The 72,089-nt window shown below is 42.8% G+C and overlaps 2 protein-coding genes across 7 annotated transcripts in view; one reads left to right on the forward strand and one right to left on the reverse strand.

The window, feature by feature from the left end:
• Nucleotides 1–2,542, forward strand: part of LOC120059711 (dentin sialophosphoprotein-like) — a gene marked incomplete at its 5' end in the record, with an annotated part of 3,213 nt that extends 671 nt beyond the window's left edge. The window contains 3 exons of the mRNA XM_039008765.1: nt 1–1,353; nt 1,663–2,102; nt 2,337–2,542. The exon at nt 1–1,353 is cut by the window's left edge and continues 671 nt beyond it. Coding sequence (XP_038864693.1) covers nt 1–1,353; nt 1,663–2,102; nt 2,337–2,542 — 1,999 coding nt within the window. The remainder of the gene's footprint in view (nt 1,354–1,662; nt 2,103–2,336) is intronic.
• Nucleotides 2,543–15,282: 12,740 nt separating this feature from the next.
• esr2b (estrogen receptor 2b) lies at nt 15,283–44,425 on the reverse strand. Of its 6 annotated transcripts, XM_039009580.1 has the most exons (11): nt 30,838–30,916; nt 30,148–30,279; nt 26,610–27,127; nt 26,220–26,416; nt 22,711–22,827; nt 22,236–22,559; nt 21,202–21,340; nt 18,122–18,255; nt 16,943–17,126; nt 16,521–16,756; nt 15,283–16,432 (listed from the first exon to the last, which is right to left on the reverse strand). In XM_039009580.1, exons 3-11 carry the CDS (start codon nt 27,041–27,043, stop codon nt 16,377–16,379), a joined length of 1,821 nt encoding a protein of 606 aa, XP_038865508.1. In that variant the 5' UTR covers nt 27,044–27,127; nt 30,148–30,279; nt 30,838–30,916; the 3' UTR covers nt 15,283–16,376. The 6 variants fall into 6 exon arrangements, with proteins under 6 accessions (XP_038865508.1, XP_038865504.1, XP_038865507.1 ...); XM_039009576.1 differs by lacking the exons at nt 30,148–30,279; nt 30,838–30,916 and adding an exon at nt 44,165–44,423 and having other exon boundaries at nt 26,610–27,124; XM_039009579.1 differs by lacking the exons at nt 30,148–30,279; nt 30,838–30,916 and adding an exon at nt 44,165–44,421.
• Nucleotides 44,426–72,089: the final 27,664 nt, after the last annotated feature.

Genomic DNA, 72,089 nt, shown 5'->3' on the forward strand with positions numbered 1-72,089 from the left:
CAGTAACAGTAGTAACAGTAGTAGTAACAGTAACAGTAGTAGTAACAGTAACAGTAGTAGTAGTAGTAACAGTAACAGTAGTAGTAGCAACAGTGGTAGTAGTAGTAACAGTAGTAGTAACAGTAACAGTAGTAGTAGTAACAGTAACAGTAGTAGTAGTAACAGTAACAGTAACAGTAGTAGTAGTAACAGTAACAGTAGTAGTAACAGTAACAGTAGTAGTAACAGTAACAGTAGTAGTAACAGTAACAGTAGTAGTAACAGTAACAGTAGTAGTAGTAGTAACAGTAACAGTAGTAGTAGTAGTAGTAGTAACAGTAACAGTAGTAACAGTAGTAGTAGTAACAGTAACAGTAGTAACAGTAGTAGTAGTAACAGTGACAGTAGTAACAGTAGTAGTAGTAACAGTGACAGTAACAGTAGTAGTAGTAACAGTAACAGTAGTAGTAACAGTAACAGTAGTAGTCACAGTAACAGTAGTAGTAGTAGTAGTAGTAACAGTAACAGTAGTAGTAACAGTAACAGTAGTAGTAGTAGTAGTAGTAACAGTAACAGTAGTAGTAACAGTAACAGTAGTAGTAACAGTAACAGTAGTAGTAGTAGTAGTAGTAACAGTAACAGTAGTAGTAGTAGTAGTAGTAACAGTAACAGTAGTAACAGTAGTAGTAGTAACAGTAACAGTAGTAACAGTAGTAGTAACAGTAACAGTAACAATAGTAGTAGTAACAGTAACAGTAGTAACAGTAGTAGTAGTAACAGTGACAGTAACAGTAGTAGTAGTAACAGTAACAGTAGTAGTAACAGTAACAGTAGTAGTCACAGTAACAGTAGTAGTAGTAGTAGTAGTAACAGTAACAGTAGTAACAGTAGTAGTAGTAACAGTAACAGTAGTAACAGTAGTAGTAGTAACAGTAGTAGTAACAGTAGTAACAGTCGCAGTAGTAGTAACATTAACAGTCGTAGTAACAGTAACAGTAGTAGTAGTAGTAACAGTAGTAGTAGCAACAGTGGTCGTCGTAGTAGTAACAGTAACAGTGGTAACAGTAGTAGTAGTAGTAACAGTAACAGTAGTAGTAACAGTAACAGTAACAGTAGTAACAGTAACAGTAGTAGTAGTAACAGTAACAGTAGTAGTAGTAACAGTAGTAGTAACAGTAACAGTAGTAGTAGTAGCAGTAGTAACAGTAGTAGTCACAGTAACAGTAGTAACAGTAACAGTAGTAGTAGTGGTAACAGTAACAGTAACAGTAGTAGTAGTAGTAGTAACAGTAGTAGTCACAGTAACAGTAGTAACAGTAACAGTAGTAGTAGTAACAGTAACAGTAGTAGTAACAGTAAAGGTAGTAGTAGTAAGTGACAATAACAGTAGTGGTAGTAACAGTAGCAGTAGTAGTAGTAACAGTAACAGTAGTAGTAGTACCAGTAGTAGTTGTAACAGTAGTAACAGTAACAGTAGTAGTAGTAGTAAAAGTGACAGTAACAGCAGTAGTAGTAACAGTAACAGTAGTAACAGTAACAGTAGTAACAGTAACAGTAGTAACAGTAACAGCAGTAGTAGTAACAGTAACAGTAGTAGTAACAGTAACAGTAGTAGTAGTAACATGAACAGTAGTAGTAGTAACAGTCACAGTAGTAGTAAAAGTAAAGTAGTAACATTAACAGTAACAGTAGTAACAGTAGTAACAGTAGCAGTAGTAGTAGTGACAGTAACCGTAGTAACAGTAGTAGTAGTAACAGTAACAACAGTAGCAGTAGTAACAGTAACAGTAGTGGTAGTAACAGTAGTAACAGTAACAGTAGTAGTAACAGTAACAGTAACAGTAGTAACAGTAGTAACAGTAATAGTAGTAACATTGGTAGTAGTAATAGTAACAGTAGTAGTAGTAGTGGTGGTGACAGTAACAGTAGTAGTAGTAGTAGTAACAGTAACAGTAGAAGTAGTAACAGTGGTGGTAGTAGTAGTGGTAACAGTAGTACCAGTAACAGTAGTGGTAGTAACAGTAACAGTAGTACCAGTAACAGTAGTGGTAGTAACAGTAACAGTAGTAACAGTAGTAGTAGTAACAGTAACAGTAATAGTAGCAACAGTAACAGTAGTAGTAGTAACAGTAACAGTAATAGTAGCAACACTAACATTAGTAGTAGTGACAGTAACAGTAATAGTCGTAACAGTAACAGTGGTAGTAGTTACAGTGGTAGTAGTAACAGTAACAGTAGTAGTAATAGTACCAGTAACAGTAGTAACAGTAGTAGTAGTAGTAGTAGTAGTAGTAACAGTGGTAGTAGTACTAGTAGTAGTAACAGTAACAGTAGTAGTAGCAACAGTAACAGTAAAGGTAGTAGTAGTAACAGTAACAGTAAAAGTAGTAACAGTAACAGTAAAGGTAGTAGTAGTAACAGTGACAGTAGTAGTAGTAACAGTAACAGTAAAAGTAGTAACAGTAACAGTGGTAGTAGCAGGCCTCGGCCCTGTAATCCCCTCAGTGCTGGACTAATCTCCAGGCAGGTACCAGGACTCAGGGCTGTCCCTCAGGTACACTGACCTCCCACCAGCCCCCCCCCCCCCCCCCCCCCCCCCCCCCATCAGCCCACCCCCACAGTCCACTGACACCTTGAACAATGGCTGCTGCCCTGCCAGCTGGAGGCCTAGCTCATAACTTACTGGATGTAGGTGTATAATGAGTTGTTTTGGCAGATGCTCCCATCTACAGCCAATTACAGAGCCAGTACGGTGGTATCATGTCTGTGCAACAAAAACAGATACTTTTTATTTTATAAAGGAATAAATTACTTACCACTGTGTGCGTGTGTGTGTGTGTGTGTGCGTGTGTGTGTGTGTGTGTGTGTGTGTGTGTGTGTGTGTGTGTGTGTGTGTGATATGTAAGTACATTTCCCTGTGCCCGTGCATATTGCTGAGGAGAGGCGCTGGTCTAGTCTGGTCCAGCGTGGCTGAGGCTGAGGGAGGGGGGAGGGGACAGGCTGACTGCGGAGAGTATGAGGCAGGCAGAGCGGGGGGGAAGCGCTTGCTAACGGGTGAACCGCCGTGGAGTAGCCTCCTCACTAGCCCAGCCGTAAGTACCTTTCTCTCCCTAATCTCCCAGCCCTCACGCCTCTACACACAGCAAGCATGGGACTCAATAGGTGGCTGGGTTAAAGAGGAGTGGAAAAGGGTGTTGTGTCTGTGTGAGAGTGAGAGAGAGAGGGAGGGAGAGATGGAGAGCAAGAATGAGGGGGGATGGGCTGTGCTTTGTCAGTGCATGCAAGTAGCAGCCACAGCCGCAGCTTTTGCCATTCAGACTCAGCGTGATGGCTAACACAAGCTTGGCTCATTGTGTATTTTTGCATGGTGTCAGTGTATGTTTATTTGCCATTCATGTTCAGACAGAGTTGTCCGTAGCTCCAGTCTGTCTCAGTATGGTGCATGTTATTCATTCAGTCTCTCCTCCACTACCAGGCATCATCCTCAGGTACACAGAACCTTAATCCACCCCAGCCTGCAGCAGTATTTTCTGGATGCCTCAGTGATGAACACAATTACTCAGCCAAAAATAGACACACAACAACACTGTAGAATTGGAGTCTGTACCTTGTCTATGCGGGTGGAATGACAACAGTTATGAGCAAGCCTGATAGCAGCATGTTTCTGGTTTTTCTCTTGTGTTGCATCAGATCTCTGGTTTGCTAGTCAGGTTACAAGCACCGGTCGGGCACCTTGCATTACATTGGTGGTGTCTCATAGCTGAGGGAGTAAGTGGATATCTCTCTGGACCGTATAATGAAGAGTCCAGCCAGTGGTCAAGCTGTGTAGTCGACATGTCACATGACAGTGGAATGCTCTTCATGCATTGTGTCACCTCCTGCAGAGGAATGCACTGATTTAGGTCATTGACCAGTGAGTGTAAATGGAATCGCAGTGTAGTGCTCTACATTTTTGGCAGACGTCATTCAGAGGACCGTGCTGATATAGGTCATGCTCTAATGTAGGGATGGGCAACTGGCGGCCCCCCTTTTGTAAGCCAAGATTATACAAGTGTCAAAACTCTATTGGAGGGATGTGACATCATTCTTCCATGAGAAATCCGTCATTTGGTGTTTTGTTGATGGTGGTAGAAAATGCTGTCTCAGGCACCGCAACAGAATCTCCCATAAGCGGTCGATTGGGTTGAGATCTGGTGGCCTGCCCAGTATTTTTATACATGACTAAAGATTGATGGGATGTTAATTGCTTAATTAACTCAGGAACCACACCTGTGTGGAAGCACCTGCTTTTAATATACTTTGTATCCCTTGTTTACTCAAGTGTTTCCATTATTTAGGCGGTTACAGTGTATCTGGTTTCAATGTCATTGCTTGGGAGGGATTGTAAATAGGTGAAGAATTGTGCCATTGATGACTAACAGGATGAAGAAACTTCCTGATTTCACTGATTTGATTGGTCGATTTATTTATTTATTGATTCATTGATTGACTGACTAACTGATTAGATTGACTCCCCAGGGTGAGGAAGCTAAAGGAGACGCTGGTGACAGTGCAGCAGCTGGATAAGAACATGAGCAACCTGCGTACGTGGCTGTCACGGATCGAGGCCGAGCTGGCCAAGCCCGTGGTCTACAGCGTCTGCCACAGTGATGAGATCCAGAGGAAGCTGGCTGAGCAGCAGGTGGGTACCAGGGGCCAGGTGTCAGACACTCCATACACTAACCACAAACCACCATTCAGGACAGGCTGTTTAACATTAACTGCATATGTTTAATTTATATATTCTCTGTGGGTCAGAAAGCTGAGGGGAGGAATGTAGAGTGAAATATATTTTTTTACACTTTTGAATGTGGTATGCTGTATTGGAGTCCCAGCGGGTTACAGAGAGCAGGAACTGTTAGGAGACATGCTATCACACCAGTGGGGGGAGATGTGCTGTAATGAAGCTACTGTAGGTTTCCGAGAGCTAAGAATGCAGGTGGAAATGGACTTTAGCCTTAATAGTCCTACTTCCCGCTTCCTACGCATGTTCTTTGGGAACAGTGTAATGGAGCCGTGCTTCATAGAGAAGGAAAAACAGTCTCCTGCTGCTCCTGAGAAAGGGCTATTCTGGTCATTACAGAGAGTGAGGGAACACTCAGATGCATTTGGAAATGACACTTACATTGCCGTGCTCTCCAGGCCTCCAGGTTTGGCCAGGGCAACGCCAGATTCCAGAGAACAAACCGCAGCTTCTGAAAGATTCTATTGTTCTGACAGGAGATGTGTTGTGGAGGTTGAGGACTTACTTCAAAAGCAATGGGTGTTACTCAGGTGTATCTAAACAGTTAACTATATCTTCCTGTGTCTGTATGCAGGATTTGCAGCGGGACATTGAGCAGCACACGGAGGGCGTAGCGTCAGTTCTGACTCTCTGTGATGTTCTTCTCCACGATGCTGACGCCTGTGGGAGCGACACAGAGAACGACTCCATCCAACAGACCACCCGCAGCTTGGACCGCCGCTGGAGGAACATCTGTGCCATGTCCATGGAGAGGAGGATGAGGTGAGGCATGAACTCACACACACACACACACACACACACACACACACACACACACACACACACACACACACACACACACACACACACACACACACACACACACACACACACACACACACACACACAAACACAGACACAAATGAACGACTGTCAAAAAGGTAGCCCCTTATATATAGCTTATAAATTCTTTCTACAACCTCTTCCTTTTAGGATTGAGGAAACATGGCGACTGTGGTGTAAGTTCCTAGATGACTACTCCCGCTTTGAGGACTGGCTGAGGACAGCTGAGCGCACTGCGGCCAACCCTGTCTCGGCGGATGTCCTCTATACCAGCGCCAAGGAGGAACTCAAGAAGTTTGAGGTCAGCAAAAACATCCATTGATGACCTATGAGCCCTCACACCAAAACATTCTCGACACATCTGCCACTGAACTTTTGAGAAAGTTTTTGGTCAGAGTATTCATTCTGTTTACGAGTAGTCAGGTTCTCATGTGGTGACTAGAGACAATTACCCTTCGGCCTTCCGTGTTTGTATGGATTACTAACAGAGATTAGGCTGGTTAATCTGGGCTCTGCTGAAGCCCTCTCTTTTTCTTGAGAGCAACCAGAATAGCTGTATGACACTATTATTTACCAAATATGATTGTCTTGCTCTTACAGTATGTTTCCATGGCTGAAATTACGTTATAACCTGATGAAGACAGCTTGGCTGTCGAAACGTTGGTTATTAAATTATTCCGTCTGAGCTACTAGAGTGTGCGGCTCTCTTTCATTTTCAAGTGTTCTACTCCGCTAGCCAGCACCTCGCCTAAACAGGTGTGTGTTTCTTTTGCCTCCAGATTGACCATGGTTGATATTGAACATTTAATTGACATAATCGTGCATGTAATTGTTGAACTATATCGAATAGAGGAATCAATATTTGCGTTGATTACATGTATTCACCGGGAAGCGTTGCCATGTTTTTAATCTATTCTTAGACTCTAGAGTGCAGAACACAACATGTTTCTCCATTCAACATCAATCCATTGTCACTCTTAAAATATATTTGATGTCAGTCTTAACCCAGACCTATTTTCCTGCCCCCCTACCCCCTGATTCCACCCCCAGGCTTTCCAGAGGCAGGTCCATGAGAGGCTGACCCAGCTAGAGCTGGTCAACAAGCAGTATCGCCGTCTGGCCAGAGAGAACCGCACCGACGCCTCCAGCAAACTCAAGGTCATGGTTCACGAGGGCAACCAGCGCTGGGACAGCCTGCAGAAGAGGGTGGCCGCCGTTCTCCGTAGACTCAAGGTGAGAGGGTCAGATGTCAGGGTATAGGGGTTAAGGGTGAGAGGAGTTATCAATATTTCCTCACTGAATCAGTTACCCTAAGGTCAACATCTGAAATTCTGGTGGGTAAGGTCAAGTCAGAATGGGAATGTGAACAGATTGGGGTTATTCAAGAGTCACGTAAAAACACGCTCTATCTTATAGTGCTGATGTGTAAGGTCACCAGTGTGCTATTTTAGGTTCTGAGTGTAGATGTGAGTAGTGATCTGAGTGATGCGTTAGCTCAGCATCAGCTCTAAGCGTGCTGTATTTAGGTCACCTCTGATGGTGAAAAAGCAAGGACAGTCACGTTGCCAAGCAGCTGTTTCCATTGTGGCATGTGGCTGGAGCCAGATGGAGAATCTTTTTTTAAAGAAGCATCTGATTAGGGACCTTCACTTCTGTCGCCCTCTGCCCCTTCCCCACATTGCCTGGACAGAGCAGCTAAATTCTCTCTCTATAGGATATTTCCATATATGCTATGAATATACTTTCTCCTTTGCCAAGAATAAATCCGTTATTCCACATTAGATTGAATGAACTTGCTTTCAATCTAGTTCAATATCAATGCTGATGAATTCTGATTTTGAAATAACAATGCACTGTTATTTCCTATGCTGATTAGTGCTGGTTTTACAAATCACTCAATTTGAGTGATATACCATATCTCTACTAAATGATCTGAATGTTAATCTTCTATTCGGTTGTCTCCTGCAGCACTTTACCTCTCAGAGGGAAGACTTTGAGGGCACACGGGAGGGTATCCTGGTCTGGCTCACTGAGATGGACCTGCAGCTAACCAACGTCGAGCACTTCTCAGAGAGCGACATCGAGGACAAGATGAGGCAGCTCAATGTACGTTGACTCCCACTGGCCACTATAGTCTATCCATCTTCCTTTCCTTTTCCTCTATTCAACTATTGATACGATGTGTTTCTGCTTAATGTTTGGCTGGCGGGTTGAGAGCTGATCTCTCTCTCTCTCTGGTCTCCCCTCCCTCAGGGCTTCCAGCAGGAGATCACTCTGAACACCAATAAGATCGATGCTCTGATCGTGTTTGGGGAGAACCTGATCCAGAAGAGTGCTCCTCTGGACGCCGTGCTGATAGAGGATGAGCTGGAGGAGCTGCACTCCTACTGCCAGGAGGTGTTTGGCAGGGTGGCCCGCTTCCACCACCGCCTCATCAACAGACGCCCGGTCAGTGGGCTGCATCTCCTTTCACCGCAACACTATGACACACTCTAGCTCACCTCATTTAACAGTCAAATAGTCATATAACTCCAGTCTGTGAAACTGTGGATATGAATCCATTTCATTCCTGGACAATTACACTTACAAACAAGATGCTTTTTAGGAAAGTATAATTGGAAATGCTATGCATCTACACAGTATGACTGAAGGTTGGTATCCCTACCTCTTTCTCCCTCAGGTTCTGGAGGAGGAGCGGGACCTGTCTGACCACGACACAGATCTGGAGGACTCAGCGGAGCTGGCTGGAAGTTCCTGGGGGGAGGAAGACGAAGAGGAAAAGGAGGAGGATGAGTCCCGAGTGACGGGCGAGTCATTGGGACGGCAGGCCGTGTGCCGTCTCTTGGCCCCCCCTCTGGAGTGTTCGGGGCGAGAGACCCCAGTCAGCGTGGACTCTATCCCCCTGGAGTGGGACCACACTGTGGACGTGGGGGGATCTTCATCCCATGAGGATGAGGAGGATGCTACCTACTATAGCGCCATGTCAGGTAATGACCACTGATAGACTTCTCTAGTCTCCTGTACCTGGCTTTGTCTCAGTCTTTGTTACCCGGTGAATGAACATGAATGAAGAAGAGTGTGCGGAAGAGAGCCATTCTATCCATAGTGGTCTAAGAGAAGAGTACCTATTGACACCCTTCTTTTTTTGCAGATGTAGAAATCACTGAGAGCTCAGAGTCCTTTGTTAAGGCAACTGCCAAAGCATTGAGAGCAGTCTCGGGTAGGCACTCTGCCTCCTGTCCTGCATGTGTCTGAACTGCTGTGTGGTTATGATGGCCGGGCATGACCCTCCCCATCCCAATATCTCAGCTCTGATATCCCCCTTCCCCTGGACATACAGGCCTACAGATTGGTTTTGTACATTATTGGATGTTAATAACACTGTCCCACCACAGGCCTTGACCATGACTTGACCACAACCACCTGCATCTGTATATCTTCATACACACCACTGCATGATTATACATCACTGGATTTTATTGATGGTATTTGTAGATTCACTATTTGATTACTGAGTGTTCTGCTGCATGTAGTCAGTTGTCATGGCATTCTCATGGCATCTCCTTTGGTCGAGTGTGCATGTACATTTGGTTAAAAAAAAAATCTGTGTTTTCAGCATAAGTGAATCTCAAAGTGGCCATAGGGGAGCCCAACTGCCCATAACCACTCAGTGAACCTAGAACCATCTTGCCCTAGTCTGACTTGCTTCCTCCTCTTGTTCCCCATCCCAGTGAAGTCGGTGACAGACCCCCCCAGCTGGCACTCCCCTGAGCCACAGGAGAGGAAACATGTTCCCAGGGACATCATCCTGGGCTCCTCTCCCACCCACATCACCAGCACCCCCTTTCACCAGCAGGGCTATGTAAGTCACCATACAGTCTGCCTGTTATTTCTCAAAACACAAATTAAACTGTATATACAGTAACATCATTGGATAAAGACATAACTGTTAGTTGATGATAGTGATGATAGGTAGTGACATTGGCATGTCTGTGTCCGTGGGCCAGGTCAAGCTGATGTCAGAGTGCAGTGGCAGTATCGACAGTGTGAAGAGGGTCAAACTGATCTTAAATGACGAGGAGCTGGAGGACCAAGGCCTCACCACGTTAACCACCGCAGACAAACAGACTGGTAGGTGTCATTGATAACACACACTGATCTACAGCCATTTATATTCTGTCTGCTATATTTATATCTGCTAGCCTGGTCCCAGATCTGTTTGTTTTGTGTTGCAAAGTTTGGAAAGACAGCACAAACAGAGCTGGGACTAGGCCTTACATCTGCCACAATGGCCTTTATAACCATTGTGACCTGTTGTTGTGCAGGTGTGATCGAGCGCTGGGAGCTGCTGCAGGCCCAGGCCCTCAGTGACGAGCTGTGCATCAAACAGGACCTGCAGCAGTGGCAGAAGCTGAACGCTGACCTCAATGAGATCACTTCCTGGCTGGGCCATGTGCTGCCAGAGCTAGAGAGGCTGCAGAGGCTGGCCCCGGCTACCAGCATCCGAGACATGGAGGGCAACATCAGGAGACTCAAGGTGAGGGCCCAAGTATGATACAGCTGCTGTGACGCCAGTGGAGGAACAATAGACAAAAAGTAGGGATTTTATTTCATTAGTAAAAGAGATGAATGTGAAACATTCTTTCATTTATGGACAAACAAGAAACACTATTTTCCTCTTCTCTGTCCAGGAGATGCAGAAGACGTTCAACAGCTACAAGTCTCTGATGATCTCCATCAACCTGAGTGGGCAGGACTTCCAGTGTGGGGACAGTGCTGAGCTGCAGGAGCTGCAGGAGGGCCTGAGGACAGCCAATCACAGCTGGACACAAGCCTGCGTCGGCCTGGAGAGCTGGGAAGAACGACTGCAGAGCGCACTCATGCAGTGCCAGGTGAGGGAAACAACGCGATACGATACACTCTGAGGTCAAATCTCAAATGATACCGTATTCCCCATCGTACACTACACATATAGAAATGAAAATCAGTAGATAGTACTGACGTCATCCACATATTCCTATGGAATACTCCTAATGGAGCATGAAGTATTGGAAGCACGCCATATTGCTGAATGGGGCTGAATCAAATATATTTATAACTAACCTGTCGTTTACACTGCTAGCAAATGAAGCATAGTGGGCATAACAAGCAAGGAGGTGGGCAAAGCCAAGCACGAGCTAGCAGGATCCCAACTACCTCATCCCCATATTGTTATTTATTTATTTCTTGCTCCTTTGCATCCCAGTACCTCTACTTGCACATTCATCTTCTGCACATCTATCACTCCAGTGTTTAATTGCTTAATTACTTCGCCACTATGGCCTATTCTATTGCCTTACCTCCCTAATCTTACCTCATTTGCACACACTGTATATATATATTTTTTCCTATTGTGTTATTGACTGTAAGTTTGTTTATTCCATGTGTAACTCTGTGTTGTTGTTTGTGTCGCACTGCCTTGCTTTATCTTGGCCAGGTCGCAGTTGTAAATGAGAACTTGTTCTCAACTGGCCTAACTGGTTAATTAAAGGTGAAATAAATAAATAAATAAAAATATTGGCGCATTTTAGCATGTTTTAGCATGCAATTCGACCCTGCACTCCTTTTAAACAATGCTTTTTTTTTTTACTTTGGCAAAGCTTCAAGTCTATAAAACTTTGTTTATAAAATATTCTAGTTTTGGGAACAGAAAAACATATTGAGATCAGATGTTTCATCGATGAGAGAATTGGCAGAATGTTGGCCCAGTTCTATCCTCTCCCACTACCCGCAGCTGGACTTCCTCTCACTACCATATTTGGTGGTGAGAAAATGTTCTAAACGAATGCTTCAGCTTTATAGCCCCTGTGACGAGTCTGGGTTACTCTTTCTGTCTGTGGCTGAATAGCACCAAAAAAATCGCTAACGATTGTGGTGAAAGTGGTCGTAACTAGCAAAGGATCATGGTCGATGTAGTTGTTTTCATCTTGCCTGAGAATTTCAACCGGGAGCCTCCTCGTTGCCTGTGATTGATCTCTGTCAGAACGACAAATGATACATAGGTATTTCTATTGTCCAGATGGGTTAAGGCAGTGTGCAGTGTGGTTGCGATTGCATCGTCTGTGGACCTATTGGGGCGGTAAGCAAATTGGAGTGGGTCTAGGGTGTCAGGTAGGGTGGAGGTGATATGGTCCTTGACAAGTCTCTCAAAGCAAAGTGTTTAGAAACATTCTATTGTTATGTACAATAAAAGTGACTCCAAAATGACACAATACATTATTACCAGTAATTTAATCTGAAACACAATCAAAGCAAACAGCAAATGCATCCAACAAGTTTGTAGAGTCACAAGCTTGATGTAATCATTGCGTGCTAGGAATATGGGACCAAATACTACACTTTTGACTACTTTAATACACCAATAAGTGAATTTGTCCCAATACTTTTTGTCCCCTTAAATGGGATGACTATGTACAAAAAAAGAGATGTAATTTCTAGACGGTTTACCCGATATAGATGAAAATACCCTCAAATTAAAGCTGACAGTCTGCGCTTTAACCTCATAGTTGTTGTTACATTTCTAATCCAAAGTGCTGGAGTACAGCGAGCCAAAACAACAGAACATTTGTCACTATCCCAATACTTTTGGAGCTCAACGGGTGTCTAAAACATTTTATTTGGCCGTTCTGGCAATCGTAATTTACATAGGCTTTCTAGGACACACCAGGGCTTTTGGCACCGCTAGTCAGACCTCGTGACTTCACATTCCAGACCAAACACTGAGGGCATGGCACTACGTCCTATGGCTCGGGTCAAACGGAGCACACTATGTAGGGAATTGGATGTAATTTAAGACACTCCTAAAAAAATTAAAAATGGATAAGACTAACCTTGTCCTATTGACCTCTGAACTATCTGTTTAGGAGTTCCATGAGACGCTGCACTCCATGTTGCTGTGGCTGGCCAGGGCTGAGAGCACACACTACGCCGTCAACATCCATGACCGGTTTGCACAGCACTCTGTCCTGCTGGAGCACAGAGACACACTCATGGTGAGGAAGGGAGAACAAGCTTCCATAGAAACGTTTAGCATCAAATAACAGAGCATAGTGGACAATATATCATAATATATAGTATAGCTGCTAGCATGGCATAGAAAGGTTCACAAGCTGGCCTACTTTTATGTGCACAGAGCAATTTGAAATAGAATAAGCTTGATTATAAGATAGAGCTGACCTATAAGTTGTAATAGTTACTGTAATTGTCCTACTGTACGAGCGTGCTGACTGAGGCCTGGTCTCTCTTGCGCCCCCTGCTATGTTGCAGGCCCTGGAAGAAGAGTTGCGTGGGCGCCAGCGGCAGGTCTCCTCCCTTCAGGAGATCTCTTCCCAGCTCCTCCTGGAGGCCACGGCCGACGACAGCGTCGAGGCAAAGGAGAAGGTCCACGTTATCGGCAACAAGCTCCGACTCCTACTGCGCCAGGTGGCCAATGACCTGCACATCCTGCAAGGCAGGCTGGTACGTCAACATTGGGTTATTTACCTATGCAATACCAGGACCCCATCATTCATTTTTTTTGAGAATAGGGTTTATGTGCTGTGGTACAGTCATTGACAGTATTATTATTATTATTGTTGGTAGTGTCAACAGGTTTGGTGTGTCTGTCTCTCTGACTGATGATGTGACTGTTTGTGTACCGTCTGTGTCTGTCACAGGAATCGTGTCCAACCAGCTCTGAGATGGATAGTGTTGCTCCGGGATCGCTCAGCTCTCAACTCCAGCTGCAGAAGGTACACCTTCATTCACACATGTAGACTGGTGCTCTAATGCAGAGTATATGCAAATAGTGGCTGACTGCTAGGGTTGTTCACTGTTGGGTTCAATCAAGCCTCCAACGCTATTTACAGTGAACATTCTGTAATAACCATAGATTAAAATACATTTAGCATGTTTTGGCATGTTTACTATGAATCTATTTGAAATGCTATGCTGCATTGACTGGAATGTGATCGAATGGCATGGTATGATGTGTATGTGTATAGGAGCAAGCTGGAATGAGAGCTGCAGGAGTCCAAGACGCAGGCTGCAGAAAGTACGTGCTAATCTAAACGCCTGATCTCTCACACCTTTTACACCCTTTTCATTTAACATGTAGGAACAAAATACCTGAGTGATAAGAACAGGGCTTGGGCTTGAATACTGATGTAAATATGTTACCGAGAAAGATTATGCCAGTGTCCGTTACTGTCCTCAGACAACTTTTCTTATCCGTTTGACTCTAATGTCCATAGCCGTACTAATGCCTTTCTCTCCATCTCTCTCTCCATCGCCAGGGAGGAGAAGGGAGACTCTTCCTCAGCTCGGCCATTCTTCTACAGGGTACTGCGTGCAGCCTTCCCCCTCCACCTGCTCTTCCTGCTGCTGCTGGTGCTGGCTTGCCTGGTGCCTCTGTCTGAAGAGGACTACAGCTGTGCCCTGTCCAACAACTTTGCCCGCTCCTTCTACCCCATGCTGCGCTACACCAACGGCCCCCCGCCCACATGAGACAGCAACAACACCCTGCCCCCGCCTTTTAAAGTCCCCATCCACCACTGTCGGAAACGGACCTGAAAAACACAGAGACTGGAGCCAAGCGTTCTGTTTCTCCACTCCAAATGTTGTTGTTTTTTAAATTGTCTAAAGTAAAATTGAATTAGGTATTTATATTTATATTTAATATATGTTGAGCGCTCATGAAGTTATGCGGCTCTGAAAATAAGAAAATAAGCCATATCATTGGTTTGAAGTAAACATTTTTATATGTAGTGAAGATGATTATTATCCCCATCGAGTTGTTTTCCACATACAAAATAATATTTCAAAGTTATTTTAATAGCTTTGTTTTATCATTGCAGATACTGTATACTCATAATAATGGCAAACTGCAGTTGCTACCAAAGGATCAGAGTACTGAGGATATTGATCATTACTGTTTCTACCATTTTACTTAGGACAACCAATTGTGGATAGCACATTTTTGTACATATCGACTGAAAACGATTTTGTTTTTGTCTGTTTGATTTAGAATCATGTACACTGTGATATGTAATTTTCAATGAATTATGGTAGCGAATCAACTGCAAACATGCCTTGCTGTAGTCAATCTGTTTTTGTTTAAAAATATTTTATTTACACTAGTGTACCTATGATTTTGTGTGTATGAGTGCATACAATGTGTGTGTGCAACCCTATCTCCCACAGAGGCCTTGTGTGATTGTGGGCCACCCTGGGCTGATGGGGGACATATTGAGTGCGGCTTACAAATCGTTTTAGCACCGGAGAACTAAATCAACAACGTTTGGATGTACCCATCTGGAAGCTGCTCTATTACACTTTTCTTTCCTGCGAATATTGTGAGTAAAATCTGATGCTGTCATACCTGTAAAATACCCTAAATACACTACAGTATATGAATATATATGTGACATGAACCTGGGCCAGTCAGTGAGCGATTAATGTTGCGGTGTACATGCAGAATCAAAGAGTACGTATAGACTAGAAGGTTTCCTGTCCATATGCTTTGGCTTTCTTCACAAAGAAGGCTTACTCATGTGTAAAAAATTACAGGCAAGCTGGAGCTGATCAGAGAACAGTTAATTTACCTGGCTCCATTATTAGTGTACATAGTCAAGTCACTTTGTACTGCTCTGTAGTACAATGAAACAAAGAAAACAATGGTGTACAGTTGAATACATTTTTTAATGCTTATTTATGGATGATGAATAGCTTGAATTCATTTTTACTTGACAATAAACATTGTTTGCCATAATCTGTGCTTATGTCAATAGAACTACATTCACGTTTCACAGTTGCTTTTAAGATGTTTGGTTGCAATTCCATTGGGGCTAAAATGCCTCAATATGACAAGCTCTGTATGTGGATTTTCTATCAATACAAATATGACTTTGACATTGAACATCAGAAACAGCACAAGCACCAAATCATTACAGAAGGGACAGGGTATGATCAGGATGCATAAGTACAAGTGTGTGAGTTTCTAGCAGTTGCTGGTTTTTGTTTGGCTTCTGATCTCTCACACAAACTTGAATGGAGACTAGCAGTCATCTTAAATCAAAGGCCACAAAATTCATCTGGTTGAAATGTAGGTTTTTACAATGAGTACATCATAACACATCCCCTCCACACATCCAGCATGAAAAGTTACAGTTACTGTACTGTAATAGCAGTATGCACCTGGTGGTATGAGGTAAAGAAACCCCACAATCTGATTTAAAAAAATGTCAAATGCACATCTCATTGCTATAGTCCTGTTTGATAAATCATGTTCACAGCATGGACTTCATGCACCATTTTCCAAGTTCGCCAGTTACAGTAGGATGGTATGAATTGTTGCAGACGGTGAAAAAGTTTAGAAATATATCAAAAGGAGACACATTTTGACTGGTAGAGGTTAAAAGATGTACTCATTACTAGCTACATTACCAACTGCATTAATACAAGGAAATTACACCAAAAATACAGTCAATTCACTGTCATAAATCATATTTTTCCATAGACCAAAAACATCCGAAAAGGATACAACTGTAATATTTACCTCACAATGACACATTCTGCAGTCTGTAAGAGATTTTACTCTCAGTCAGCCTATTGGGAATGGTGTACACTGTCCCAGAGTGTGGACTTTGGTCAGATTCATCGCTTGTCCTATTGTGCCAATCTGGCCTCTCCTTCAGTCCAGTCACCCCTTTGGGGTGATTTACAGTCTCAGGCAGTCTCCATCCATGTCCCACGCTGTATCCTGTCACTGTCCCTCTCACTGAGGTACACATCTCCCCTCTCTCGGCTGGCCAGCACCCTGGCTGGATGTACCTGGAGAACACATTGGATTATGATTCATGGAGTATTGGTGAACATACATTCTACGTCTTCAGTGGCTAACCCAACTTCGTTAACTTACTAATGCTCTCGAGTGTTTGGCTCTCCTCTGGGTTTTGGAATGGTAGCTGGAGCTGAGTGTCTACAGCAGGAGCTGGTGCTGCTGGGGGCTCTGTGGGGTCGTTGTTAGAGGGGTCATGAGTTGCGGACATACGGCTGCTGTGGGTTGTGTTGGCGTCCAGCATTTCCAAGAGCAGGTCATAGAGCAGCACAACATTCTTCTTCTTCATGCTAGAGAGGTGCTGCATGCCTTTGTTACTAAGGAGACGTGGAGAGAAGCAGCATGGGAATGTTGTTTTGATTAACATCCAAAAAAGTGTCGCTGACTGAAATTACAATGGACAGATCTGCAGGTGTGCTTTTATGTCACTGACTGACTGAACAGACACTGACACAGTAGACTCGTGTTGCTGCTAGTGAGACATTGCTTTAGATGTAGTCTACCTGACGTGGCGAATGTGTGAGAGTAGCATGAGGAGGTGGGCCAGGCGGGATGACTGCTGCTGGAATGACAGGCCTCGTTTGGAGATGGCCCACACCAGGGCATCTGTCACCGAGTCCAGCAGACGCAGCAGCTTCCCCCTGCTCTCCAGATCTTCTGCCCTCTCCGGAGAGGTAGAGCAGATGTCTACAGGTGGACACAAACATAGACCCTATGTAACTATTAATTTATGACGCAGAATCACTGGGAAACATCCACCTGTCACACTTACTTTAACTCCATAAAACAAAAAATCCTACTATCACTTAACATATAATTAATTTGCATTTGAAACACTAGATGGCACTGGTGGGGAGAAAATGCTTCAGCCTACAAACATCTCCTTCATAAATCAGACATTCCAAACAAGAATAGACATTAAAATGTAGGCCTGAGGAATTGAGACATATCTTACTTCTGTCCAACAAAACAATTCCGCAATCCTATGCTCTGAGTTTCTAAACTAGATTTCTGTTGCACAATTTGTATTTTTCCAGCTTTTTTGGAAAAGAATCAACAGAGTCTGGCAGTGATGGGAGCCAGTGTATGTGGTGGCCGAGCTCTGACCCCAGTGAGGACAGACAGAGCAGTCAGTCACCCCACTGAAACCTGGGGTGAACATTGATAGGGATAGGACACCTTGATCCCTGGGAGAGGAAAACAACTTGTGCTTTTCCATTGAGACTTACCCCCACACCAGTGGGCCGCCAGTGTTTAATGTTAATGTGAGCTACAGTGCTATTGTGTTTTCATCAGGAGTGTGACAATAAAAAAAGTATTGTGGCGAGCAGAATTAATTACATCTGCATCATTCAAGACTGTTGCTTTGTGAGGTTAAAATTCACAGTTAGCCATTGTTATGAAAATGCAAGCTGAAAAGTACCCAGGGCCTTGCCTTGGCTCCAAGTTAGAGCAGGTCCATGAGACACGGGTGCCGGCCCGTGTAGATGGAAACAGAAAAGTCTGAGTCTTTTGGGTAAAACACTGGTGTAAATCCTCAATGGAAATATGGCAAACATGCCCAATTACAAAAGTAGCTCCTAAAGGTGCTTTCACCTCCAGGTCTCTGACTGGGGACAAACACACACTCAACACCCACACAGCCTCTCATACAGTACAGAAGTACTAATTATTTGACTTACTGGAGTTGAGGAGGATCATGGCTTTCAGACAGACGTACTCCTCCCTCTGAAGGTTCAGCTCCCGGAACCTAGAGGTGGCTGCCAGCAGCATGTCAAATATCTCCATAATGCCCTCCACACAGTTTCCCTCTTCCCTACAAACACACAGAGGGAAAGATATGTATTATACATACAATATAGTTAATTCGGAAAGTATTCAGACCCTTTGACCTTTTCCACATTTTGTTACGTTACAGCCTTATTCTAAAATCGATTAAATTCTTTTTTCCCTCATCAATCTACTCACAATACTCCATAATGACAAAGTGAAAAGAGGTTTTAGATATTTTTGCTAATTTGTTCTAAACAAAAAAACAGAAATATCTTATTTTCATAAGTATTCAGACCTCGACATTCAGCTCAGGTACATCCTGATTCCATTGATCATCCTTGATGTTTCTACAACTTGGAGTCCACCTGTGGTAAATTCAATTGAATGGACATGATTTGGAAAGGCACACACCCATCTATATAAGGTCCCACAGTTGAGAGTGCATGTCAGAGCAAAAACGAAGCCATGACGTCGAAGGAATTGTCCGTAGAGCTCCAGGACAGGATTGTGCTGAGGCATAGATCTGGGGAAGGATACCAACACATTTCTGCAGCATTGAAGGTCCACAAGAACATTCATTCTTAAATGGAAGAAGTTTGGAACCACCGAGACTCTTCCTAGAGTTGGCCACCCGGCCAAACTGAGCAATCGGGGGAGAACGGCCTTGGTCAGAGAGGTGACCAAGAACCTGATGGTCACTCTGACAGAGCATCTCTGTGGAAATGGGACAACCATCCCTGCCGCACTCCACCAATCAGGCCTTTATGATAGAGGAGCCAGACGGAAGCACATAACAGCCCGCTTGGAGTTTGCCAAAAGGAACCTAAAGGACTCTCTGACCATGTGAAACAAGATTCTCTGGTCTGATTAAACCAAGATTGAACACTTTGGCCTGAATGCCAAGCGTCACGTCTGGAGGAAACCTGGCACCATCCCTACGGTGAAGCATGGTGGTGGCAGCATCATGCTGTGGGAATGTTTTTCATCAGCAGGGACTGGAGATTAGTCAGGATTGAGGGAAAGATGAATGGCGCAAAGGACAGAGAGATCCTTGATGAAAACCTGCTCCGGAGTGCTTGGGACCTCAGCCTGGGGCGAAGGTTCACCTTCCAACAGAACAACGACTCTAAGCACACAGCCAAGACAATGCAGGAGTGGCTTCGGGACAAGTCTCTGAATGTCCTTGAGTGGCCCAGCCAGAGCCCGGACTTGAACCCGATCGAACATCTCTGGAGAGACCTGAAAATAACTGTGCAGCGACGCTCCCAATCCAACCTGACAGAGCTTGAGGGGATTTGCAGAGAAGAATGGGAGAAACTCCTTAAATACATGTGTGCCAAGCTTGTTGCGTCATACCTAAGAAGACTCGAGGCTGTAATCGCTTTCAAAGGTGCTTCAACAAAGTACTGGGTAAAGGGTCTGAATACTTATGTAAATATGATATCCGTTTTTTTCGTTTTTTTTTTATACATTTGCAAAAAATTCAAATAACCAGTTTTTTCCTTTGTCATTAGATTGATGAGGGGGAAAAAACAATAATCCATTTTAGAATAAGGCTGTAACATAACAAAATGTGGAAAAAGTCAAAGGATCTTAAATACTTTCCGAATACACTGCACATTATTCATATTGTATAACAGTAGGTACCCACATACTGTAATAAAAACTCTTAGTAATGGAGTGCCACAAATGAATTAAATTAATGTTGAGAGATTTGTTGAGGGGTGTGACAAAATTAAAGTCCAATCAAAACGCTGACCCATTTGTCAACTTAATGTGTTTTTCATGGCAGCCTCAAGAGACAGTGCCAAAGCCACACAATGGCCAGAGGACTGAACAATAAGTCCCATGTTATGGGAACACACCAAGGTTAGCTAAGCCTATAGTGATAGTCGCCGTGGTAGTGTAAAAGGTGAAACACTACTCAACCACACCAACCCACACAACAAAACACACACTCACATACACTGCTGTAAGGCTTCAGACACGTAAACTCAAAGATAGGAAAATAAATATAGGAGCACATGTGCACGCACACCTACTGTATTCAAAAGCCACACACCTCCTTAGACAAGTTAATAGCATACACACTCACATATAGACAAGTAGTACAAGCACTCACACATCCAGTACCTTAGTCTCAGGGGTGTGATCATTCTCAAGGCCAATAAATCCTCTAACCTTCTGGCCTGATCAGATTTACCCAAAACCAGAAATACAGCTAAATAACCAACATTCAATGTTTTAACAAACCCCAATGCTAAAGTTTTTTAGGCAACAACACACATGTATAATTCTGACAAACAAAGTGGGACGTGTGATTTAGAGACACAAACCTTTTGTTTACTGACAATTCAAAAAGGTGCTTTGTCAGCAAATTAAGACTTTGATATGGCCTAAGTTCAAAGTCAAAACAAAACTCAACATTTTAACTTAAGAACCTCAAAATACTAATCAATCAGGAATTTGAAAATATTCTGTCCAATCGTTTGAAGCCAACACTGATATCGGTATTATTGCATTTTCATATAGCTCATAGATTTATGGGAGGTCAACCTCAGCAATTTCTAGGGAGAACACACTGTAACACTATCATTCTTATCAGTACCCACGCACACATAGAGTGAATAATGCTGGCCCCAGAGGGTACTGAGAATGTGAGTGTTCTTTTCCAGGCGTATTGGTGAAAGCTAATGAGCCTGAGCCTGTGGGAGTGACCAGTGAAGAGGGAGAGGCAACCCCAGGACTGTCTTTCCAACACAACATATTAAAACACATGCTTTTAACTGGACACATAGTAAAAAACATAATTTAAAAACAATTATTTTGCAGTTTGGTCTTTTCTAGATAAAAAAGGATGCACTTAATACTGACCAAGACATGACAGGAAATGCATTATGTCAAATTTCTTTACTTGAAGATGTGATATTTAATCTTATACCGGTATACTGTATTTTGAAGCTTAGTAGTAAAACATAAGCAGTTGTACCTGTTGAGCTTTAGGTCTGGTGAGAATATGAGTTTCCCAGGGTGGTCGACAGACCTCCACATCAGACCCAGCATCAGCACCTCCAGCCAGCAACACTCCAACAGGTGCACCTGGTCCGTCAGACTGAGCTCTACAAAGCCTGTAGTGTACACACACACACACACACACACACATTATTTATGAAAAGAAAGTGTGGGAAATTTGTGTTCATTGTTCACTGTAGCTATTGTATAGCTTTACTAGGACTGAGTCTGGGAACCAGAGAACATAAAAAGAACTAAAAGACCCCTAACTTTAGAGGGACTAATTAAAGGACAGATTAAATGCATGGTCGAGCCCTCACACACCAAAGACACCCTAAGCTCCCAGCAGTCTGTTGGTACAAGTACTGAAGGATGGACATTGGAACAAAGCCAAATACTGAGACACCTTCCAATGATGAAACAAAAATCCACAATGCATATCTAGTCTGTGGAGTTTTTGTTCTTCTTTATCGCAGACAATACAAGCTAATTGTCACATCTCCTTCTTTCACCAAACCCCCTAAACCCCATCTCAGACAAGAGTGTGTGTGTGAACTCAGTCCCATCTCCCCTGAGAGGACACCTGCTGGGCACACCTCTAAAACCCTGAGTGAGGAGGGAACAATGCTCACCAGCAGGATAGAGAGGAGAGGAGTAGTAACCCCTTCATAGCCTGTGTGATATCCTGTCCAACAGGACTACACAGCTGTGTGCCTGGCTGCAGTACTGTATGTGGCATAAAGAGAAGGCTAAGGGCCAACTACTACAGTAATGGACACAGTTAAAGGGTAGGGTGCGAAGGGTTTACAGCCAGACAGCTAGTCTTTCTTTCTTTGGACATATACCTCCTATCTCACATATAGACCTGGGACACCAACTCAGCCTTGCACATATGCTGCAGACAGACAGACAGACAGACAGACACACAGGCAGACAGACACACAGGCAGACAGACACACAGGCAGACACACAGGCAGGCAGGCAGGCACACACACCCTCCAGGTGTCTCACCAGGGATCTTCTTTGCCCAGCTGATCATGAGGACCAACTCCTTGTCAGCCAGGTTGGTAAGTGACATCATCATGCTGGCCTCAGTGAAGGGCTTCTTCAGGTCCTCCATCAGGTAGATCTCTGGCGGCTCCGCTTCCATGATGCAGGAGATCAGCTGTTCTGGGGTCAGGGACGAGTGGTGCACCTCCAGCTGAGGGTGGGAGCCCCCCTCCAGACGCATCTGTGCCCTGGTCCCTACCCCCACCAGCCCGCCTGGCGCCCCCCGCCCCTGAGGTACACGCCGGTGCCTCGCCCCCCGGTAACTGCAGCGCTCTCGCCTCACACCTGGACAACAACACAGACAAGCAACAGAGAGGTTTCACTCCTACAGATACTGTACCTCTACAAGCAGTATCTGTTGCCAAATGTTCTATTGAAGGTTAGGTTTCAAAACACAACTAGGGGGAGAGACTAGATTAGGAAGATGGCTGCCTACCACACTTCATCATGCCCACTTCATAACACTTGCGTAGGCGGCAGGCCTGGCAGCTTTTACGGCGGTTCTTGTCAATAGTGCACTGGTTAGTTGCTGGACAAATGTAATCATTGTGGCCTAGATGAGATAGATGGAGACAGTAGGAGATATTACATGGCTGTACTATACATCATATCTGATCAACCTACAATCAACCTTATTCAGCGTTCACCACTAGGATTTCTTTCAGCAGCGATGGCCAAGTTAGCGTGGGGGGGGGGGGGGGGGGGGGGGGGGGCGTGGCCAATAGCAAAAATTTAAGGCACTCCTATTGGCCACAGAGACAAAATGTTTCTGTTTTAAAGATAGTTTCTTGCAATTCTAAACATTTTGCCATGACTTATGCTGTGTTCTTATGCTAAAACATAACAAAATCAACGTGGGCCCCATGCCATGACATTTTGGGAATTTTAGATTCTCCCTGACTGTCTAGGTTTTATTTTGGTGATTGTTAGTTCTCAAAGATGATCTTATTTAAAAAATAAATACAGTACCAGTCAAAAGTTTGGACACACCTACTCATTCAAGGGTTTTTCTTTATTTGTACTATTTTCTACATTGTAAAATAATATTGAAGACATCAAAACTATTAAATAGCACATATGGAATCATTTAGTAACCCCCAAAAAATGTTAAACAACTCAAAATATATTTTAGATTTGAGATTCTTCAAAGTAGCCACCCTTTGCCTTGATGACAGCTTTGCACACTCTTGGCATTCTCTCAACCAGCTTTTCCAACAGTGTTGAAGGAGTTCCCACATACGCTGAGCATTTGTTGGCCTCATTTCCTTCACTATGCGGTCGAACTCATCGCAAACCATCTCAATTGTGTTGGAAGTCAGGTGATTGTGGAGGCCAGGTCATCTGATGCAGCTCTCCATCACTCTCCTTCTTGGTCAATTAGCCCTTACACAGCCTGGAGGTGTGTTGGGTCATTGTCCTGTTGAAAAACAAATGATAGTCCCACTAAGCACAAACCAGATGGGATGGCGTATCACTGCAGCATGCTGTGGTAGCCATGCTGGTTAAGTGCGCCTTGAATTCTAAATAAATCACAGACAGTGTCACCAGCAAAGCACCCCCACACCATCACACCTCCTCCTCTATGCTTCACGATGGGAACCACACATGCAGGGATCATCCGTTCACCTACTCTGCGTCTCACAAAGACACGGCGGTTGGAACCAAAAAAAAAAAACTCATCAGATTAAAAGGACAGATTTCCACCAGTCTAATGTCCATTGCTCGTGTTTCTTGGGCCAAGCAAGTCTCTTCTTATTGGTGTCCTTTTGTAGTGGTTTCTTTGCAGCAATTCAACCATGAAGGCCTGATTCACGCAGTCTCCTTCGAACAGTTGATGTTGAGATGTGTCTGTTGCATTTATTTGGGCTGCAATTTCTGAGGGTGAGGTAACTCTGGGTCTTCCTTTCCTGTGGCGGTCCTCATGAGAGCCAGGTTCATCATAGCCCTTGATGGTGTTTGCGACTGCATATGGAAACTTTCAAAGTTGTTGAAATTTTCCAGATTGACTGACCTTCATGTCTTAAAGCAGCGGTCGCCAACCTTTTTTTGCACCATGGACCGGTCTCATATAGACAATATTTTTGACACGACCAGAATATCGATTAGGCCTATAAGTTTAGTATAGCCGCTTTTTCATAACATTTTAGTTTAAGTAGGTCTAACGTGATGATATTATAAAAACAAAGTGCATATTTTTCTCTAACGACCATATAATAAAAACATTGCAACTCACCATGTCACTGAATCAGTGGGAGCCCTGAGCTTGTTTCCAGGCAACAAGACGGTCCCATTTAAGGGTGATGGGAGACAGTGATACCCGAAGGGTGTTCCTTATGTTCAGTCTACTCCGTAACTAAGTTTTTGTCGCCGTCATTGCGGAAAACCCCGCTTCGTAGAGATAGGATGTTGGAAATGGAAGCAATGTTTTCAGTGCTTTTGTGGCTATTTTAATCCAGAAGGTCGGCAGAAATTAGGTTCTCAAACATACTTTTAAGGCCACCGTCATTTGTAACCTCAAGGAGTTGATCTTCCTGCATGGACGATTCACCTGGGACATTCACAAATGGGTCGCGGATCCTTTCCTTCACACTTCGTGGGTCTTTGGCGATTGGGAAGTAATGCTTGAACTCTGTTGACAGCGAAGCTAGGTGATCGCGCACCAGCTGGGAGAAAGACGGCTCAGTCTCAGTCTCTCCCAAAATCCCCACTAATGTTTGGAACATGTCAAATATGCCCCTGTCCACTTGCCGTCCCCACATTTCCAGTTTGGCGTTGAATGCAGCCACGTTATCTGCCAACTTAAAGACAGTTGTCAATTCTCCCCTTAAGTGACAGAATTAGTCCGTTTAGCAGGTTGAATATGTCGCACAGGTAAGCGAGTTTTGCGACCCTTCCTCGTTATTGAAATGTGCTGCCAGTGGTGACTTTTTTCTGCAAGCGATCTCCATATACTACCCACCAGTGGGCTTGGAGCATGTGAGTCACCTGTCGCAATAAAGCCATATTTTAGGTAGGACTCACCATATTTTCTATTGAACGAGGCTTTTTTCCCTCTTTTTTTTTTTTGCAGTCTCGGGTTCTGCCGTCTCTACATTATCGACATGGTCGTTGGGCCTTTTATCCCCCTTGCCCCTTCGGAAGAAGCAACGTTTGTTTGTTTATATTTATGTCAGCTAACGTAGCTAGTTAGTACAAAGTTGCCGGGCAACATAGCTCACGCAGACCATGATGAACTCGCGGTGCGCGCATTACTGAAGTTCAAAATCTGTAAACTGTTGTGGGCGTGACAGAAATATTAGAGTGGTGAGAAAAGGACCAACAGAGTGCACCAAGTTTAATGTAATTACTGCACAAATAGCCTAAAATTGTATATAATTATTATTTAATTTGACCGATTAAAAAAAAATATATGTATCCTTTCCGTGCGGCCCGGATCGCGGCCCCGGTAGTAATGATGGACTGTCGTTTCTCTTTGCCTATTTGAGCTGTTCTTGCCATAATATTGACTTTGTCTTTTACAAAATAGGGCTATCTTCTGTATACCTTGTCACCCCTACCTTGTCACAACACAACTGATTGGCACAAACGCATTAAAAAGGAAAGAAATTCCACAAATTAACTTTTAACAAGGCACACCTGTGTATTGAAATGCATTCCAGGTGACTACCTCATGACGCTGGTTGAGAGAATGAACACACCTACTCATTCCAAACTTTTGACTGGTACTGTAGCTCCATTATCTTTGCTACATACTTTATATCTGGTTCGAGTTGTTTTAAGTTTACACTGAAAACGTTTTTTTTTTAAACCAAATTATATATATATATAGACATTTTTTTGGAGTGGCAGACCTTACAGGGCACTGAGACAGAGGGTGGCCACCATGACCACAGTCCCTAGGGTAGACATGGTAATGATCGAACACAGCTCCCCTGGTGGTCATACCTTGGATGCTCCTCTTGAAGAAGGCCTTGCAGCCCTCACAAGACCACACGCCGTAGTGGTAGCCCGAAGCGTAGTCATGACACACGGCACAGAAGTGCATGTCTGCCTTCACCACCACACAGCTGGCTGAGGAGGAGTTCACTTCCTCTCCATCCTCCAGTCTCTTCCCCAGCAGCTTGGTAGGGTGGAGGAGAGGGCTATGAGAAGGAACGTCAATCAATGTTTAACGAACAAACTCCAAAGTAGAAGCCTCAGTTTTGTTAAGAGGCTGTCTCCTATTGTTTACCCATCTGAGATGTTATAGGAGACAAGAAAAGGTCAAATAATACAGGTGTGTACATTAAAAGATACAAAATGAGGGTGTGTCAGATGTTGAGGGCTTGTAGCTACCTGCTGGGGCTGAGGCCGTGGGGTTTAGGCTCCACCCAGGGGGCGTGGGGGTTATGCTCACTGTACACTAGGGGCTGGGGGCAGTGCAGGGTCAGCGATGGCATGTTGTGCTGGCCGTGGCCATGGTTGGGCCAGAAGAGGGAGGGACTGAGGGGTGGACATAGAGAAGGGCTGTCGGAGATAGGTGGTCTGCTGTAGCCGAGCATAGAGGGGTTGTAGAAGGCTAGGGGTCCGTGGCTGTGGCTGTAATCATGGCTGTTGTCTGTGTAGGGAGAGGGGATGCAGAATGTGCGGCTCTCCATGCCACTCGGAGGGCTGTAGAGGGCGGGCAGGAGTCCCGGGGAGCTCTCCCTCTCTTGGGCCTTGCTGGAGCCCACATCCTGGAGCTGGAGCAGGGAAGAAATGTCTGTCCCACTTTCAGGAGAACAGGCCATGGTGGGGATAATGTTGGGCTGACGTTGTGGCTGCTGCTGTCGTCTATTGCCTCCCTCACCGGGACCAGTCAGTGAGAAGTCCTACTGCAGCATGGAGGGTGGGATGGAGAAAGTGTATGCAGAGTCACATTCAAATACCACATAGATATTCTCAAGTGCACACAAAGTCACTCAACAAAATAATGTTGTCTTCACTCTTCATACTGTACATACTCAACAAAAACTATATGATCATATCTGTTTATTTGAGGAAAGATCATTGTTTGCATTGCTCAGAGTTAGAACAGTTTCAATTGCCAATCCTGAGTGGTAAATAGTGGTAATATATCTTGCTCACATTGAGCCTGTAAAAGGACAGATGCAACAGGAAATAATTTATTTAATTTGGTCTCAAACCTTGTCTAGACTACCAGTTACTTTTACTGTTGCCACTCCAGTGCACTTGTAGAGACTTCAGAGTAACACTCCTTCTTCTAACAATAGTGTAATTAAGGCAGGATGGAAGAGGGAAACGTGAATACTCAAATCCAAATCACAGAACATGTTGTACAGAAAGAGAAATGTGCACCTGCATCCGACTGATAACAAGCCTGATCAGATGAAACACATGAAAAAGAAATAGGTGCAACATCAAGTAACGTGGTATATTAAAATTGTTACAATCTTCCTTGGGAAAAGTGTGTGTTCTGTATATATGGTATGTACTGGACGTGTGGGCCTTACGTAAGGCTGTACATACAGTGCCTTCAGAAAGTATTCATATCCCTTGACTTCATCCACATTTTGTTGTGTTACAGCCTCAATTCAAAATGGATTAAACAGATGTTTCTTTTTACACACAATAGCACAGTGACAAAATGAAAACAGGTTTTTCATTTTTTTTCCAAATGTATTGAAAATGAAATACAGCATTTAGGTATTTCATTTACATAAGTATTCACACCCCTGAGTCAATACATATTAGAAATCACCTTTGGCAGTGATTACAGCCGAGTCTTTCTGGGTAAGTCTCTGAAAGCTTTGCACACCTGGTCTGTACAATATTTATCCATTATTCTTCTCAAAATTATTCAAGCTCTATCAAATTGCTTTTCAAACATATTTATGTCAGAACTGTAACTTGGCCACTCAGGAAGATTCGCTGTCTTCTTGGTAAGCAACTCCAGTGTACCTTTGGCCTTGTGTTTTAGGTTATTGACCTGCTGAAAGGTGAATTCATCTCCCAGTGTCTGGTGGAAAGCAGACTAAACTGGATTCCTTTTGGATATTGCCTGTCCTTCGCTCCATTCTAAGTATTTTTTATCCTGAAAAACTCCCCAGTCCTTAACGATTACAAGCATACCCATAACAAGATGCAGCCACCACGATGCTTGAAAATAGAGTGCTACTCAATAATGTGTTGTATTGGATTCGCAACAAACAACACTTTTATTCAGGACAAAAAGTAAATTGCTTTGCCACATTTTTTTGCAGTATTAATTTACAAATAGGATGCATGTTTTGTAATATTTTTATTCTGTACAAGCTTGGAGTAACTACAATGTTGTTGATCCATCCTCAGTTTTCTCCTATCAAAGCCATTAAACTCTGTAACCATTTTAAAGTCACCATTGGCCTCATGGTGAAATACCTCAGCGGCTTCCTTCCTCCCCGGCAACTGAGTTAGTAAGGACACCTGTATCTTTGCGGTGGCTGGGTGTATTGATACACCATCCATAGTGTAATGAATAACTTCATGCTCAAAGGGATATTCAATGTCTGTTTTTTTACCCATCTACCAATGGGTAAATATTTGCTAGGCATTGGAAAACCTCCCTGTTCTTTGTGGTTGAATCAGTGTTTGAAATTCACTCTTCGACTGAGGGACCTTACAGATCGTTGTATGTGTGGGGTACAGAGATGAGGTAGAGTGAGTCCCTGTGACTTATCATGTGAATTGTTAAGCAAATGTTTACTCCTGAACTTATTTTGGCTTGCCATAACAAAGGGGTTGAATACTTTGACTCAAGACATTTCAGCTTTTTAATTCAAATTAATTTGTAAAAATATCTAGAAACATAATTCCACTTTGACATTATGGGGTATTATGTAGGCCAAAAATCTAAATTTAATCAATTTTAAATTCAGGCTGTAACACAACAAAATGTGGAAAAAGTCAATGCTTGTGAATACTTTCTGAAGGCACTGTAGGCTGGGACAAACAGGCCATCAGCACGTTAATCAGTGTCAGAGTGGATAACACAGGTACCAACTGCACAGCTACCAACAGCACAGGCCGAGGGCTGAGGACAGGCATTGGTTAGGTTTCCATTTCCATTCACACAAAAACAGGCCCACACATGAATTCATAGTAAAGACGTCCATTCCAGCACATGCCCAGGAAACTCACCCAATCAAAGTATTTCACCTGAAGTTGATGAGGGTCAATTCCTATTTAGGTCAGTTCCATACTTATAGCTTGATCTAAAACCATCCAGTCAGACCTGGGTGGGATAACTTAAACCTCTTAAATGTAAAGGCAAAAACGTAGTATATTTGGAAAGAAGACATCTGGGAGATTGTGAGGAAATTATCAGAAGATATATAGGAGTTACATGTACAGAATACACAAGATCAATTTTTTTTTTTTTTTTTTTTGAAAGTAATCTGTCATTGACAAGCTATAAGTGAATTATTGATGACTAGAGCTGGAAACTGAACAATATCAGCAAAAAAAGGGATTGATTGACCTAATAACTAGAAATGGGCAGATGTTTTAGTAAGTTGTGTCAGGTGTGGTCACGGTACGTTTCCAAGTCTCTGAGCCAGGAAGCAATAGTTCGCATTACGTATAAAAGGTTCTAGGCCTTGTTTTGTCCCACCCAGGTCAACTGCATATCCCTGGAAAGCTTATCTCATTAGCTACAAGAGACTGTCAAGGTGCCGTAGTAGCCAATCCCGTGTAATGTAAGCAGACATCATATTTTTTATGCGCAAAGATAAATGTTGCTATTAAGTCATACATCATAATTGACAATAGGCTAGATGTGTTCCTACCAACCAAAGGATGATTTTGATACCTCCCATGTAGCTATAGCTCAAACACAGACCAAATCGAAGCTTACCTTGTAAGATGTTTGCTATTTGGTGAAAACGTTGTCTAAAATAAACATTTTGACTCTCGGGCTGGTGATCAATAATGGTTGTTCACAGGCAGACAAATAAGATATCCTCATGATCTGTGGAGTCCCGGCTTTCTGTGTGAATCAACATATTCTGTGTTTATTTCGTTTATGCTTCACAACGCTAACCGGAATATAGGTAGCAGCCGTCTTGAAATTATGTCATCGGCTCGGCCTCCCCTTATACATTCGTGTGCCCATTTATGGTAGTAAGTCACACAAAATATTTGAAGGCGCTAATCAATAGCCAAGATACTCAGCTTTCCGCAGACACCCTGCTTTTGCAGATATGGGCTACCGTTCTCGTTCCAGACTAAATTGAATAAAACAATTCTAATAAGTTACCCAAATATGGGGACTTTACATTTATATAACTATAGCCCATACTACGCTTGACATTTCACATCATCACAAACCTCAATATGAGACCAAGCCTGTGGAACTCAACATTCAGATGTAGGGAAAATGTGGTTTATTTCTACTCATCTTAAATAATATATAAACAGTTTGAATATTAAATCAATATTAAATTAGAAGGTAAGACAAAAATATTCCAACAAATTTCTTCCCCAAAATCTCAAATACATATTTTTTTAACATACAGGACATATAAGAATGGACTGAGTCACTTACGTTTACATGCTGTGGATATGGAACAGGGTTAACAACTATTGACAGTCTGAACGGGCCGATGTTTTGTCAAATGCTGGCAATCCAGTGGTTTGGTCTTTGGACAGACAGTCTAGTTGTTGAACCTGCAGCCTGGCAGAGGTCCATGGTAAACCCAGCACTGCATCACATGTCAAAGGTCATGGTGCCAGCTCTGTTAATAAGACTATATACTTGGAAGACGGAATGTTCATACCAAGAGAGAACACCACGCCAGGCCTGGGATAACTATAGATTTAACTATACTTTGTGGAAAGGAAAAAACTATTGGGGGTGACTAAAACTATTTGAATACATATCCCAAATATAACAACTTTTTTAAACTATTTGAATACAGATCTCAGGAAGTGACTACTTTTCAGAAACTTTTGGATTGGCTGCCTTCAACTAATGGCAGGGCTGTATCTAGAAATGCATGTTGAAGATAGAAATAGAATTAATAGAGAACACAATCTTCTATACTATTCCAATCTATCTGACAGTCATATTTGATCAATACATTTCTAGCTGAACATTCTGCAGAAAAAACGAAAAGCAAAAACGACTATATTGGTTCACTAATACAGGACTAGTAAAGGCCCAGGGCCCGGTTGCATAAAACATTGTATGTTAATTCCCCCCTGTTCTTTTCCCTTAAAGTTTATTTAACGTTAAGTCAGTTGCACCAAACATTTTAAGGCGAATTTCCTTAAGGTCCCTTAAGTGCTTCATTCAGTATGGATAAAATTATTCCTTTTGGTAAAACACTTAAGGGAAACACTTAAGATGTTTTATGCAACCGGGCCCAGTGCACTACTTTTGTGGGAGAGAGAAAAAATTCCCCCCCAAAATATTGCAAACAGCAAGTTGGATGCTTAGCAAAAACAACTTCGAACCTCTTTGACCGTCTGGAGGTAAGTGTTCTTGTTTCAAACACACTACACCCTTCAAACTAAACTCTGGACCTCAAATTCAGTTCCACTGCATTTTTTCCTTGTTTCCCTCTAATCAGGGACTGATTTAGACCTGGGACACCATGTGTGTGCAATTAATTATCAGGTAGAACAGAAAACTAGCAGGCTCCGGACCTCATAGGGAAAGTTGAATACCCCTGCACTATACCATCTTTAAAGGGATAATTTACTCTGAATACCGACTAAGATAATTGACTCTTGACAGCTCCATCCCCATTCAACGGATGCCTGGGAAGGGGGAAGAGTTATCTAGCAGCTACCAATCAGCCAAACCACAAGCAATGATTTGGACAAAGCACGATTCATCAAGTTCAATTGAGCGTTGTATTTGGTTGAAGCGCTGGATGATTCACAGGCATGTTCTCTCTCTCACATTTTCATAACACTTTCCAGAAGGCATAGAGTACAACTACAGCTCGCAGCCCGGGAGATGCCTACGGATCTCGATTCGCTCATCGCCTTGACCATCTGGATCGATGGGCGACTACGGGAACGTAGGAGGTAGAGGAGGTCTGATTTAGGTCCCACTCGCTCGCCCAAGGATCCCGCCTCGCCTCCGAGGAATCCAGGAAGTCCCCGGCGTCTACGTTCCCAAGAGAATCCGAGGTTACCCGAGTTCCCCTGAGAGCCGATGAAAGTCGGCAGAGCTAGATTGTCTCCAGCCGAACGTTTACGCAGACTTAACACTAAGAGTTGTCTGCATTGCGGGACTACCGGTCATTACGTGTTTACCTGTCCATTAAAAGATCATGCTCATCAGTAGGTATGAATACTCTGGTGGGCCATACAGAGAATTTTCCTTCTCCCCTTACTTGTACCCCTCTCCATGCCATCCTGCTCTGGGGCGACCAGTCAAAATCTCTCCGGGTACTTATTTACTCTGGGGCCGATGAGAGTTTCATGGACACCATCCTGAGGTGTGAGAGCTGGGCATCCCCACTCAGCCCCTCTCCACTCCCATGGACATTAGAGCGCTGGATGGGTGCTCTATAGGCAGAGTCACCCACAATACTACTCATATCAACCTGTGAGTGTCAGGAAACCACAGTGAGTCTATGCAGTTCATGCTCATCAAGTCTCCTCAGGTACCCATGGTGTTAGGGTTTTCATGGCTCCAGCGACACAATCCCTTTATCGACTGGACTGCTGGTGTTGTCATGGGCTGGATCCCATTCTGCTATGCTCATTACCTGAAGTCGGCGCAGCCTGCCCCGGGAATTCTTCCTGTGGGCTCGGAAGAAGCCTCGGACCTCTCCACGGAGTACCAGGACCTCCGGGAAGTTTTCAGCAGGGTTCTTCTTTGTGGAATCGACTACCGGGGCCTTAATGACATCACGGTTAAGAACCGCTACCCGCTACCACTAATCGCCTCGGCTTTCGACTGCTCCAGGGGTCAATCATTTTCTCTAAATTGGACCTGCGGAACGCCTACCATCTGGTGCGGCTACGGGAAGGTGACAAGTGGAAGACAGCCTTCAACATGGCTAGTGGACACTACGAATACCTGGTGATGCCATTCAGTCTGACCAACACTCCTGCTGTTTTCCAGGCCCTGGATAACGATGTTCTCCGTGACACGTTGAACCGGTTCGTGTTCGTCTACTTGACGACATCCTCGTCTTTTCCCGCTCAGCTTAAGAACACTTTCTCCATGTCCGACAAGTCCTCTAGCGTCTCCTGGAGAACCAGCTTTTTGTTAAAGCAGAAAAATGCAAATTCAATCGCTCAACCATCTCCTTCCTAGGATACATCATCGCTGCTGGTAATGTGCAGATGGATCCCGGAAAGTTGAGAGCAGTGGTGGATTGGCCCCAACCCACGTCCAGAATGCAGCAGCAACGATTACTGGGATTTGCCAATTTCTATCGCCATTTTATCCAGGGTTACAGCACCCTGGCTTCCCCCCTTTCAGCACTCACCTCTCCCAAGGTTCCATTCACATGGTCCCCAGCTGCTGACCGGGCGTTCCTGGACCTAAAGCACCGCTTCAGGTAGCCCAGTGGTTGGAGTGTTACTGGGCCAGTTACCGAAAGGTTGCTGGATCGAATCCCCAAGCTGACAAGGAAAAAATCTGTCGTTCTGCCCCTGAACAAGGCAGTTAACCCAACCCGCTCTTAGCCCCTCTGCTCAATGTACTCAATTACTGTATTGTGTATTGTTTTTATTGTAAGAGTTATTCAACAACTCTTACAATTCCAACAATTGAATTCTGAAAGATACTGTTCTTAATTATACAACTACCTTTTTTGCCAAAGCAGAGATACTGAAAAAATAGTTTGCCCCGTGCTAAAGACATCTGTATCAGTCTGCTAATAAAGGACTAGGAAAGGCACAGTGAATTTTATTTTTTATTTTGTTTTATGAATATTCATATACAATGTGCAAAGCTGTCATCAAGGCAAAGGGTGGCTACTTTGAAGAATCTCAAATATAAAATACATTTTGATTTGTTTAACACTTTTTTGGTTACTACATGATTCCATATGTGTTATTTCATAGTTTTGATGTCTTCACTATTATTCTACAATGTAGAAAATATTAAAAATGAAGAAAAACCCTGGAATGAGTAGGTGTGTCTAAACTTTCGACTGGCACTGTTATTACATATATACAGTATATATATATATATATATATATATATATATATATATATATATATATATATATATACACTGCTCAAAAAAATAAAGGGAACACTTAAACAACACAATGTAACTCCAAGTCAATCACACTTCTGTGAAATCAAACTGTCCACTTAGGAAGCAACACTGATTGACAATAAATGTCACATGCTGTTGTGCAAATGGAATAGACAAAAGGTGGAAATTATAGGCAATTAGCAAGACACCCCCAATAAAGGAGTGGTTCTGCAGGTGGTGACCACAGACCACTTCTCAGTTCCTATGCTTCCTGGTTGATGTTTTGGTCACTTTTGAATGCTGGCAATGCTTTCACTCTAGTGGTAGCATGAGACGGAGTTTACAACCCACACAAGTGGCTCAGGTAGTGCAGCTCATCCAGGATGGCACATCAATGCGAGCTGTGGCAAGAAGGTTTGCTGTGTCTGTCAGCGTAGTGTCCAGAGCATGGAGGCGCTACCAGGAGACAGGCCAGTACATCAGGAGACGTGGAGGAGGCCGTAGGAGGGCAACAACCCAGCAGCAGGACCGCTACCTCCGCCTTTGTGCAAGGAGGAGCAGGTGGAGCACTGCCAGAGCCCTGCAAAATGACCTCCAGCAGGCCACAAATGTGCATGTGTCTGCTCAAACGGTCAGAAACAGACTCCATGAGGGTGGTATGAGGGTCCGACGTCCACAGGTGGGGGTTGTGCTTACAGCCCAACACCGTGCAGGACGTTTGGCATTTGCCAGAGAACACCAAGATTGGCAAGTTCGCCACTGGCGCCCTGTGCTCTTCACAGATGAAAGCAGGTTCACACTGAGCACATGAGCACATGTGACAGAAGTGACAGAGTCTGGAGACGCCGTGGAGAACGTTCTGCTGCCTGCAACATCCTCCAGCATGACCGGTTTGGCGGTGGGTCAGTCATGGTGTGGGGTGGCATTTCTTTGGGGGGCCGCACAGCCCTCCATGTGCTCGCCAGAGGTAGCCTGACTGCCATTAGATACCGAGATGAGATCCTCAGACCCCTTGTGAGACCATATGCTGGTGCGGTTGGCCCTGGGTTCCTCCTAATGCAAGACAATGCTAGACCTCATGTGGCTGGAGTGTGTCAGCAGTTCCTGCAAGAGGAAGGCATTGATGCTATGGACTGGCCCGCCCGTTCCCCAGACCTGAATCCAATTGAGCACATCTGGGACATCATGTCTCGCTCCATCCACCAACGCCACGTTGCACCACAGACTGTCCAGGAGTTGGCAGATGCTTTAGTCCAGGTCTGGGAGGAGATCCCTCAGGAGACCATCCGCCACCTCATCAGGAGCATGCCCAGGCGTTGTAGGGAGGTCATACAGGCACGTGGAGGCCACACACACTACGGAGCCTCATTTTGACTTGTTTTAAGGACATTACATCAAAGTTGGATCAGCCTGTAGTGTGGTTTTCCACTTTAATTTTGAGTGTGACTCCAAATCCAGACCTCCATGGGTTGATAAATTTGATTTCCATTGATCATTTTTGTGTGATTTTGTTGTCAGCACATTCAACTATGTAAAGAAAAAAGTATTTAATAAGAATATTTCATTCATTCAGATCTAGGATGTGTTATTTTAGTGTTCCCTTTATTTTTTTGAGCAGTGTATATATATATATATATACACTGCTCAAAAAAATAAAGGACATTATGAGCACTCCATGAAAAATCTGAATAAATATTTTATATATATATATATATATATATATATATATATATATAAAATATTTATTCAGATTTTTCATGGAGTGCTGCAGCACCCTCATGTCATATGCCATTGCACAGACAACTTAAGTAAAGTTACATTAATTTGAGGTGTTATAAAACAGTTATGAATGTGCTTAATACCCAGTGTTGGGGAAGCTCCTCTGAAAATATAGTTTGCCAAGCTACCAATTACTTCAAACCGAAATAATTTAATCTACACTAAAGCTACCCGTAAGAAAAAATATAATTTAATGTTCATATGTATCTGTACTGTACTGTAATATACCGTACTCTACTCCAGGGGTTTTCAAACTGGGGGGGGGCGCTAGGGAGTCCGTGGAACAACAATTAAAAAAATATGTTTTAACCATTTATATTTCAGTATTAAATATTGGTTTTAGTATACCTACGGAACATGTTTTGTAAAATCTTGATACATCTTCCTGTCTTTCCTATCCACCCCCAGTGACAATCATATTTTCCCATCAATATGCAAATAGCGTTTGCACTTTCCTGTCTCACTCTTCACACCAGTGGTAGTCAGGGCCTTATTACTGAGGGGCACGCAGGGGACGTGCCACGGAGCCCTGACCTCCAGGGGGCCCTTTACCCAATTATTATTATTATTATTATTATTATTTCCAGTGGCAGTTGGGGAGGCCCACAATCAAAAGCTAGTTAGGGGCCCAAAATGCTAGAACCAGCCCTGTTCAGAAAGCATATGAACCGGACATACGTAAGTCATAGTAAAATGTGTAGAATAGCAGGCAATTTGCTTTAAAACGGTTATTTTTTTCTCTCAGCCTCATGGCAAAATGGGTAAAATAGCAGGAAATTTGCTTTAACAATATAAAATGATCACCACTGGTAGTTATTGCGCTGCTCACAAGCTGCATGCGGCTCTCAATAACTTAATTGGCGGCTCGCAAAAATAAACTTTTTTTTTAAGGGGTCTTTGCCCAGGGTTTCATAATATTTGGGGGTCCTTGCATAGCCACGGGAAGATGTTTGGGGGGGGGGCTGAGAAATGTTTGCCTGCATTACAGGTGGCTATGTCACTAGCTAATACAAGACTAGTAAAGGGTCAGTGCACTACTTTTGTGAGAATTACATTAAAAGGTTTGAAAACCCCTTCTCTACTCTACTGAATTAGACTCAACTGTACTGTACTCTACTTTGCTCTACTGTACACCACTGAATTAAACTGTACTGTCCTGCACTGTACTGTGCTGTACTCTGCTGAATTTAACTCTACTAGACTCTACTGTACACTGCTGAATTAAACTGTACTGTACTGCAAAGTCACAAATCATAGGCCCCGGGACTATGCTGTTTGCTCAAAATAGGGAGTTGTTGAGAAACAATCAAATCTATTGGTTCTACAGACAGATTAGTCTTCTCTTTTCAGCAGTAGGCATTTGCTTTCCAAACTGTGTTTTTCTCAAGATTGTATTTTGAAATTTGCAAAAGACTAACTGATAGCAACCAACCATAGAAAAATAATCCATAGATGGCAGTTCCAATTCGAATCAGGACTGGCAGCCATCTCTAGTGTGCCCAAGGGAATAGGTTCCAAAACCCTTTATGGATTATACAGTTGAAGTCTGAAGTTTACATACACTTAGGTTGGAGTCATTAAAACTCGTTTTTCAACCACTCCACATATATCTTTTTAACAAACTATAGTTTTGTCTAGTCGGTTAGGACATCTACTTTGCGCATGACACAAGTAATTTTTCCAATAATTGTTTACAGATAGATTTCACTTATAATTCACTGTATCACAATTCCAGTGGGTCAGAAATGTACATACAATAAGTTGACTGTGCCTTTAAACAGCTTGGAAAATTCCAGAAAATGATGTCATGGCTTTAGAAGCTTCTGATAGGCTAATTGACATCATTTGAGTCAATTGGAGGTGTACCTGTGGATATATTTCAAGGCCTACCTTCAAACTTAGTGCCTCTTTGCTTGATATCATGGGAAAATCAAAAGAAATCAGCCAAGAACTCAGATTTTTTTTTGTAGACCTCCACAAGTCTGGTTCATCCTTGGGAGCAATTTCCAAATGCCTGAAGGTATCACGTTCATCTGTACAAACAATAGTACGAAAGTATAAACACCATGGGACCACGCAGCCGTCATACCGCTCAGGAAGGAGACGCGTTCTGTCTCCTAGAGATGAACGTACTTTGGTGCGAAAAGTGCAAATCAATCCCAAAAAACAGCAAAGGACCTTGTGAAGATGCTGGAGGAAAAAGGTACAAAAGTATCGATATCCACAGTAAAACGAGTCCTATATCGACATAACGTGAAAGGCCGCTCAGCAAGGAAGAAGCCACTGCTCCAAAACCGCCATAAAAAAAGCCAGACTACAGTTTGCAACTGCACATGGGTGTTAGGAGTGTGTATCGGAGGCGAAGTCAGGTGCAGGAGAGCTGAGTGTAGTGAACAGGCACACTTTTTATTCCGGTCAAAATGACAGCACAAAAAAACATAAAATGTGCTCAAAACACGGAACATAGACAAAAAGTAATGCGTGTAACAATATCCACAATATCAAAGTACACGTAACACAAACAATCCTACACAAAGACAAGATGGGGAACAGAGGAATAAATACATATGAATTGATTGGGGAATGAAAACCAGGTGTGCAGGGAACAAGACAAAACAAATGGATACATGAAAAATGGAGTGGCGATGGCTAGAAAGCCGGTGACGTTGACAGTCGCACGCCGCCCGAACAAGGAGAGGAGCCAACTTCGGCGGAAGTCGTGACAATGGGGACACAGATCGTACTTTTTGGAGAAATGTCCTCTGGTCTGATGAAACAAAAATATAACTGTTTGGCCATAATGACTATCGTTATGTTTGGAGGAAAAAGGGGGAGGCTTGCAAGCTGAAGAACACCATCTCAACCATGAAGCACGGGGGTGTTGTGGGGGTGCTTTGTTGCAGGAGGGACTGGTGCACTTCACAAAATAGATGGCATCATGATGGAGGAAAATTATGTGGATATATTGAAGCAACATCTCAAGACATCAGTTAGGAAGTTAAAACTTGGTCGCAAATGGGTCTTCCAAATGGACAATGACCCCAAGCATACTTCCAAAGTTGTGGCAAAATGGCTTAAGGACAACAAAGTCAAGGTATTGGAGTGGCCATCACAAAGCCCTGACCTCAATCCTATAGAAAATTTGTGGCCCATCTTTGGACACTGTGTTAACAAACCTCCAGACGAGCTTCAATGCCATACAACACTCCTTCCGTGGCCTCCAACTGCTCTTAAATGCAAGCAAAACTAAATGCATGCTCTTCAACCGATCACTGCCCGCACTCGCCCGCCAGTCTAGCATCACTACTCTGGACGGTTCTGACGTAGAATATGTGGACATCTACAAATACCTAGGTGTCTGGCTAGACTGTAAACTCCTTCCAGACTCACATTAAGCAACTCCAATCCAAAATTAAATCTAGAATCGGCTTCCTATTTCGCAACAAAGCATCCTTCACCCATGCTGTCAAATTTACCCTCATAAAACGGACTGTCCTACCGATGCTTGACTTCGGCGAGGTCATTTACAAAATAGCCTCCAACACTCTACTCAGCAAATTGGATGTAGTCTATCACAGTGCCATCCGTTTTGTCACCAAAGCCCCATATACTACCCACCACTGCAACCTGTATGCTCTCATTGGCTGGCACTCGCTTCATATTCGTTGCCAAACCCACTGGCCCCAGGTCATCTATAAGTCTTTGCTAGGTAAAGCCCCGCCTTATCTCAGCTCACTGGTCACTATCGCAGCACCCACCTGTAGCACGCATTCCAGCAGGTATATTTCACTGGTCACAAAGCCAACTCCTACTTTGGCCGTCTTTCCTTCCAGTTCTCGGCTGCCAATGACTGGAATGAATTGCAAAAATCACTGAAGCTGGAAACTTATATCTCCCTCACTAACTTTAAGCATCAGCTGTCTGAGCAGCTTACCGATCATTGCACCTGTACATAGCCCATCTGTAAATAGCCCACCCAACTACCTCATCACCATGTTGTTATTTATTTTTTTGCTCCTTTGCACCCCAGTATCTCTACTTGCACATTCATCTTCTGCACATCTATCACTCCAGTGTTTAATTGCTAAATTGTAATTATTTCGCCACTATGGCCTATTTATTGCCTTACCTCCCTAATCTTACTACATTTGCACACACTGTATATAGACTTTTCTATTGTGTTATTGACTGGACGTTTGTTTATCCCATGTGTAACTCTGTGTTGTTTGTGTCGCACTGCTTTGCTCTATCTTGGCAGGTCGCAGTTGTAAATGGGCCCCTGTAAGCCCCTTCATTAAGCTGGCCCTGTGTGCGGATCTGTACTCTGCTAAATTGAACTACTGGACTGTACTGTGCTGTCCTGTCCAAACTTGTGAAACATGGACATCTTTTCAACATCCGGAAAATACATTTAGCTTTCTGGATACATTGTTACAATGAGGATTCATTGTCAGATTGTGACAGGCAACCCCAACATCAATGTGACAGCCCCCCCCCCCAACCCAACGCTAATTAAGATGCTAGTTTCCACATGGCTTGACCTAGGAACTCACAAATAGACTTGAAATAAAGCTCTCCTTTCCTCTTTTCAATAACAGTAATTGTTTATGGATACTCCCAGAATACAACTATTTATTAAAGAAATAGCATTCATATTTACTTTCACCCATGAAAAATGCTAATATTCCTCTCACCTCCATGTTTTGTGATCCTGACCTGAATTGGCCACATGGATGACCTCTCCCATAGAGGACACACATTTTTATCTTTAAATTATTGCATAGCCCCCTGGATTTTGAGTAATAAACACTATGACAACCAACCTGTGAGACAACCAACCCCTGGTCTCCCCTATCCTGTAAACAATGGTACTGTTCAGTGATAGTACTGCACATCTATTTCACTTGCACACATTTTTCTTGTGCACAGGATATTCAGCTGTACTGGTAGTTTCATGTACAGGGCTCTCTCTCTAGCTGCTAATGAGAGATTGAACTTCAGAAAATGAATATTTTCATTGCACACTCCCCCCACCACCAGTTTCGATAGCATTAAGATCAAAGCGCGGTTCAGGAGTCCTTTGCCATTATTCACTGAGAACAAAGGTCAGCAATGATTCACTCATTTCCTCGGTGTTAGTGCCTTTAGAATACTGTACCAGTTGGACTAATGTCAATCGTAATGAAAAAGAGTTGTGAATTCGGGGGGGAAAAAATTAAGAATCCATTAAGAAGATTGCATTCTAGAACATTTCCAGACTATGTTGGTCAGACAATGAGGAGGAGAGAGTGATTGAGAGAGTGATTAAAGCAGAATGATTAAGTCAGCCATGCTCCCACGTCGTTCCCTCTCAGACGGAGGCAAAGAGCCAGGGACACATACCTCCACACAAAGAGCTACAGCAGCCCCATTTAGCCTCCATTCGCTCTCCCTCAATACTGACAAGTAAGCGCTCAAGAAAAGACTTGTCTCAATTTGAAGGAGGGAGAGAAAACGAGCCTTGTAAGCAGATTACACGGGAGGAGGAGTTGAGGGGCTGCTTTTGGTAGAGTAAAAACTCTTGTGAGAGTGCAGCCGAGCAGAGTGCAGTTGAGTGGAGCAGACAGGCTGATTATGGCACCTAGAGCTTGGAGGTAATTTACCTGTCACCTGTCACTGGAGCTCCTACACCTGGCTGGCACCAGCGCCTTCCCCACTGTACTGTACCTCTGTGCTGTAGCAGCTAGCTCAACTACTCACCGCTTAACCAACCAGCTCCAAATAACACCAGCTATGCCTCACCACTCAAACATCAACCACACAGACCTGGTTTGTACATGGTAAAACCCTTCTGAATGATGGTTTCTACATGGTTTATTGGTGTCCTCCCTCAAATTGCCCTGTAATAATTTATCCCTCAGAACCTGGTTCCTCTCTAGGTTTCTTCCTAGGTTCCTGCCTTCTAGGGAGTTTTTCCTAGCCACTGTGCTTACAGCTGAATGGAAAAGGAGATAGCAGATAGCATCTGCAATGGAGGACAAGCTGTTATGGACGACCATATAATGTAATACCACGACTAAAGAGGTTCGTTGTAAACACATTGGCATGTACAGTACTATCCCTGATGGGCATGTTGTAGTAGTGTGTGAGGTTTAAGTTTAAACCTGTCGCCTAAAGCTGGCTGCGCAGCGCACACACTCCTACAGCAGCCCTTATGTGCATGACTGCCAGTGACTGAGTGTGTAGCTGTGTGCCAGTGTGTGTCTGCAGTGAGGGCTGCGTTTGATTACTGCATGGAGGCATGTTTTAGTAACATGGTGTATTAGTTTTTGGATAATGTACAAACTAAGACAGTCTTTTGAAACCGTGACCTTGGTGTGTTTTAGGTGCTTGCCAACGGAATGTGTTTCAAGTGGTTGAAATGCAGGAGGACGGAAGGGGATGCACAGTTGGGTTATTATTTTTGTACATGACAGGACATCCCCCACACATAGCTCCCCCACAGTAAAGTTATTTGTAAGTAGAAAGGAGAGTAACCCACAGTAACAGTAAGATTATTATTACACTGTGAGCAGTGTCAAGGCTATCAGAGGAGATTGCCAAATGTAAATCATGTTTGATTTTTGATATGACCATTTTTGTTGATGTGATGATGAGAATTGGAAATATCATTTGGGTGCATAAAAATATGTTTTAAAACAGTGTAAATAAGATAACACTAGCAACAAAAAGGCACTTGCTGTCATTTTGGTCATAGGTGTGATGTGATGCATGCAAGCCAGGGTTAAATAGGCTAACACTTGCCCAATATTAGCTTATAATTGCTTGTTAGTGAGGGAACAATTGTTCTGCCCCTCTGTATCTGAAATCCATACCAAATCCCAAATCTTTTTGGGAGTAATACTTTTTTTTTTTTTTTGCTATATATATTTTTTTACAACCATACCAAATCCAAATCTATCTGTACATTTAAATGTGATCTGCTGGTAATCAACCAAAGCAAACAACCCATCTATCCATTCATCCTCTATTTCACACAATCTGGGCAGGGTTCTTTTCTAAATGAGGAGGGAGCAGGCAGGCAGCCATAATAAGGGTATGAGTCTCTTATCACCTTAAGTTACTAGTATATTATCAACCTATGTTATCTCCCACAGACAAACCCAACTGTCCAAATATCACTTCTCAACCTCTGATTATCCTAGATTGCATGCCTCTTTAAAGCCTTTGCTAAGTTTACATGCCTCTTGTTGTTTCTCAAATTGCTCATGTGTTTCTTTTCGTGGAAGTCGAGATCAATTTGCTATTTAAAGTGTTTCAAAATTATAGAACTGGAATGTTTGTAATGGTCAACTACAGCAGTAATAATACATTCATTACATTATAAAAGGGTATGCAATAATGCCTAGGCTACTGTGTCACTCAGTAGCCTACAGTATACAGGCTACCGATATTTCCAGTAAAAGATAATAATGTGTGCCAAGCATATAGCATAACATTGCTTGTAATTAAACTTGATGAGTCCAGATCTGTTATATGTTTGTCACCAAATCTATAGTATATAAAATCTTAAAGTACTGTTAATCTAAATCACAACTGTAGCCTAAACGAAATGTCTCATCGATTTACTGACAGTAGCCTAAGGATATCCACAGAGCACAATACGAGTTATAGATTTGAAATAATATAGCCTTGGATACTCTACCAAATCACACATAAAAAAAATTTTTTTACAAAGCTTTAACACAGTGACGCTACTAAAGTGTAAAAGGCTAACGTTAGCTAGTAATTTCATATAGGCCTATGACAATTATGTGAGTAACTTTTTCAACAAAATCTAGCTGTCACTTATATACAATCATGTTCAGCTTTTTACTTTCACTTTGTTTCTCAATTTCAAAGACGCCAATAGGATACAAACAATAGTTTGATCAAACCAACCTGCCACTTTGTAGTTTGATCAGCTGCCAAGCCTGTCATCAGTGGATGGGGACCTCTTTCCCAGTCGGCGAATTGAGCCAAGTGCCAGCTGCCTAGGGTTGCAGCGCTTCCGTGGAGTTTCTGTAGAGCACACTCGCACAACTAGAGAAAACAGAAAAAGAAACGGCGACGCAGCCTAAGTTTATTATATTCCAAAACATGTACGCGTGCGCGCAGCAGTGTTCTAGAATATTGGACCGTTGACTTTCATAGCTCAGCTCAAACAAATTTCACCAACTGTCAACACATCCAAATGAATTGAGGACGCGTAAAAGAGAAGCCTTGGGTGGGAATTGTGGGGAGGTACTGTAGGTGTGCGTTCGGGCTGTTCATTCCACGTGGATGGTGGTCTCAGAGCCGTGTAGCTACAGTATATGGAGTGTACAAAACATTAGAAACACCTGTTCTTTCCATGACATAGACTGACCAGGTGAATCCATATGAAAACTGTGATCCCGTATTGATGTCACTTGTTAAATCCACTTCAATCAGTGTTGATGAAGGGGAGGAGACAGGTTAAAGAAGGATTTTTAAGCTTTGAGACAACGTGTCTCAAGACAAAATACTTAAGTGCCTTTGAACCAGTTATGGTAGTACAAGGGTTCCCAAACTTTTTCACCCTGGGCCCAAGCACTGCTCAGGACACAAACTGTTCACACCCTTCTCAAACTGTTCACACCCTTCTTGTTGGTGCAGAGGATTTTGCAGGTTGAAAGCTTATTTCCTGCAATTCTATACATTTTGCCATATCTAATGTGTATTCATGTGATATTTGAGTAACTAAAAAATTACAACTATGGGCTAAAAAAAACAAAATAAAAAAACGTTAGCTGATATGGGCTAGTTGATCTGGACATTTCTGATAAGTTATAAATAGCTCAATGACTAACATGACAAGATAAATTGATGATGCACTACCCAATTTTGAAATTGCACCTTGTGCATTCTACTACTACAACTTATTACAACTTACAAGAGTATGTTTAAAGCCTGAATGAGTTTCTTTAAAAATAAGAAAAATAAATAGGAACCACTGCAGTAGTAATTTCCCTTGGATATCAAGAACAGTCCACCACCCAAAGGACATCCAGCTGACTTGACACAATTGTGGGAAGCATTTGAGTCAACTTGGGCCAGCATCCATGTGGAACGCTTTCGACACCGTGTAGAGTCCATGCCATGACAAATTGAGGCTGTTCTGACTGCAAAAGGAGGGTGCAACTCAATATTAAGAAGTTCCTAATGTTTTGTACACTCAGTGTATGTCACAATGTGGACTATGATTTATGTTGCTAACGTAGGCATGTAGAAAAGAGAATCTTGTTATGGATAAAATATAACTGCTCCATTGGGTCATTAATTTGTTACTTCTTTTTGCCAAGTTCATCTGTTCTGAAAGCACTAGGTTTAAACGTTTGCCGATGTAACAGACCACACCCTCTCTAATCTGAGCCGCTGTTTCATACACTGCAGCAGTGCGCACGTATCTGTTGTCCTAATATTAATAGTCCTCACCAGAATACTTTTGTTTGCAATAACTCATCGAGAGTGCATTGACATTTAATCAAGATTAATTGGCCTTAAGCTTGTTAATTGGACAAGAGCCAGAGCTCAGCCTAATCATCATCTCTTAAACAGGATTGTCCCTTTGGCCACTGTTTCATTTCAACAAGAACGCAAAAAAAAAACACCCATTGCTGACAGGTGTATAAAATCGAGCACACCGCCATGCAATCTCCATAGACAAACACTGGCAGTAGAATGGTCTTCCTGAAGAGCTCAGTGACTTTGAACGTGGCACAGTCAAAGGAGAAAAAAAATTTGACTGACTGCGAGCCTGGCCTAAAAGCCCAACATCAGTGCCAGACCTCACCAATGCTCTTGTGGCTCAATGGAAGCAAGTCCCCGCACCAATGTTTCAACATCTAGTGGAATGCCCTCCCAGAAGAATGGAGGCTGTTATAGCAGCAAATGGGGGACCAACTCCATATTAATGCCCATGATTTTGGAATGAGGTGTTCGACGAGCAGGTGTCCACATACTTTTGGTCATGTAGTGTAGCTCCTTACCAATGATGTAGGCTATATTAAACCCTGGAATGCTGATGCTAAGTATTGGCCAATGAGGGGCTTTGAAGCCACCGTTCGGCCATATTGGCACTGCCCAGAAGGACTAGTCCTTCATAGGAATTAATGGAATTCTACAGTATTTCAATTAAATGTTTCAAGGACAAAATTACATGTATGTAAGTATTTTTGCTTTTAGTGGGGACTGTAACATTAGTACTTTCCCCCAAATTATACTTTAAGAATTTTTTTAACATATATTTTCATATTTTTTGTATGTTTAGCTGACATATATTTTAGAAGTATGCATTAACGTGTCTGTAATAGAATAAACGTGGCAAAAACAAATATAGACTTTAATAAATGCATTACTATATAATATACCAAAATATATTTTACAACAGAGCAGGAGCGCTAAGATGGAGGCGTGATGGCTTCAAAACAGCGCCCCCTGTTAGTCATCTAGTGTGTATATACATTATTTGCCCTCACCTAGTATTTGTTTACATCTTTGCTTCTAATGATTTTCTAATGTTTTTATATAAACTCCCTAAAAGGCAGATGCCATCATGGCATTTGTAGATACACAGCAACTGTGGCGTGCAAGATCATTTTACTAGTGTCAGACCATCCACACCTTGCCTGAGTTCTCCCAGTGCCATAGTCACTACTGATTTTATGTATGTTTTATTTTATGTTTTATTTTATTTTATGTAAATGAGATTTCCGTATTTCATTTTCAATACATTTGCAAAAATGTCAAAAAACATGTTTTCACTTTGTTATTATGGGGTGTTGTGTGTAGATGGGTGAGCAAAAAATCTATTTAATCGATTTTAATTCAGGCTGTACACATAAAAATGTGAAATAAATCAAGAAGTAATACTTTCTGAAGAAACTGTATTGTAATAATATTGAATTGTGATGCCCCTGGCAATTTCTAGCCCTAATAGTCACAGTCCCATGAGAGTGGAGTCAATTGTGTCCAAGCATAAAAAAATACAAAATAAACATAATTTGCCTAAAATATAAAATAACATGTGCAGGCCTACTATTTGGGAAAAGAACATGAAAACAGCATGTGCTGAACATGGAATACTGAACCTAAAACAGTTTTCCAGATGGATCTTCAGTACAAGAAGAGCTGAGGACAGCATCCACTCTTTTCATAGTACAAGGCCACATATACCCAGTGCCTGGGAAGCTGAGTAGTGTACACTATGTTACTTAATTCATTCAGAAGGCAGGATAGCAACCAGTATTCATCCAGTACCCTCTCTCTCATCCTCTCCTCCATCTTCATGATGACACTGAGCCTATTACCTGAGTCCCTGTAAGATATGGTAACAGGATGTCAAATTGCATGTGTAATCACTAGTTGGCTATTTTATATCCAAAATCGTGATTGGAAAAGGAAACTTAGAATTGGAACTGTGTGTTCCCACTTCTGTTCCCCTCCCCTATATTAGCGCTGCTTTAAGGGGACAGAGAGGGTAGCACTTCCCAGAGACATGGGGAGACATCGAGCATATGCTAGCTCTGAATCATATTGTGGGTGGAGTGGGCACATTCGTAGCTGAGGTTCCATTGCGCAGCATGCAGGTTAATTCATCTTTACCACAAATTCTTCTGTTACTCATCCCTGAATTATTTCCATTGCCCTACTACTCTACCCGAGCATTGGCAGTAATGACAGGCAGGAGGAAGGGACTGGATTCCAGGTGTTTTCATCTGCCCGCTAGCTATTACTCTGGTATTAGACCACATATTCAGCATCGTGTCCCCAGAGCTAAGCTCCAGGTTAGGTCAGGAGAAGAATGATGAAATATTAGCAATGATATAATTGTATCCTCCTGTCTGTAATGGACAGTCTGCACATTACGTAGGTTATGACTGGACATGACTGGAATGCAAAAAAAAAGGTTAGGGTTAGGGGAAATAATAGCCGATTAAAAGCAGTTTATACAACAGGTGGGTCTAATCCTGGATGGTGATTGGTTAAAACCACATTCGAGCCGTTGTCTATTTCATGAGTACCACCGGCTCATATTACTCCAGTGCTAGCCTCTCTACACTGGCTTCCTGTTAAGGCTAGGGCTGATTTCAAGGTTTTACTGCTAACCTACAAAGCATTACATGGGCCTGCTCCTACCTATCTTTCTGATTTGGTCCTGCCGTACATACCTACACGTATGCTACGGTCACAAGACGCAGTCCTCCTTATCGTCCCTGGAATTTCTAAGCAAACAGCTGGAGGCAGGGCTTTCTCCTATAGAGCTCCATTTTTATGAAATGGTCTGCCTATCCATGTGAGAGACGCAGACTCGGTCTCTGCCTTTAAGCCTTTACTGAAGACTCATCACTTCAGTAGGTCCTATGATTGAGTGTAGTCTGGCCCAGGAGTGTGAAGGTGAACGGAAAGACACTGGAGCAACGAACCGCCCTTGCTGTCTCTGCTTGGCCGGCTCCCCTCTCTCCACTGGGATTTTCTGCCTCTAACTCTATTACAGGGGCTGAGTCACTGGCTTACTGGTGCTCTTCCATGCCGTCCCTAGGAGGGGAGCGTCACTTGAGTGGCTTGAGTCACGGACGTGATCTTCCTGTCCGGGTTGGCGCCCCCCTCGGGTTCGTGCCGTGGTGGAGAACTTTGTGGGCTATACTCAGCCTTGTCTCAGGGTTGTAAGTTGGTGGTTTGAGGATATCCCTCTAGTGGTGTGGGGGCTGTGCTTTGGCAAAGAGGGTGGGGTTATATCCTGCCTGGTTGGCCCTGTCCGGGGGTAACGTCGGACGGGGCCACAGTGTCTCCTGACCCCTCCTATCTCAGCCTCCAGTATTTATGCTGTAATAGTTTATATGTCGGGGGGCTAGGATCAGTCTATTATATCTGGAGTATTTCTCCTGTTTTATCCAGTGTCCTGTGGGAATTTAAGTATGCTCTAGAGAATAAATTTATCCGTTAGAATTTTAGTAAACATTAGGGTAACACTATTGTATGCATTCGCTAAAAAGCCCAGCAATGTGTGATGGCCCTTAAACTGCTCTAGTCCAGACATCATAGCAAGCTTCTAGTTCAGTGGATGCTGCAGACAGACACCCGGTCGCACGAACGTGTTGACTTTCTGACCTCTCTCTCTCTCTCTCTCTCTCTCTCTCTCTCTCTCTCTCTCTCTCTCTCTCTCTCTCTCTCTCTCTCTCTCTCTCTCTCTCTCTCTCTCTCTCTCTCTCTCTCTCTCTCTCTCTCTCTCTCTCTCTCAATTCAATTCAATTCAAGGGGCTTTATTGGCATGGGAAACATGTGTTAACATTGCCAAAGCAAGTGAGGTAGATATTATACAAAAGTGAAATAAACAATACAAATTAACAGTAAACATTACACATACAGAAGTTTCAAAACAATAAAGACATTACAAATGTTATATTATATATATACAGTGTTGTAACAATGTACAAATGGTTAAAGCACACAAGTTAAAATAAATAAGCATAAATATGGGTTGTATTTACAATGGTGTTTGTTCTTCACTGGTTGCCCTTTTCTTGTGGCAACAGGTCACAAATCTTGCTGCTGTGATGGCACACTGTGGAATTTCTCCCAGTAGATATGGGAGTTTATCAAAATTGGATTTGTTTTCAAATTCTTTGTGGATCTGTGTAATCTGAGGGAAATATGTCTCTCTAATATGGTCATACATTGGGCAGGAGGTTAGGAAGTGCAGCTCAGTTTCCACCTCATTTTGTGGGCAGTGTGCACATAGCCTGTCTTCTCTTGAGAGCCATGTCTGCCTACGGCGGCCTTTCTCAATAGCAAGGCTATGCTCACTGAGTCTGTACATAGTCAAAGCTTTCCTTAAGTTTGGGTCAGTCACAGTGGTCAGGTATTCTGCCACTGTGTACTCTCTGTTTAGGGCCAAATAGCATTCTAGTTTGCTCTGTTTTTTTGTTAATTCTTTCCAATGTGTCAAGTAATTATCTTTTTGTTTTCTCATGATTTGGTTGGGTCTAATTGTGCTGTTGTCCTGGGGCTCTGTGGGGTGTGTTTGTGTTTGTGAACAGAGCCCTAGGACCAGCTTGCTTAGGGGACTCTTCTCCAGGTTCATCTCTCTGTAGGTGATGGCTTTGTTATGGAAGGTTTGGGAATCGCTTCCTTTTAGGTGGTTGTAGAATTTAACGGCTCTTTTCTGGATTTTGATAATTAGTGGGTATCGGCCTAATTCTGCTCTGCATGCATTATTTGGTGTTCTACGTTGTACACGGAGGATATTTTTGCAGAATTCTGCATGCAGAGTCTCAATTTGGTGTTTGTCCCATTTTGTGAAATCTTGGTTGGTGAGCGGACCCCAGACCTCACAACCATAAAGGGCAATGGGCTCTATGACTGATTCAAGTATTTTTAGCCAGATCCTAATTGGTATGTTGAAATTTATGTTCCTTTTGATGGCATAGAAGGCCCTTCTTGCCTTGTCTCTCAGATCGTTCACAGCTTTGTGGAAGTTACCTGTGGTGCTGATGTTTAGGCCGAGGTATGTATAGTTTTTTGTGTGCTCTAGGGCAACGGTGTCTAGATGGAATTTGTGGTCCTGGTGACTGGACCTTTTTTGGAACACCATTATTTTGGTCTTACTGAGATTTACTGTCAGGGCCCAGGTCTGACAGAATCTGTGCAGAAGATCTAGGTGCTGCTGTAGGCCCTCCTTGGTTGGTGACAGAAGCACCAGATCATCAGCAAACAGTAGACATTTGACTTCGGATTCTAGTAGGGTGAGACCGGGTGCTGCAGACTGTTCTAGTGCCCGCGCCAATTCGTTGATATATATGTTGAAGAGGGTGGGGCTTAAGCTGCATCCCTGTCTCACCCCACGACCCTGTGTGAAGAAATGTGTGTGTTTTTTGCCAATTTTAACCGCACACTTGTTGTTTGTGTACATGGATTTTATAATGTCGTATGTTTTACCCCCAACACCACTTTCCATCAATTTGTATAGCAGACCCTCATGCCAAATTGAGTCGAAGGCTTTTTTGAAATCAACAAAGCATGAGAAGACTTTGCCTTTGTTTTGGTTTGTTTGGTTGTCAATTAGGGTGTGTAGGGTGAATACATGGTCTGTTGTACGGTAATTTGGTAAAAAGCCAATTTGACATTTGCTCAGTACATTGTTTTCATTGAGGAAATGTACGAGTCTGCTGTTAATGATAATGCAGAGGATTTTCCCAAGGTTACTGTTGACGCATATTCCACGGTAGTTATTGGGGTCAAATTTGTCTCCACTTTTGTGGATTGGGGTGATCAGTCCTTGGTTCCAAATATTGGGGAAGATGCCAGAGCTAAGGACGATGTTAAAGAGTTTTAGTATAGCCAATTGGAATTTGTTGTCTGTATATTTGATCATTTCATTAAGGATACCATCAACACCACAGGCCTTTTTGGGTTGGAGGGTTTTTATTTTGTCCTGTAACTCATTCAAGGTAATTGGAGAATCCAGTGGGTTCTGGTAGTCTTTAATAGTTGATTCTAGGATTTGTATTTGATCATGTATATGTTTTTGCTCTTTATTCTTTGTTATAGAGCCAAAAAGATTGGAGAAGTGGTTTACCCATACATCTCCATTTTGGATAGATAATTCTTCGTGTTGTTGTTTGTTTAGTGTTTTCCAATTTTCCCAGAATTGGTTAGAGTCTATGGAGTCTTCAATTACATTGAGCTGATTTCTGACGTGCTGTTCCTTCTTTTTCCGTAGTGTATTTCTGTATTGTTTTAGTGATTCACCATAGTGAAGGCGTAGACTCAGGTTTTCCGGGTCTCTATGTTTTTGGTTGGACAGGTTTCTCAATTTATTTCTTAGATTTTTGCATTCTTTATCAAACCATTTGTCATTGTTGTTCATTTTCTTCGGTTTTCTATTTGAGATTTTTAGATTTGATAGGGAAGCTGAGAGGTCAAATATACTGTTAAGATTTTCTACTGCCAAGTTTACACCTTCACTATTGCAGTGGAACATTTTACCCAGGAAGTTGTCTAAAAGGGATTGAATTTGCTGTTGCCTAATTGTTTTTTGGTAGGTTTCCAAACTGCATTCCTTCCATCTATAGCATTTCTTAATGTTACTCAGTTCCTTTGGCTTTGATGCCTCATGATTGAGTATTGCTCTGTTCAAGTAGACTGTGATTTTGCTGTGGTCTGATAGGGGTGTCAGTGGGCTGACTGTGAACGCTCTGAGAGACTCTGGGTTGAGGTCAGTGATAAAGTAGTCTACAGTGCTACTGCCAAGAGATGAGCTATAGGTGAACCTACCATAGGAGTCCCCTCGAAGCCTACCATTGACTATGTACATACCCAGCGTGCGACAGAGCTGCAGGAGTTGTGACCCGTTTTTGTTGGTTATGTTGTCATAGTTGTGCCTAGGGGGGCATATGGGGGAGGGAATGCTGTCACCTGCAGGCAGGTGTTTGTCCCCCTGTGTGCTGAGGGTGTCAGGTTCTTGTCCAGTTCTGGCATTTAGGTCGCCACAGACTAATACATGTCCCTGGGCCTGGAAATGATTGATTTCCCCCTCCAGGATGGAGAAGCTGTCTTTATTAAAGTATGGGGATTCTAGTGGGGGGATATAGGTAGCACACAGGAGGACATTTTTCTCTGTTAAGATAATTTCCTTTTGAATTTCTAGCCAAATGTAAAATGTTCCTGTTTTGATTAATTTAATGGAGTGAGTTAGGTCTGCTCTATACCAAATTAGCATTCCCCCTGAGTCCCTTCCCTGTTTCACACCTGGTAGTTTGGTGGATGGGACTACCAGCTCTCTGTAACCTAGAGGGCAACCAGTGGGTCCGTCTCCGCTATACCATGTTTCTTGCAGGATGACAATGTCTGCATTACCGATTTCTTTGGTGAAGTCCGGGTTCCTGCTCTTTAGGCCAAAGGCAGATGACCTCAGGCCTTGGATATTCCAGGATGATATAGTGAAGGCTTTTTGTTCCATAAAGTGTCCAATGTTGTTGGCCGTGTGGTTTGGCCTCAGGCCAGTAAGTGTGAGCAGAGCCTGCTGAGCATCTGGTACATGCCGTTGGCTTGGGCGAGTGTAAGAGTGGGGGTTGGGCCTGTTTGCCCGCTCACTACCTGGGCGTATGTGTGACTTCCATGTTGATGCCCTCTTTGCGGGGGTGGGGTGCATGGGGTGGGCAGGAGTGGCATAGGTCTGATCTGAGGGGGCCTAAATGGGGTGTGGGCATGGTTGATGTGGGGGGGTGTTGATTGGTTGGGGTGGGGGTGTGGATGTGTCTGGGGGTGCTGTGGTCTGGATGTAAGTCCTCTTGGCGTGGGTCCTCTATGTGTAGGTCCACGGGGGGGTCCTGCAGGTCTTGGAGGGTGTCTCGCTGGTCTGGGTGGGGTGTCTATTGATCTGTTGCTCCTGTGTGAAGTGTTGGGGCTGCGTTTGAGAGCGATGTCCTTTAGAGTCCGGGCAAAGGTGGGCACTGCTGCCTTATAGAGGTGGACCTGGTCATAGAGGCTGTTCAAGTCCAGGGTGGAGTGGTGGGCCAGGAAAACATTTGGTTTTGAGGCACAGTCACGGGAAATGCTTGCGTTTACCCGCTGTATTGTAGCAGGGTGGAAGTCTTTTCGTGGTAGCAGGGTGGAGATAACCACTTGTGCATTGGGGAAAGTAGAAGAAGCTTTTTCAATCACTCCCTTCAGTGCTGTGGCCACCCTTTCCTGCTGTGCTCTCAGGTCGTTTGTGCCTGTGTGTATTATTATGTGGCTAGGTGAGCCTAGTTTGTCCTCAGACAGAAGGTCTAGGGCGCACTGGGTGTTTGGACACCAGAGTTTAGACACACTGTGTTTGGGAAAAAGTTTTTTTTCTTCTATATATTTCCCATTTGAGTCCATAAGGAGAACAATCTGTGTCTTGTGTTTTTTCTCAGTGGGTGTGGGGGGGTTGTCAGGAGGGCTATCAGGGTGGCTGACAGGGGGGGTGCTCAGGGGGGGTGAGAGCTGCTGGGCTTGGGGTTTTTCTTTTGTCTGTTCTGCTGTGATGTTGACTCTATGGTCAGGGTCTGGTGTGGACTGTTCTGCTGTGGTGTCGAGACTTTTGTCCGGTGCTGAGGTGGGCTGTTCTGCTGGCGTCTCTGTGGGGATGGCCACCTCCCTAGTGGGTTGTTCTCTGTCACATGCCATCCCCCTCAACCTCTCCTCCAGCAGTCTGATCCTCTCCTCCATCCCCCTCTCCCTCTCCTCCAGCAGTCTGATCCTCTCCTCTAGTGCTTTGTTCTGCTCCTGCTTCTGCTCTTTCTCCTGTTGAAGTTGTCTCACCACTGTCCAGAGTGCAGATATGTCTCTCTCCACCTCCAGCTCTCCTGGTCTGGTTAAGGGGTTGTTGTGCTGGACTGTTGTCTGGGTCTGTGCTGACTGGAGTGTAATCACCTGCTGTTCCAGCTCCACCTGCCTTACCTCCAGCTGGGTGAATTTATCCTTCATTTCAATGAGGGAGAAGTGCTCTGTACTGGGAGGTTGACTGTCTGCTGAGGGTTGCTCGTCTGTGGGGTTATATGATGAAGAGGTCTGGTCTGACCCGCTTGGGGTGGGGGTATCTTTATCAAGGGAGAGCTTCTCCTGCTGGGCTAATTCTTTGATTAGGTGAAAGTCCAGCTGAAACTGTTTGGGGTTGCCCTGTACCAATACTGTTCCAGACTTATATAGATTTATGTTAGCTGACTCAGAGTCCTCGTTGTCAAGTATCCTGAGTTTCCACCCCTCGTTAACCCCCCCTCTCTTAACAGAGGGGTAGTGTGCTAATATATCACTGTGCCATGCCAGGGGATGGTTTGTGTGGAAGATAAGGTTGCTGATGTTCCCATTTTTGTAATAGTCAGCAAAAAGTGTCTCTTGATTTTCCATAAGGAGCTTCATTTTGTGCTCTTTTCTTGCCTTATCATTCTTTACACTCACAGGGTACTGTATTTTAATTACCTCTGAACAGCAGGAGGGAGCTTCTAAGGCCTCTCCATTTGGTTGGGGTAGACTATTCGACTCTCCTGCCATTGTTGGGCTAATGGTCTTTGACACCTCTCACTTGACACGTCAGTGCTAGTTGAAGCTGTATCAAGTCAGTTACAGTTGAATACAGTTGAAGCTGTATCTCTCTCAGTTCCACAAAAAATCCAAGTTTAACTAACTCTAAATCTATCTTTTTTAAAGAAAATGCTGAAAAATGCAGGAGCTCATCTGATCATCTGATCATGACCTCTCTCTCTCTCTCTCTCTCTCTCTCTCTCTCTCTCTCTCTCTCTCTCTCTCTCTCTCTCTCTCTCTCTCTCTCTCTCTCTCTCTCTCTCTCTCTCTCTCTCTCTCTCTCTCTCTCTCTCTCAATTCAATTCAATTCAATTCAATTGACTTTATTGACATGGCAAGTTCGTTATTACTTACATTGTCAAAGTATACATATCGAAAATCAAAATCAAATATATATGTATATATATACAAAATATATATATATTTATATATAAATAAATGGTGGGACCAACAGCAATAATAACAGTAGTAGTGGACATGGGATTACCATTAACAACAACTACAACAACAATATTAATCAGAACAACAATACATTAAATCAATGGTAGTAGACCAGTGTCAATATGACTTGAGAAGACATATGACCTGGTATGAAAGACAAAACAAAACTAAGCTAAATGGGAAATATTATCAACATTACTTTGCATTTTTCACTGGCTGTCCCTCAGGTTGTGGCAGGAGGACACATATTTGGCTGCCAAAACTGCACATTTTGGCTTTTCACCCAATAAATATTTGATTTTTTCTTCATCTTTTATAGTTTCAAATTCTTTGTATTGAGTTATAATTTTGGGAAAGAAATATGCTCTTAGGTCTGAGTATTTGTCACAGTGTAGTAGGAAATGCACCTCTGTCTCTACCTCTCCTCTGGAGCAGAGTGAGCACAGCCTGTCCTCTCTGGGCAGCCAGGTTTGTCTGTGACGACCGGTCTCTATAGCCAGACGGTGCTCACTGAGTCTGTACCTAGTCAATGTTTTCCTCAGTTTTCTATCAGTCACAGTGGTCAGATAGTCTGCCACCATGTACTGTCTGTTTAGAGCCAAATAGCATTGAAGTTTACTTTGATTTTTTGTGGTGTCTTTCCAATAGGTTATATATTTTTCTTTTTGTTTTGTGATGATTTGGTTGGGCCAGATTTTCTGAGGGCTGTCCCGAGGCTCTATGGGGTTGGTTTGGGTTGGTGAACTGAGCCTCAGAACCAGCTGGCTGAGGGGACTCTTCTCTGGTTTCATCTCTTGACATTGTAGAGCTGTGTGATGGAATGTTTTAGGGTCACTTGTTTTTAGATGGTTGTAAAATTTGATGGCTCTTTTTTCTATTCGAATGAGGAGGGGGTATTGGCCCAATTCTGCCCTACATGCGTTATTTGGAGTTTTTCTTTGTACTTGCAATACAGTCTTGCAAAACTCTGCATGCAATATTTCAGTTGGATGTTTGTCCCATTTAGTAAATTCATTATTAGAGAGTGGACCCCATACTTCACTGCCATATAGAGCAATTGGTTCTATAACTGATTGAAAAATTTTGAGCCAGATTCTAATTGGAATTTCAATTTTGATGTTCCTTTTAATGGCATAAAATGCTCTTCTTGCTTTGTCTCTCAGCTCATTCACAGCCATGTGAAAGCTACCTGTGTTGCTCATATTTAGTCCTAGATATGTGTAGTTTTTGGTGTGTTCTAATAGAACTGTGTCCAAATAGAATTTATATTTGTCATCCTTATTTCCCGACCTTTTTTGGAATATCATTATATTAGTTTTTTTTAGGTTAACGGTCAGAGCCCAGGTCTGACAGAACCTGTGAAGACGATCTAGGTGCTGCTGTAACCCCTCTTTAGTGGGAGACAGCAGCACCAGGTCATCTGCGTACAGCAGACACTTGATTTCAGTGTTGTGTAGGGTGATACCAGGTGCTGCCGATTCTTCTAATGTTTTTGCCAATTCATTAATGTAGATGTTAAATAATGTTGGACTTATTGGGCAGCCCTGTTTCACTCCCCGCCCCTGAGAGAAGAAGTCTGTTTGCTTGTTGCCAATTTTAACCGCACATTTGTTTTTAGTGTACATTGATTTAATAAAATCATATGTTTTCCCTCCAATACCACTTTCTATTAGTTTATAAAAAAGACCTTCGTGCCAAATTGAATCAAATGCTTTCTTGAAATCTACAAAACACGAGTAGATTTTGCCTTTGTTTTGGTTAACTTGTTTATCAATTAGAGTGTGGAGGGTGTAAATGTGGTCTGTTGTACGATAATTTTTTAGAAATCCAATCTGGCTTCTGCTCAGGACGTTGTGTTCGTCAAGGAAATGATGTAGTCTGCTATTTATAATACTGCAGAGAATTTTCCCCAAGTTGCTGTTAACGCAAATTCCTCTGTAATTATTTGGGTCAAATTTGTCTCCATTTTTATAGATTGGTGTGATCAATCCCTGGTTCCAAATATCGGGGAAAATACCTGCAGTGAGGATAATGTTGAAGAGTTTGAGTATTGCCAATTTGAATTTGTGGTCTGTATATTTGATCATTTCATTTAAAATACCATCAGCACCACAGGCCTTTTTGGGTTGGAGATTGCATAGTTTTTCCAATAATTCTTCTTCTGTAATTGGGGTATCTACAGGATTCTGATAGTCTTTGACTGCTAATTCAAGGATTTGTAATTTTTCTTGTATATCTTTTTGTTCTGGGCTCTTTGTTATATTGCTGTAGAGGTTTGCAAAGTGATTTCTCCACATATCCCCATTTTGGATAGCCAATTCCTCATGATGAGGTTTGTTTAATTTATTCCAATTCTCCCAGAAGTGGTTTGATTCTATGGATTCCTCAATTCCAACCAGCTGATTTCTAATGTGCTGTTCCTTTTTTGTTCTTAGGGTGCGTTTGTATTGCTTCAGTGTTTCCCCATATTGAAGGCGTATATTTTTGTTGTCTGGTTCTCTGTGTTTTTGATTAGATATATTTCTCAATGACTTTCTTAGATTTTTGCAATCATTATCAAACCATTTTTCATTATCTGTTATTTTTGGTTTGCTCTTATGCTTCTTTAGATTAGCCAAGGAGGCTAATTTGTCAAATATAAAGTTTATGTTTCTAACGGCCAAATTTACACCTTCATTGCTGAAGGAGAATGTTAAGGCTAAAAAGTTGTCCAGGAGAGATTGTATTTTTTGGCTACTAATTGCTTTTTGGTAGATGTCTGTACTGTTTGCACTCCATCTATAGGCTTGTTTAGTACCATGTAATTTATTGGGCCGTGATGCTTCATGGTTGGGTTCTGCTCTTCTCAGATACACTGTGATTTTACTGTGGTCTGAGAGAGGTGTTAGTGGGCTGACTGTGAAGGCTCTGAGAGACTCTGGGTTTAGGTCGGTGAGGAAGTAGTCTACAGTGCTGCTGCCAAGGGATGAGCTGTAGGTGTACCTACCAAAAGAGTCTCCTCTCAGCCTGCCATTGACTATGTACAGACCCAGTGTTCGACAGAGCCTCAGGAGCTGTACTCCGTTTTTGTTTTTCACTTTGTCATAGTTGTTTCTGTGGGGGTATGTGGGGAGGGAAAGGTTATTGCTTCCTGGTAGGTGTTTATCCCCATGACTGTTAATAGTGTCTTGTTCTTCTGCTGTTCTAGCATTCAGGTCTCCACAGACCAGTACGTTGCCTTGGGCCTGAAAGTGACTAATCTCTCCCTCTAGAATGGAGAAGCTCTCTTCATTGAAGTAGGGTGACTCTGAGGGGGGAATGTATGTGGCACAGAGGAAGACGTTTTTATCTGTCAAGATAGCCTCCTTGTTGATTTTTAACCAGATAAAGAATTCTCCTGTTTTGATCAATTCGATTGAATTAATTAGTTCAGATTTATACCATATTAACATTCCCCCTGAGTCTCTGCCCTGTTTGATTCCTTTTAATTTAGTGGATGGTATGATTATCTCCCTATAACCTAGTGGACAGCCAGTGGAAACATCACCTCTGCACCATGTTTCCTGTAGTACTACAATATCAACATCATCAATTTCTTTCAGGAAGTCTGGGTTTCTGCTCTTTAGCCCAAAAGCAGAGGACTTCAATCCTTGTAAATTCCAACATGCAACGTAAAAAGACTTCATAACTTTTTTTTCTCTCTTTCTTTTCTTTACCTTTCAAAATGAGACAAACATTCAGAATCCAAGAAGAACCATTAAAACAGGATTTTTCAATTAGAGTAAACTCTTATTTTGCAAATGTGATTTGTTTATCATTTAAGATGATGACACAAGAATTTGTGTCATGCCACTTGGGTGGATGTAGTGTGAGGATGGTGGTGTTCTTGTGCTCATCTTACCATGACCCTCGGCCTATCACATGTGAGCATAGTAGACTCAGCATTTGTTTAATGTCACTCATTTGGTTGGTGGGGGCTGGGCCAGTTGCTCCTCTCACAGCCTGTGCGTAGCTCTGCCTGCTGGGCTGTGGCTCCTCCAGGTGTGGGTCTGCGGTGGGGAGGAGGGGGGTGGTAGGCCTCATCTGGGTGGCTCTGAAGCTGGGCTGGGGTGGTCTGTGCTGCGCTGGCTGTGGTGGGCATTGAGGTTGGTGGTGCTGTGGTCGTGGTTGGGGGGTCCAGGGTGCTGGTCCGGGGTGTTGTCTCGGTGATCTCGGCGGGGTGGAGATTGCTCCGCTGTTCCTGGGCGGAGAGGTCGGGCTGCGGTTTAAAGCGACGTCCTTGAGAGTCTTGGCAAGGATGGGGACTCTCTCCCTGTACAGGTGAACATGGTCATAGAGACAGTCCAGATCGAGGGTGGGATGGTGGGCCAGGTGTACATTGGGTCGCAGGGCACAGTCCCGGGATAGGCTGGCGTTTATTCTTTGGATTGTGGCAGGGTGGAAGTCCCTCCTCTGTAGAAGGGTTGACACTATGATTCTTGAGTTGGGGAAGATTGCGGAGGCCTTCTCAATCACTCCCTCTCTCTCTCTCTCTCTCTCTCTCTCTCTCTCTCTCTCTCTCTCTCTCTCTCTCTCTCTCTCTCTCTCTCTCTCTCTCTCTCTCTCTCTCTCTCTCTCTCTCTCTCTCTCTCTCTCTCTCTCTCTCTCTCTCTCTCTCTCTCTCTCTCTCCTCGGAGGACCTGAGCCCTAGTCCACCTGCTGCTGCTCCAGTTTCAACTGTTCTGCCTGTGGCTATAGAACCCTGACCAAGTTACCGGATGTGCTACCTTGTCCCGGACCTGCTGTTTTCGACTCTCTCTCAATGATATTGACTGACCAGGTGAATCGAGGTGAAAGCTATGAATTCTTGTTAAATCCACTTCAATCCGTGTAGATGAACAGGAGGACACAGGAAAAATAAGGATTTTGAAGCCTTGAGACAATTGAGACATGGATTGTGTATGTGTGGCATTCAGAGGGTGAATGGGCAAGACAAAATATTTACCTGCCTTTGAACGGGGTATGATAGTAGGTGCCAGGCGCACCAGTTTGAGTGAGTCAAGAACTGCAATGCTTCTGGGTTTTTCATGCTCAACAGTTTCCTGTGTGTATCAAGAATGGTCCTCCACCCAAAGGATATCCAGCCAACTTGACACAACTGTGAGCACCAGTAAGCCAGTGACTCAGCCCCTGTAATTGGAGGCAACATGGGCCTACATCCCTGTGGAACGCTTTCGACACCTTGTAGTGTCCATGCCCTGACAAATGGAGGCTGTTCTGAGGGGTGGACGAGAAAAAGGACGAGAGCATGCAACTCAATATTAGGAAGGTGTTCTTAATGTTTTGTACACTCAGTGTATAAAGTGGGTAAAACAGGATGTTAACATTATTAAAGTGACCAGTGTTCAATGTCTATGAACATAGGGCAAAGCGGTATCTATGGTGCAGGGCATCCAATGTAAAAAAACATCTAGACATTATTTCCCCTTTCTTTTAGTTTAGCATTTGGTTATGTCTCGCCTTTCTCTTGTCTAGTATAGCTATTTAGCTTAGATAGCTAGGCTAGCTTGGCATAGAACGCATAAAACTAACGACCAGCCGGATTGACTGACAACAATACCAATCTCGGGTCTTACAACTCTCGTGCCAATATATCCTCCAAACCACAGCTTCTCTGGCATTATAACTTAATTTAGGACTGGTTTGGAGAACGAACAGTTTAAATGCAATGACTTGACAGGCAGTAATTCATTGACTTTATTACCCTAACAGCATGGAGAGAGAGGGAACACAGTCTGCTCATGTTGTGTGGATACTGCACACAGAACTCCATCCACATAGTCTTGTGTTTCTTATCAGAGCTATTAGGGAACAGCTTTTGGGAACTACTTCCCACCAGAAGATCCTGGAACTTGAGTTTCACAGTAATTGAATTGTGTTCTGGGTCTACAACCAACAGCTGTAGAGGAGTATAAACAGGTGACCTAGATCTTTTCTTGGTGAAAATCCTTATCCTGTCAGACTAATTTAGTACTTTGTGAATATTCTGGCAGGACTGAGGCTGTCCTCTGTGGCCCTGAGAAGAAAGGGGTTCTGAAAAACAGTTTGCATGAGAAACCAGCCATGTCCCAAGGCCATAGCATACACAGGGCTAGAGGACAAAGGGAGCTCCTCAGCTCAACACTGGAAAACTGGAGAACTCCACAGGCTCCAGATGCAATATGCTACAATGCACAGTACAGACACTTTACTGCAATGTGAGCTCCTTTCGAAGATTAAGATTATTTTATTGGTCAATTGCACATAAGGTTAAACCGAAATTTGACTTCCACTTTTAATCCAACCCCACCGAAAGACATACGTTCATGTTTTGGAGAGGTGCAGGGGGCTGCCACGCTGGGTGCCAAGGGAGCTGTTGTTGTGGGGGGTTTAGTGCCTTGCTCAAGGGCACAATGCCAGGCAATAGCTTCTTTGATTTGATACCAGCAACCCTCCAGTTGCCATCTCACTTCCCGCCAGATGTTTTGGACCCTCCAGCTGCTAGCTTCTTGCATCTCTAACCGCTAGACTACCTACCGTGCTGTACTGTTACAGTTGAAACACCTGGCTGCATGCCTGCTGCTCACATAACAGCCAGTTAGATTACTGTAAGAAGAATTTCTGAGCAAACTCACAGAGATGCCAGTGATTAACACACCCACACACGCATGCACATGTGCACACACACACATGTCCGATGGACCTTCATCAGTGTGTTCACACACAACTGGGGATAGAATACCATTGATGAGGTTAAGAAGGAAACGCCGCTAAAGCCCCGCTCAAGACCTTTCATTGAAATAATTCATAACAACGATGTTATGACAACGATGGTGTCTAGTTTACATGGATTGTCCATAATTGACAAATCTGTTATTGTCCTTCATGATCACTCAGTATCAGGATTATTTAGCCCCAACATAGCAAGATGCTGACCCTGAACCAGAGCCTCATCACCATGCTGTTCTCACATAATCCTGATTAATACATTATTTACAGGTCTAGCTCATAGGTGTTGTGCAGTTACATACTGTAAATCCTAAATCTGGATTTATGTAACTGCACAACTGCTGCCATGGAGAAGCTGAGGCTGTTTATGTAATCTGGGCCTGGGGCATCATGTGAATGGCCCCTTGGTCCCCTTGCCTCGTCTCCTCTCACCTAGCATCTACAGTACAGACATAGGCATAATACATCCTCATCATTGTCTGTGAGCCTGTAAAATGGGCTTAGTGGGGAGGTGTGTGTGCGTGCATGCATGCATACGTGCGTGAGGAGAAGCTCTGAGGAGCTATTGGAGAATGTTATTGGTTTATGGACCCGCTGAGTGATAATTTATGGCTGAAGTGTTCTCTGCATCTAGAACACATTGTAATAGGGAGGAATCGTCTGCTGTTTCAATAGTGTATCATTAACCTTAACCCCCTGCTCACACACCATCCCTCCAAAAAGATCGAAATCAAAATGATATAGATTGATAGCATCAAATAATACTCAAATTACATAGGAAAAATAAATATCTCTCTCTCTGTCCATGAAGGGCTAGGGCCTTGGCATCAGCTTGGCACTCATTGAGAAACATCTGTATGCACAGAGTGTCCTCCAATCAAGGAATACCTAACAACAAAACCTGTGTACCAACATTTTTGGTGATTATTTAGCTCAACTATGGCCTGATGATGGTTATGTAACAGATTAATGAAGCAGTAAGTAGTTACAAAGTTCTAAAATTGCTAAAATGCTAATGTTGTCCGTGATGAGATTCAAACGCACAACCTTTGGGTTGCTAGACGTTTGCGTTATACACCTATATTTTGTATTTATTTAAATGCCTCTTGTACTGAGATGCAGTGCCTTAGACCACTGCGCCACTCGGGAGCCGAGTGTATATCCATCCCAACCAATCACCGTCCTTTCGATTTTGCCTTAAGTAACTTTCTGTCTTATGTAATCATAAAAAACATAACATATCAAATCAAAGTTTATTGGTGGCGTACACAGTTTAGCAGATACAGTATGGTAATTTGATTGTCTCGGATTTACATTTACCATGTTTCGTCGACCAGGCTGTAGATATATATATGTACAGTATGGTGATTTGGAAGCATTTCAGTACCATGGAATATTTGTCCCTCACACACACACACACACACATACAAACACACACACACACACACACACACACACACACACACACACACACACACACACACACACACACACACACACACACACACACACACACACACACACACACACACACACACACACACACACACACACACACACACACCTTTTTTTAATCACAATTAACTGTAAAATCTGAGAGGTTAATTATGTGAAAAGGAACCTTCGCAGCGTTGGACCTGGAGTTACAGTAAAGAGAGGTGGATTGCCTTCTCAATCTGCAACTATTAACTTTAAGATCCATTTAGATTCATTCATTCTCGGATGGATACAGTAAACAGACATTTTATTGCTCCTTGTGACTGTAATGGGAGAGGAGCATTTGCTCAGGTTAAGTAAAGTACTTTTAAATCCTGCAGGCTTTACGACTGAGACTGGGGTAAGACTGAATTTTCAAGCAGGGAAATTTGTTCTGAGGAGAAGTATATATTTAATTAGACTCAGGCTTCAACAATGGATCTCAAGAATGAAATTTCAACATACAGCTAGCTAGCTGTTCCTTCGCAAAATACAGACATCTTAGAGGGACTCTCTCTTTCTTTCTGTCTCTCTTTTTCCCTCTATCTCTGCCTAATATCAGAGCTGACAGACACTTTAATGTACCAAATGGGTTTTCTCTCCTCCCCAATACCAATGACACTATTCAGTAGTAAAGTCTTCTCTGTTGGGACTGTACTATCTCTGACAATAGACAAGAAGGAGGTTAATATGAGTTTGGCAGTGGTAAAGTATATTCTGAGGGAGGATTTTTCTCTTCTTTTCTGTTCGTTCACTGCGCGAAGGCCTTTCAATGCCCTGATGTGACGGAAATTGAAATCCTGAACGGAATCAGGGAATTGTGGCCAGCACAAAGAGAAGGCCATTCAATCAGGAAGGTCCCTGCACATCTCTCTTCCGTCTTGTGATGTGAATTACACGTCAGCCATGATCCTCTACTCCATGTCTGTGTGATATGTGATGTTACAGGTCTCTGAGGTGACACACACATTTGTCTTAACAACCTGCAAAATGTCCTACTTCAAAATACACTACCAGTCAAAAGTTTGAACACACTTACTCATTCAAGGGTTTTTCTTTATTTTTACTATTTTCTACACTGTAAAATAATAGTGAAGACATCAAAACTATGAAATAACACATATTGAATCATGTAGTAACCAAAAAAGTATTAAACAAATCCAGATATATTTTCTATTTGAGATTCTTCAAAGTAGCCACCCTTAGCCTTGATGGCAGCTTTGCACACTCTTAAAAAAAGAAATAAAACCCTTTAATGAGTAGGTGTGTCCAAACTTTTGACTGCAACCCCACCACACCAGATATTTATGATATACTCACTTACACTTCCCAGATTTGACTGCTTCACTGGGTCTTTTTTCTCTACAGTTTGGAAACTTACTGTAACATCCCTTTTGACCCCTCCTGACCCTTTGTGGGACTGTCTGTTGATCTCTCTGTTGTCTACTGTCAACTCTCAGCCCTCTGCTTTTCTGGATGCTCTGCTGCTTCCCAACCTAGCAACTCACACATTTACAATTCTGCTACCATAAGAACATAAGTATATCTGGGTCTACGTGTGTGTGTGTGTATGTGTACAGTGTGTATGTGTACTGTGTGTATGTGTACTGTGTGTATGTGTACTGTGTGTGTGTGTGTGTGTGTGTCTGTATGTAGAGGGATTGCTGAATGCAGTTTCCCCCTTCCAAGCCCTGCTGTGCTCCCCTGATCCCACTGATGTAATCCTGAAAGATCATCCAACTATTTAATCAACAGCAGAATGATCATGCCATATCACAACTTTACTTACTGATCATTAACTGACTTGGCAACTCAAGGAGGAAACCACAAGGAGGCTCAATGGCTCCATCTACTGAAACCATCTATCCTGTGATCTCATCACAGCTGATTGTTTATTTTTATGATTGTTCTTTACATTTAATCCTGCATGAAGAGTAATCCAGTAGGCTGCAGATTATTGTATTGTATTATGTTTGTATTGTAGACATAGCCTTGATTCTTTGTGTTTGTGTCTTGCTGACAAAATAAGCCATCTGATCACTTGAGTCCGCAATGAATCGAACATGGTCCAATACCATGTCAATTAGGGTTATCCCACTGGACACACCAACATGGATATTTGGGTAATATTTGGTTGAGACGTTGATCAATGAGATTTTAACCTTTATTTACCCACTCAAAACGACAACCAGAGGTTTGTTGAATTCTCAATGTGTTATCACTATACTTTCAACCATTTAAAAGTGCAACAAAGTTCAAATGGGAATACAATGTTAGATATGTTGTATTTATACAACAACTTAATGTGTTATCATGGTGCTTTATCAATTAGCACAACCAAATTACCTGGATTGCAGTTGAGATTACATTAAAAGTACATGGTGCAAGTGATCAATGGTGCTCAGCTTATTATAGCAATTGTGGAGATCTCCACAGACCTGCGACCCGTGCATGCTATCTTGAACATGCACGCTCTATGATTACATAAGAAGACACTTATAGTGAGTGACATTAACCTCAAAATATGGCCATGGATGTGTTCCTCATTTTAAGGTTGAATAAATAGTGTTACATTAGTTTGTAAAATAGCCTTAACTTTAGGCTATTACTGCCTGGTATAGCAACTACTCGGCCTCCGAGGGCAAGGCACTACAGAGGGTAGTGCGTATGGCTCAGTACATCACTGGGGCCAAGCTTCATGCCATCCAGGACCTCTATACCAGGCGGTGTCAAAGGAAGGTCCTAAAAATGGTCAAAGACTCCAGCCACCTAGTCATAGACTGTTCTCTCTGCTACCGCATGGCAAGCGGTACCGGAGCGCCAACTCTAGGTCCAAGAGGCTTCTAAACAGCTTCTACCCCTAAGCCATAAGACTCCTGAACATCTAATGAAATGGCTACCCAGATTATTTGCATTACCCCCGTCTTTTACGCTGCTGCTACTCTCTGTTATTATCTATGCATAGTCACTTTAATAACTCTACCTACATGCACATATTACCTAAATTACCTCGACTAACCGGCGCCCCTGCAGATTGACTTTGTACCTTTACCCCCCGTTTATAGCCTCACTATTATTATTTTACTGCTGCTCTTTAATTATTTGTAAAAAAAAAATATTATTTTGTATTTTTCTTAAAACTGCATTGTTGGTTAAGGGCTTGTAAGTAAGCATTTCACTGTAACGTCTACACCTGTTGTATTCGGCACATGTGACAAATACAATTTGATTTGATTTGATAATAAAAAAGTAATATTGAACTGTGTTTGGTTGACAACGAAACCAAATATTAACATTTAAAGGCGATCTAATACATGGATAGTTTCATCTGAGCCACTGGCTTAATCATATTCCTTAACTTTTATTTTTGGTTTAGTTGGAGATGTGAATCCAACATGTCATTAATTTGTTAAGTTGTCAACAAGTTAATAGTCTATTGATTGTACTCAAAACGTGATATTGAATTGTGTTTGGTTGTCAACGCAACCAAATATCAACGTTTGAAGGAGATGTATCTTCTGTGCCACTACTTTTTTTTGTTAAGGTATCTGTGACCAACAGATACATATCTATATTCCCAGTCATGTGAAATCCTCAGGGCCGAACACATTTCTTTCAATTGACTGATTTCCATATATGAACTGTAACTCAGTAAAATCTTAGAAATTGTTGCATGTTGCGTTAATATATTTGTTCAGTGTAATATCATTGATGATATATGACATGATATACGACTTATAAAAAGTATGGTTAGGGTTAAAACAAAGCAGGGCTTGGTTAAAACCCTGGATGGGAGCACCTCCAGTAGGAGGTGCTGCCCAGCCTATAGTTTTTTTTCTGATATTGGATATAACGTTGAAAATCTGACGTTGTTTCAAAGGTAAATTCCACATATTTTATACCAGGTTTGTCTATATTGGAAATTGGTTACCATGATGACATAATTCTGTTGTTGAACTTTCACTCTCAAAACAACAGTTGATTACTTTTTTCAAATCCAATATATTTTACGTGTAGGTTCTACGTCACGATATGTTGACGAATTAGGTTGAAACAACGTTGATTCAACCGGTTTGTGACCAGTGGGATATCACTGGTTCATGCTGAGTCTACTGCCACTCCGGTAACCATTCTAAGAATTCACTGCATCAGATAAGCTTCCTGGAAACATGGAGCAGACCAATTACATCCATTAATATTTTATTCACCAGACTAGCCAGACTGGCTGGTCCATAAACAAAAACAACCTCTCCGCTCAGGTGAATCACACAGACAAATAGGTAGCTGGCCACGCTCTAATATTAGCCAGTGGTGGAAAAAGTACCCAATTGTCATACTTGAGTAAAAGTAAAGTTACCTTGATAGAAAATTACTTAAGTAAAAGTGAAAGTCACCCAGTAAAATACTACTTGAGTAAAAGTCCAGAAGTATTTGGTTTAAAATATACTGAAGTTTCAAAAGTAAATGTAATTGCTCAAATATACTTAAGTATCAAAAGTTAAAGTTAAAGAATAAATCATTTCAAATTCCTTATGTTAAGCAAACCAGATGGCATGATTTTTTAAAACAGATTTTTAACAGACACTCCAACACTCAGACATCATTTACAAATGAAGCACTTATGTTTAGTGAGTCCGCCAGATCAGAGGCAGTAGGGATGACCAGGGATGTTCTCTTGATAAGTGCGTGAATTAGACAATTTCCCTGTCCTGCTAAGCATTCAAAATGTAACGAGGTCTTCTGGGTGTCAGGGAAAACATGTGGAGTAAAAAGTACATTATTTTCATTAAGAATGTAGTGGAGTAAAAGTATAAGTTGTCAAAAAATATAAATAGTAAAGTAAAGTACTGATACCCCAAAAACTACTTAAGTAGTACTTTAAAGTATTTTTACTTAAGTACTTTACACCACTGCTATTAGCCCTATAAGGGAGACTACACTCTCAATGGGGACTGACTGAAGAGATTCAGGAGAGAATTCCGATTTAAAATCTTGGCTGGAAAATATAAGTAACCATATTGAGTGTAGCTGATTTATTGCAAAAAGCTGTGAAATGTTTACCTTTTTGGAAACTTACAAAAAATAATGTTTTGTTTTAATCTCTCCACCTTTGTTGAACTCAAACATGATTCATTTCATTAATTTGATTAATCGCAGGCTTTTTCTGATCATTTTTAATAATGTGGGAGCAAAACCAAACACTTCACTTTAAGCCTCTGGATTGTCAAAAGAAAAACTCATTATAGAAGATTTCCCATGTGTTACTAAAACAAAGAAAGAGTATTAAAGTTTATGTGTGTGCGTGCGAGCTTGCTTGCTTCAAATGTTTATTAATCTCCATGAGGAAAATAGATAAGCGTTAGAGAAGATTTATAGTGGACCAAAATACACCACTAGAGGGCAGCCTTTCCATACAACAAATTCAAATGAGGAGGCATCCCAGAGGTGCTCCATGTCCCTGTTGGATGAGCTATGGAGTAACACCCCTGCCATATAAAAAAAACATGGACACATAACCCTGAAGCCCTTCAAACCCTGGGACCTTTGTGCCATGTTGCTCTATGAGAGGGTTGACACACAACATGTATTCACTGACCCAACTCCTCCTCAGAGGCTGTTACAGAGAAGGAGATTTCACAACCTCAGAGAGAGGAGAGGTTCTGTCGATCCTGTCCTGTGACTGTCTGCTCCTTAAGGTGGCTCAGTGCACCAGCACAGGAGAGGAGCAAACGGAAATACACTAAACATACAGGTAACTGACAAAATAATGGAAGCACTTCAGTAAACAAGGGATACAAACTATATTGAAAGCAGGTGCTTCCACACAGGTGTGGTTCCTGAGTTAATTAAGCAGTTAACATCCCATCATGCTTAGGGTCATGTATAAAAATGCTGGACAGGCCAGTATTTTGGCTAGCATGGCTATGCCCCCCATACGATGACAATGACCCCATTCAAGAGTGGTTACTGAATGGTTTGATGAGCATGAAAACAATGTAAACCATTACCATGGCCATCTCAGTCACCAGATCTCAACCCAATTGAACACTTATGGGAGATTCTGTTGCATTGTCTGAGACTGCGTTTTCCACCACCATCAACAAAACACCAAATTATAGATTTTTTTTTGTTTGTGGAAGAATGGTGTTGCATCCCTCCAATAGAGATTTCCAGACACTTGTAGAATCTATGCCAAGGTGCACTGAATTTGCTCTGGCTCATGTTGGCCCAACGCCCTATTAAGACACTTTATGTTGATGTTTCCTTTATTTTGGCAGATAAAAAGTTTAGAGTTTAAATGGTAGATGTAATCTGATCGACCCTTTTCGGTTATGCACCTTTTAAAGGCATTGTTACCTCATTCCCAGAGACCGCATTCACGAAGACACGTTCATGGTAAATGCTGTATATGTCAGCTCAATCGGAAATTACCTTTAAATGTCAGTCAATCGCGCTATAATGCGGATCTTCCACGTTCCGGATAGAGAGACACCTTTCTTCTCCATTCGTAAATTGGTCAGATCTTGGAGGTGTTGTGATGCTGCTGCTTTACACCACCACAGCAGTGGAAGATCCTGTGACGGCATGGCCTGTTTCGAGACCGTGTGTGTGTGTGTGTGTGTGTGTGTGTGTGTGTGTGTGTGTGTGTGTGTGTGTGTGTGTGTGTGTGTGTGTGTGTGTGTGTGTGTGTGTGTGTGTGTGTGTGTGTGTGTGTGTGTGTGTGTGTGTGTTTACGTAAGACATTCTACAGCCTGTAGGATTTTGCACATGAAACGTATCTATGGAGATATTGTTTTTATCATCATCACCCCCACAAAGCATTGATGTAGCACACATAATGTACAGTACTTTAGTTTGGCCACCCTGGTGGAGAGCTCATCCATTAGGCTAATTATGTGTACTGAGATGTAGTGCTACTCTACACTACGCACCAATACCCTGGAACCAGAGGAGGCTGGGAGGAGCTATGGGATGACGGGCTCATTGTAATGGCTGGAATGGAATTAATGGAACTGTATCAAACACATTAAACATATGGAAAGCACATGTTTGACTTCGTTCCACATATTCCATTCTAGTCATTACAAAGAGCCTGCCCTCCTGTAGCTCCTCCCACCAGCCTCCTCTGCCTGGAACAGATACTGCACTGGTTGCATGTAATCAACCAACACCGTGTCCCTCAAGTGGTCGCACAATTCAGGGCATTCAAATCCACTAAGTGGCCCCTGAGTAGAAACAGCTAATTGCTGTATGTGCTAGTTTTGGTGGGCACAGTTAAACAGCTGTGGTGGCCATTGTTTTCACATAGCCATGTTTTGTTGCCATGGCAGGGGAGGCATGGTAACACAAGATTAGGTCCAGACCCATATATTTTCAATAGGATCTTGGCGCCGTTGTGCTAAAATTTAACAATACTTTCAACCTCCTATTGCTCATAATGCCGCATCCTCAACTTTCAGGTCATGTGTATAATACTATGAATTCCCTGGAGTGTTCTGATGAAGGGCAAAACACCAAGATTTTAATAAAATAACACATTTTTAATGGTGAGAGATCATTGTGACTTTTCTTTTTCAAGTATGATTTCCCAACAGAAGGTTTCAACATAGCAAAATGCAGGAGAAAGCAGTAACTCTCCCCATAAATCTAATTTGTTGGTCTTGTGTTGGTCGTGTGCACGGAAACAGCCATCATAATAGATCATAATGATGAATTCTATCTATAAGCATAGAGTACAACAGCAGATATGAATAGAAAATGAATTTGCAGCAACACTGGGTTCACAATATGCCACAATACTTAAATCATGCAGGGAATAGTGCATCTGAATGTTTGCGTAACAGTGATGATTATATGGGCCAGCGCTGCCAAGCTCTGCTCTGAGCACTACGCACGCCTCCTTGACCTCCTCCGCTGAGCACAGTGTGTAAACTGTGGGCGACTCTGTGGCTGCTGCCTCGCGTGGCTAACTACTAACAGCGTTCTAGCTCTGCCTCTGCTGCCCAGGGAGGACTGTGTGTGTGTGGAAAGTAAGTGGGTGGAATGAGAGGTCTGAGAGTCCAGCGGGGTCACAGTAGGTCAAACAGGTCTCGTGGAGCTTCTGGTTGTCCAGTTT

The sequence above is a fragment of the Salvelinus namaycush genome, chromosome 15 (genome assembly GCF_016432855.1).
Source record: "Salvelinus namaycush isolate Seneca chromosome 15, SaNama_1.0, whole genome shotgun sequence".
NCBI classification, from domain to species: domain Eukaryota; kingdom Metazoa; phylum Chordata; class Actinopteri; order Salmoniformes; family Salmonidae; genus Salvelinus; species Salvelinus namaycush.

Bases quoted from the DNA above. Each gene is read 5' to 3' on its own strand.
- esr2b (XM_039009576.1), bottom strand. From the start codon at position 44,203: ATGACAGGCTTGGCAGCTGATCAAACTACAAAGTGGCAG. The intron at 27,125-44,164 runs GTTGGTTTGATC...ATGCTGCAGTAG, and splicing joins ATCAAACTACAAAGTGGCAG to GACTTCTCACTGACTGGTCC. The intron at 18,256-21,201 runs GTACAACTGCTT...GTGTGTTTGTAG, and splicing joins CCAGACCTAAAGCTCAACAG to GGAAGAGGGAAACTGTGTGG.